This window comes from Camelina sativa, chromosome 4 (assembly GCF_030686135.1).
Source record: "Camelina sativa cultivar CO46 ecotype springtype chromosome 4, ASM3068613v1".
NCBI classification, from domain to species: domain Eukaryota; kingdom Viridiplantae; phylum Streptophyta; class Magnoliopsida; order Brassicales; family Brassicaceae; genus Camelina; species Camelina sativa.
This window is the reverse complement of record NC_141883.1, coordinates 17071397-17132344: the sequence shown is the minus strand read 5'-3', so window position 1 is coordinate 17132344 and position 60948 is coordinate 17071397. Positions and strand designations below refer to the sequence as shown.

The 60948-nt window shown below is 36.6% G+C and overlaps 5 protein-coding genes, 2 long non-coding RNA genes and 2 pseudogenes across 7 annotated transcripts; 4 read left to right on the top strand and 5 right to left on the bottom strand.

Moving 5' to 3' along the window:
* Positions 1 to 12485: 12485 nt before the first annotated feature.
* Positions 12486 to 12910, bottom strand: LOC104783793 (uncharacterized). Its single transcript, XM_010508901.2, has one exon. It carries the CDS (start codon positions 12846 to 12848, stop codon positions 12486 to 12488), a length of 363 nt encoding a protein of 120 aa, XP_010507203.1. The 5' UTR covers positions 12849 to 12910.
* Positions 12911 to 17172: 4262 nt separating this feature from the next.
* Positions 17173 to 34553, top strand: LOC104783791 (glutathione S-transferase T3-like). The gene is made up of 3 exons (XM_010508899.2): positions 17173 to 17268; positions 33587 to 33660; positions 33749 to 34553. Exons 1-3 carry the CDS (start codon positions 17173 to 17175, stop codon positions 34551 to 34553), a joined length of 975 nt encoding a protein of 324 aa, XP_010507201.2.
* A 699-nt stretch (positions 34554 to 35252) lies between these two features.
* On the top strand, positions 35253 to 35819 carry LOC104783790 (uncharacterized). The gene has a single exon (XM_010508898.2). The coding sequence runs from the start codon at positions 35253 to 35255 to the stop codon at positions 35817 to 35819; it is 567 nt and encodes a 188-aa protein (XP_010507200.2).
* Positions 35820 to 35928: 109 nt separating this feature from the next.
* LOC147945867 (uncharacterized) lies at positions 35929 to 36540 on the top strand. The gene has a single exon (XM_087509393.1). It carries the CDS (start codon positions 35929 to 35931, stop codon positions 36538 to 36540), a length of 612 nt encoding a protein of 203 aa, XP_087365519.1.
* A 204-nt stretch (positions 36541 to 36744) lies between these two features.
* LOC104783789 (uncharacterized) lies at positions 36745 to 37289 on the bottom strand. Its single transcript, XM_010508897.3, has 2 exons — positions 37061 to 37289; positions 36745 to 36968 (listed from the first exon to the last, which is right to left on the bottom strand). Exons 1-2 carry the CDS (start codon positions 37287 to 37289, stop codon positions 36745 to 36747), a joined length of 453 nt encoding a protein of 150 aa, XP_010507199.2.
* A 2392-nt stretch (positions 37290 to 39681) lies between these two features.
* On the bottom strand, positions 39682 to 40908 carry LOC147945866 (uncharacterized). Its single transcript, XR_015596789.1, has 2 exons — positions 40811 to 40908; positions 39682 to 40210 (listed from the first exon to the last, which is right to left on the bottom strand). It is a non-coding gene; the product is annotated as an uncharacterized LOC147945866 (long non-coding RNA).
* Positions 40909 to 41978: 1070 nt separating this feature from the next.
* Positions 41979 to 42790, top strand: LOC147945865 (uncharacterized). Its single transcript, XR_015596192.1, has 2 exons — positions 41979 to 42281; positions 42367 to 42790. It is a non-coding gene; the product is annotated as an uncharacterized LOC147945865 (long non-coding RNA).
* A 3254-nt stretch (positions 42791 to 46044) lies between these two features.
* Positions 46045 to 46537, bottom strand: LOC104783787 (uncharacterized; annotated as a pseudogene).
* Positions 46538 to 53073: 6536 nt separating this feature from the next.
* LOC147945864 (small nucleolar RNA R71) lies at positions 53074 to 53174 on the bottom strand (annotated as a pseudogene).
* Positions 53175 to 60948: the final 7774 nt, after the last annotated feature.

Sequence of the window (60948 nt, the reverse complement as noted above, 5' to 3'; positions counted from 1 at the left end):
AATAACAAAAAGAAAATGAATAAAAAGAACAATACCGAAATAAACAATTTTTGAGGAATAAAATGAAAAGATGTAGAAAAAGAACAAAATAATAACTGGTGACCAAACAATAACTATATTTTTATAAATATATTAAATATTAAATAAATGAATTAAGAAAAAATACTAATACTACTTCAAATGTATATAAATAAATTTTACATTTGGTTTAAAAATAAAATTTCAGAATTAAATTTTAGATACATCATATTAAATACTGATAGTTAATATTAACCTACAATAAAATTATAAAAATTATTTAAAATATTCTTTAGTTTTTATTTATGATATAAACATCTTTTAAATAATTTTACTATTCATAAAATTTCCAAATAAAGCCTTTAGATTAATTTAACATGAAATATTGTATCAAAAATACTTTTCTGCCAATATACTGTGAAAATATGAATATTATTGTATTATAAGATTGAAATATAATTAATAAGAATAATTTTTATTTGTTCTAAATTAAAAACGAATTTTAATGTTTGTTCTTTTATTTGTTCCTCATCAATTTTGGGGTGGAACATTTTTGTTCTATTGTTCCTCATTTTATGAGGAATGTGGAGGAATGATGAGGAAATAATGTTTCTTGTAAATGGTAAAATTTTTGAAGAATGAAGAAGTATATCAGATTTATCCTCATTCTTTTCCTAAATTATGGTTACCAATTGGAGCTTTAATGTTTTAGACTTGTTGAAGAAGCCTTGCAGTTTAAGCATAATGTACATTTTTTTTTAAGTATTTGAATTGTAAATTTCTTTATTGTTTAGACTATTTTAAAAAAATTTGTTTTCAATACAAAACTAACTTCATTTTGTAATTCTTTGTAGATCCATGCATTAATTTAAATGTACATAATTTGTATTGCATATTGTAAATTTTAAACATTATATTGAATTGATTGATGAGGTTGTTTTATATTTTAGTTTTAGCATTGACAAATCTTTAGATAATGCTTGCATCTGTTTAATTGTTATAATCAGTTTTTTCTACCATATGTTAGGTTTAATGACATAAATCAAGTCATTTTATTTGAACGCAGCCGATTTTGTTTTAAACTTTTTATCCAGAGATGAAAAAATAGATTTGTTTAGTTTGATTATCACTGAAGGCTTAAAATTGTAGAGGCAAATGTTATTTTAAGATTTATTATCTTTATTAATTGTGAGAATTTTATTAACAATGTATTTGTATCAAGATTTCTTTTTTGATGATGGTGTTTTTTGAGTAAATAAGAAATTCATATTCTTTCCAATTATGGAATTTCACTTGATCATTTGCAAAGGTTAATTTTTGTAGCAAATAAAAGCAACATATAAGAAAACAACAAGATGTATGTTATTTGTCACAAAGATTTTGCTATTAAACCAATTTTCTTAGAATTATCATGCGGTTATGTGTATAGTGATGTCTTATTAGATGGTTTGAAATAAATCATGTGTCTACATTACCATTTAGAGTTACATTCTTATTTAATTAGAGAAGTATGTTTAAATATTTATAATTCTAGAATATCTTAGAAATTGTATCATACAATTTATAGTCTTACGTATAGTTACAATAAACTTCAGTATATATGAATATATTGAATTCATATACTTTAATCATAAAATTAAGTAATAACTCATTAATTAAAACAATAAAAATTATGGGAGGAACTTGTGTGTGTATTGTTCAATGTTCACCATGCGTATGTGGTTGTGGTTATGCAAATATGCATAAACAAATAAGCCTAGTTAATTTTTTTTTAAGGTGTGATGGGATCGGTATCAGCCGACTGTTAACAGATTTCTTAGCGTCGTCGTCGTCTAGCGTTTACCCTCAGCGGCGGATTTTATGGATTACTAGGGGACTATCCGGGTTACGCCCGGTAAAAAATCTACCGACGTATTATATCTACATTTCACAAAAAAAATGTAGAGGATTCCTAAACTTCGAATGCTTAGAAGATTTTTTGTTTTTTTTTTCCATTTTGCTGAGGTAGATATTTTATAGTTATTTTGTAGTCACAATATAGCATCTATAATTTATTTTGCTCATGACAAAAAAGGAAAGTTGTGTCCATAAAAGTCTTAAAAAACATTAGCAATGCCTTATGCTTTCTAGATCTTTTGGTCATCATCATCAAACACTGAACTAAAGGTATATCAGAAGACACCTTGAAGTTGTTCATGCCAGCACCCTTTTCACTAACTGTATTTTTTTCAGAATCATATTCTACATCCTTCAACCCTCTATATGTATATCAAAAAAAAATATGATACGGTATATATCAACCCAATTATATGTCAAAGTATCACCTACCTGGACATCAAAATATGCCCAACTATCGCAACCTCTGCGAACTATGAGAATTTTTTTCATGGTACGATATAACTTTTGGATCTCTACCATGGCCGACTTGTAAATGAATTTCTTTTGCTTGTAAAACATTTGATGGGTTCAAAAGTAGATTATGGAAGGAACGAAAAATCAGTTGTTAGAGTGAAAAAATGTAAATCATCCATGTAAACTATAATCATAAAAGACATGAAAAAAATATCTCTTACCCAAATTTAGTCCTTGATTACAAAAGTCGATTGATGTGCATTCCCATTACATGATCATTGCCCTCATCGAGAACAGAATTCATCAAAGAGACATGTAACTTAACCATCAGTCCCATCACTATATATTTTCTGATTTAGTTGAATATGTCAAATAAAAAAAGGAAAAAACTTGACAACATGTTTAAAACATATGACTATATTAGCTTCTGATTCTTATATATGTCATCTGACCGAGCTTTGTGACATTCCCTTGTTGTACTTTGAGGAAAACATATACGAAGCCGAACTAACTTGTCACCAAGAAATTATTCATGTGCCAACCACTCGAACGATCTTCAACCTCATCCTTTGAATTAGCATTTTATTCACTTGTATGGCTATATTTGTGATGTTATCTTTGTTGTTGTCATTCCCTCTTGTTGGGTTTCTGAAAAAATTGTTTTGTGTGTCATCAGACGTTAATGCTCTCACGAAAAGAAAAGACCTCTAAGGTCGGCCGATGTATGCTTAAACGTTTTCAGTTTCAGTTTTTAGTTTCACAAGTCACCGAATGGTAAGAAAAAGTTGAAGAGTATTACCAAAAATATAAGTTGAAATCATGTGATGAGTTAACTTTTCTGATATATTGTGTTTGATTTCAAAAAGAAAGATACTTCAAGTGAGTAGGTAAATAGTCATGGCATTAAAACGACAAACAAAAGTTTATTTAAACACTCATAGCCCTTATAAAACAACAATCACATTTGCTGGACATAATTTTCTAGCTAAAGAACACGCTTAGAAAATATTACGTACAACACGTTGATCTGTAGCCATCTAGCACTTTAAACTTTGTAATGTGGCCCATGTTTGCGATGTTTATCAAGTATGGCTTGAAACTTGTACCCAGAAAGATCATTTCAGGATTTCGAGTGAGTGGATACTTTTTCTCTTTGCATTAACCATGGTCTGAAAAAATAAAGAAGTTAATTAGAAGTGTTAGGAAAGCGAGGGTCAAATCTATAATCTTAATCACCTTGGTTAGACCCTGCTTGACTTGACCAATTCAAAGAAGATTTGAATATACCTTCGAGGCAATAATTAGTAGGAGTTGTATGCATGTTTTGCTTTTCCATGCTTTTTGAATATTCTCTTCCTGGAGGGTAGCAGCGCTTTCTTTCTTCACTTGATGACCTTGTTTGTATACACGCATACATCAATTTCGTTAGTATAAATACAACTGCAAATAATAGAAAATGGCAAGTTGTACACCGTAATATGAGATTACCTAGAAAAAATTCAGAATAATATGTGGATGGGAGAATTAAGAAAGATTGACCCGATCGAGTTGAATGGATCAGTAGCAAACTGAAATATCCTCTTCTAAATCAAATGCCAATCTTTTCATCCCCGACTTAGTTTTCATGGCGCTTAAATATGCACAGAAAATACTACACATAGTCTTCATGGCGCTCTCCCCTTGCCTACTTCCTCTTCTTCAAAGAAAATGCACAGTATACTTGTAAGGAACAAACTTTCAGTACCATACTTTTTTGACTCACCTACACAAAGTGTGACAAAGTCTAATGATAAAGTGGATCAACCGCAAATGCATCTGCTAGAAAGAATTGTTATTGAAATATATTTATTCAAAGTTTCTACAAAAGAGAGAATTCATGATCCAATATTACTATCTACTATTTGAGGTAGTGTTCTTGTATCAAAAACCTTCTGAAGGTCTATTTTTAAAATGCATGTTATATATAATTTAAACTTGCATAATGATTAAGAAAAAAAGGAAAGTGTTAATGAGTCACATGCTTTACTCGTTCAAAAACCAGACTCTATAAATTTCACTCTTCACATGGTCAATGACTTGCAGCTGCAAAAACAGAAGCACTGTAAAAACAAAACAACAAAAAGAACATGGCAGGAAGTGAATTATAGATGCACTAACCAGTGCTTTAGGATCATGCTCATCTTGTCTTTCTCCAGAGCTAGAGTTGTGCGAAGACAACTTAAAAGATTCAGAACCCAGATTCTTTGGATGATATATGATGTTTCATCTTTGGTAACGAATTAGCCAACAAAATAGACTCTATGCAAAAGCGTTTGTACCTGCTCCGTAGCTCTCTGGCCTGCTTCCTCAAGTCTTTTCTTCTAGATAATTTTACTGTTAAGTTTCTCACTCAAATAATCTTCGGTCCATTCTATCCATGTATCTTCTCCGTCTGCTTCCTTAAATTAGTGAAAAGGAGATGAAAGAGTCAAGATTTATAATGTATATAGATGTAATCCATAAAAGAAAGAAAACAAAAGCGAAACTGAGTTCAGAATTAATGATGTAAGTCTCTTACCTGCTTGGCTAGCAACTCATCTTCCGCCTGTAATAGCCAAAAACATTACAAACCTAATCAATTATAATGCATGGGTGTCAGTGTCACATAAAATGGTTTTTTTTAAAATATTTACCTTATCTATTTGGTGTTCCACGTTCAGGAAGCTCTGCTTTAACTGAACTTCAAGGGACTACAGCTCCGGCTAACTCAAACCGTAGACCCACTCCCCATTCAATCTCCTGCGAAAACAAAACCAATATATATATATATATGAAGCAGAAAACGATCAGGAGAGACACACTCACCATCCATTAGTTCAGTGGCAATCGTTGAGAAGAGGAGAGCAAGTGCTGAAGTGCATATATGTATTGTAATTACCAAAGCTTCATGATCTTGTTCTTGTGGCCATTTAAGAGAGCTATATACCAATTGCAAACATAGAAGACGAAGAAGAAGTCATGACTTTTTTTTTTGTCGGATATTACGTTACTTACATGGAGGAATTGGACATGGATATCTCTGATCTCTATCACCTTCTTCGTTCCGCTAGCTTGCTTATCGATTTATTATTTTAGTTTTGCATGAGTATGCCCCTTTCTTCGATCAGTTTCTCTATGTTTTTACACAACAATTGGAAAACCATTGACGGCTCTGGTGGCGACGGAATTTGGAAAACTATTGATGGGCCACTGGTGGCGACGGTTCGTTTTGGTAGAGACAAAATCTAGCCGCCGTTGATCGGATGGACAGTCGGATTGGTAGCATTGAAAAAGAGAGTTAGATTAACTGATGGGGAGATTAAGTGATTCTTTAAAGTGGATTGTTAACTCCAGGGACGATGAATGATAATTAAGCATTATAGTTCGATGATTAAGAAAAATACGAGGAAGAAGAAACGACATGTTTAGGCAATAATAATGTGATTATAGATTTTTTAGAATAGAGTTTTTGTCTTTGCCACGTGGCAATCTAAAAATGAGTTTTAAAAATCTCATGTGGATGGTCTGACGAGCTTCAAATAACCCCTTTTATTAGTAAGTAATGTGGTGTGTAAGCTTGGTTTCTTATCAAATACTTTTTAAAGGTCATCTTCAGGGTTCTATTCTTCCGGAGCGGGGTTTACGTCAAGAGGATCCCTTGTCACCGTATTTGTTTATCTTTTGTATTGAGATTTTGATTGCAAATATTAAGAAGGTTGAACGAGAAGAAAAAATAACAGGTATTACTTTGGCTCGTGATTGTCCGGCTATTTCCTATCTATTGTTTGCGGATGACAGTCTTTTCTTATGTAAAGCTAAGAAGGATGAATGTAAAACTTCTATGCAAATTATCAGGGACTATGGGAAAGCCTCAGGACAAGAGGTGGATTTTGATAAATCTTCTATTATGTTTGGGAAGAAAGTTTCAAATCAGACTAAAGAACTGATAAAACCAATCATTGGTATATCAAAAGAAGGGGGTATGGGCTCTTATCTGGGGATCCCAGAAAGTCTAGAGGGGTCTTGATCCAAGGTTTTTAGTTATGTCAGTGATAGACTTGATGATCGGGTGAATGGTTGGTCTCTCAAATATTTGATGAAAGGGGGGAAAGAAATTCTGATTAAATCAGTTGCTTTGGCACCCCAAATCCATGTTATGTCTTGCTTTAAACTTTCACATGAGTTGACTCTAAACTAACGAGCGCTATATCAAACTTTTGATGGAACTCTAATAATAATGCTATGGGGCTTCACTAGGTCGCATGTGACAAATTGTGTAAAGATTGTATGGTCGTTTTGAAAGACAAGAACAAAAAAGTTTTCCATGGAATAGAGGTAGAGCCATCAGATATTATTGATCAAGCCCTATGTAACAAGTTATTATGGGAATAGGCATTTTCCTTCGCGGAGATTTCGTTTGCTTCTTCTTCAGCTTTGGTTGCCCACGATCAATCGATTCGACTCGCTGCTAGATTGCCTTGCTAGAACCATCAATCGATTCGCTGCTAGATTGATGGTTCTTGGAAAGCTTCAGATGTAAACTCAGGTTTGGGATGGTGGTGCTGTAATAGTGAGAATCAGACCTTATTATTGGGAGAAAAGTGTCTTTGACGGAGTCCTTCCCCCCTTTATTCGGAGCTAGAAGCTTTGTTGTGGGCTATGGAGTGTATTATCTCTGGAGATCTGACTTGCCAGAGTTTGGAGATGGACTGTGCAGAGCTGGTTGCGATGGTGCACTCCTCTGAAGATCGGCCGGCATTCTCCAACCTGCTGGATGATTTTAGTTTGCTCAAGGATTCTTTCCCGCTTTCTCATTGTCCAAGATTCCACGTGCGTCAAATTTGAAGGCGGATTGCCTTGCTAGAACCTCAAAATATCTTACTTCTATAATTTGTTTTATAAACTTATTTCCTCCGGTTTGGTCAATTAAACTTGAAGTATTTTTTTAATTAATGTTTGGTTGGCAAAAAAAATGATATTGTAGAAAAATTTAAAATTATAAATCATGCGTTGTATAGCCATTATTGATATAAAAATTTCTATCCACAAGTCATCTTTTAAATTAACCCATAAATTACATAAATTTTGATATTAGTAGTCAAGATTGTTGAAACTGATTAAATAAAATATGCAAAAATCTTATCAATAATGACTGAGTTATTTTGCAAATAGCACTAAGAGCATACACATTGGTCATTCTGTAAAAATAGGTTCTCCAAAAACATTTTAGATATAATAATATTATTTAATTTAAATTTTGTTTGTTTTTAAAAAATCAACCAATCAGCTTATGACAGGTAGCCAGAAAGAGGTCTCAGAGGGTCTGTAAAAGTCTGGACAGAGACGTTCTATCTCTTTTTTTCCTCAACTTTATATTATTTTTATATTTTTTATTGTTTTGATACTCACCAAAAATGACTGCTGTGTATGCTCTAAGAAGTGCATGATAGACATAAGGAATAGGAAACAATCATCGGGAACCGTGAGTAAGATAGCGCAACACGTCTTTCTAACCTCTTTAAATCGGAAGTGAAACACTGCTTTTACACAATCTGAAATTGTTTTCACGTCGTGCAGACACGTATTTCCTTCTGTTTGTATGAATATCGATAGCAAGATAATCAAAGCTAACATACTTTGCATACCTCTGCTTGCTGTTTAGTGTTTGTATAGTTTGTTTCTCATCCGAAAAAACAATAGTTTTCATAGTATAAATAATAACTATACTGCTCTTTTGTACTTTTTTTTTTTGAAAAAAGCAATCTATGTTTATTCACTACATATAAATCAATGCTTAAAATAGTTATTCTCACGTTCTACTATATTAATTGGGAAGTACAAATATAAAACTAATCTTGTATAAAAAATTACATTCAATTGCCATTAGAAAAACTTAATTAAGATTAATTAATTAAATAAATAGATATTTTCAATTGAAAAAACGAAAATAGGGGAAACATCAAATAAAATAAATTGTAGAAAAGTAAAAAAAAATCTGTTAGAATCAAAACTAATTTATACTTAAAAAAAAACTAACAGATATTTTTTTTTTACATGTTAGTTATAATTTTTTTACTTACTTCACAACTATAGCAAAAATTTCACAAATGTTTAAATAATTTTATTCATTACATGCAAATGTTTTATTGACAGGTTTTCAATAAACATTTTAAAATACAAAAATTATCATATACGCAACAAATTTTTAATCACAACCCATTATAAATAACATAATAACAAGATAAATTATTACAAATTTTCATAAAAAAGTTGAGCCCGCGGTTTTCCGCGGGATAGTAACTAGTTAATTATATTGAAAAAATCCCTTACACAATATAAATGTCTTTGGTGAGTCTGGTAAATGCTGGGATAGGGTGCAGTTCATCAAGGATAAGGCGAAAGAGGTATGTTTAGCACTTTCTATCGAGAGAGGAGGGCATGGGAATTACTCACGGGTGGTGAAACAGATTGCATGGGAACCTCCGCAGGAGGGGTGGGTTAAATACAATACAGATGGGGCCTCCCATGGAAACCCGAGGCCTGCTACAGCGGTTGGAGTGCTACGGGATAGGAAAGGGAGATGGCTTTTTGGTTTCTCCATCAATATTGGCTGTTGCTCGACGACTTTGGCTGAATTGTGGGGAGTCTATTTTGAGCTTTATTTTTCTTGGGCACGACAAATCCCTCGATTGGTGCTCGAAGTGGATTCGGAGGTTATTGTAGGTATCTTTGACAAGGGTATTGCTGATACACACCCATTGTCCCCCTGATACGCTTGTGCCATGACTTTATCTCGAAGGACTAGCTAATCTGTGTTTTTCATGTGTATATGGAAGTGAAATATCTTGCGGAGGGGTTGGCAAACTATGCATTCTCTAGACCGCTTGGTATGCAATTGTTTGATTCTTACTCTGTTTCAATTATTTCTGTTTTAAACGATGATGTGCGAGGAGGGGTCTCGTACCCCCGATATGTCCATTTGTAATTTCATATTTTTCATAAAATAAGAGAGATCTAAGCCTCTCCCATTCACAAAAAAAGAAAAGAAAAAAATAATATATTTTTAGAGATTGTTTTTGACAATTCTAAATTGAATCGTCGTATTAAAGAAAATAGCAATAAGTTAAGGTCCATTGAATGATAATTAGTGTTATTACTGTAAAGTTATTTTCATTAATGTATTCCATGCCCACCATACTGCCATTGCAAACATGGTAGCCCAAGGTGTTCCTTCCGTCCCTGTACTGAAGCTCAAATTCCCAAAGATCCACTCAAGTAACGTCTGGTGAAAGAAAACTTCTCACCTACTGGCTGAGACCAGCCGAGTCAAAACACCAGACATGGCTTGACAGTCGCGTAAAACGTGAAGAGTAGTCTCCTCTCCTCCCTTACAAGCCTGACAAACTCCTGAATCACTCAGGTGACGTCTGCAGCATTCCACATTTGTCATAATCACTCCATGTGCGACCAACCAGAGAAAGACCCTCACCCTCTATGGCACCGCAACCTTCTAAACCCTCTGAAACTAAGAAGTCATATTCGGCCTGGGTATGGACTCCTTGATGAGAGAGTAATGAGCGAACTGAACAGAGAACACTCCATTCGGACTCACTCTCGTCAGGTGACTCTATCTTTCGTGCCAATAAAGGTGTTAACCCCAATGGCTGCAAGACACAGATGTGTCTGTTGTGGGAGCAACAACGTTAAACGTGTCCAGTTCCAACCTACACCATCAATCCAAAAATCCCTCACCCGCAACTCCAGATCCAGTACCAGGACATCCTGAATAACCTCATCAATTACTGGACCTGTCCCCAACCAATGATCTTGCCAAAATTTAATGGAAAGACCATCTCCTAGAATCCAACTCAAACTTGGTAAAACCACCTCTCAAAGCCCCAAATCTATACTCCGCCAAGTTGAAGACCAACTGCTCTTCACTACAATCCAACCACGGGACTGACAAAACCCCACCTTATAGTTACTGCGCACCACTGTACTCCACAGACTATAATCATTTTGCAGGATTCTCCCACCAATCTTAGATATCGTAGCCTTATTCATCGTTTGTGCAGATCTAAAACCCAACCCTCCATCACTCTTTAGTAAACAGAGCTTCTTCCAAGATACTAGGTGTTGTTTCTTCTTCTCTGAACTACCTCCCCATACAAACGTTTGAGAGACCTTGTCCAAAGCATTCATGGTTGATTTAGGCAGCATGATGGAGCTCATAGTATGAACAGGGATAGATCCTAAAACTGTTTTAGTCAAATTAATCAGCCCCGCTAGACTCAAAACACGATCCTTCCAACCAGACAGCCGTGCAAAACTTCTCCAGAACTCCTCGAAAAACCTTAATCTATGCAATTGACGCTTCAGCAAACAAAATAAGATCGTCGACAAAACAAACATGTGATAACTTAGGGCCGCCTCTAGATAGTTATATTGGTTTCCAGGCCTTAGCATCAATAGACTGCTCAATCTGGTGACACAACCTCTCCAAACATAGAACAAATAAGTATGGGGATAGGGGATCCCCCTGCCTAAGCCCCCTCTCCGGCCGAAAAGCTTCTGTCTTCTCTCTATTCCATAAGATATGCATTGAGGGACCTGATACACACCTCATTATCCACTTGATCCAATTCTCTGGAAGACCTGCTGCATACAAGGTATCTTCCAAGAAATCCCATCTAATTCGATCATGCACCAAGTAGATCGGATCTCTTAGCCTCGCACCAAGAAGATCAGTTTTGTTGACTGTTGGAATCACACTAAGTAGTCGGTTTTGTTCACAAAGAACATAAGAGAATCACTCTCACAAAAGAAAAGGTTTTGATAAAAAGTTGGTTATTTATTTCATTCCTCTAACATGAGTTTATAAAGATATAAGAGACTTGGTAAGAAGTCCAAGTATTAATTTTCTTGAAACTAGAAGACAATAAAGATATTAAGTTGAATGAAGATCCAACTCTCGAAATTTTCCCTTTCCAAGGTGACTCTTGAACTCTATTTTCTTCATTACTCTTTGACCACAATATAAAGTGATTATTTTGGGCTTTTTTGGATTTGAATGAGGCTCAAAGTAGGCTGGACTTGATAGACAACATCTCAAATATAATTTTTCATGTTCTCTTTGGCCAAAAGCTCTTATATCGCTTTGACTCCTTGATCCAATTTGCTGATGAAAAAAAACATGGGCTATATCATTTCTTCACCTTGGGTTTAGTAGAAAACACTTTTGGTTACCATACATAATTCTGGAAGCTCCTAAACCAATTGGACCTAAAACTCTTTGAAGTGTAGAACTAGATTGACCTCCTTTGGAAAATGAGGGGTAACCTTGTATTCCCTATGCCAAATCTTCTGTTATCCAACTTGTTAGAAGCATAAGAGATCCATTGACATCCTCCAACTGATTTCATATCGAAATAGTTTTTGAGTTGGTCTGTGTAACACGATCTTTGACTCATACGCGAAACTAGAACTGGGACAGATCCACTGAATTGAAATATTCATATCTTTCAAATATAAACTGATTTGAATGATATTCCAATTCTCAGTGATTCTAGGATGGATCAAGATTCCAGAACAGTTTGGTTCATAGCTTGAGTCTTTCTGGATTGGTCGTAATCCTCCGTTTAATGCTCGGAGGTCCAAATCGCGTAACCATGAGTTCACCTGATTTGTAAAATGAATAACTCCTTCATCTGAACTCTAATTGGATTGATTCCACTTCGAAATATGCTCTAGATGAGGTAAAAATGTATCCCAAATATTCGTTTGGCTGGAAGAATTGATATTTGACATCGTTCGTATTGAACAAAACTCAAGGATTTTCTGGGATGGTCTTATGATCATATCACTATGTCGATCTGTAAAGATAAAGAGCTACAAATAAATCATAGATCTGTCAACCACAACTTATAAATTTTTGTCCATGAATTATATATGTTATCATCATAAAGATTAATATATATATATATATATATATATATATATATGTAGATATATTTCATCAATCATATTTTCATTGACTTGTTTATAAATCAGCTTATGAAATTTATTCAAACCCTTTATTAGTAAAGAATACAAAAATCTTATGGAATGTGACCTAATATTTTGCAGGCAATCTTGAGCAGAATACGATAGATGAGAGGAATAGGAAATATATATCCGAAACAATCCTCCGGAACATTTAGTAGGATGACACAACAGTTCTTTGTGACAGTTATAAGTTTGAAGTGCGTCACTGCTTTTACACAGCCCGGAATTGTTTTTACGTCAGCCAAACAAGACAGAGGATTAGGACCATTAGGTAATAATCCATCCTCTGATTGAGGTGCTAGTACTGCAGACGATGGAGCACCGACAGTATCATTTCGTTCGTTACCCTTTGATTGTATAGATATTGATAGTACAACTATCAAAGCAAACATGATCGTCGCCCACATTCTTTGCATGATTCCGCTTGTTGTTTAGTTTTTGTATAACTTTGTGTTTATCGGAAATATAAAAAATTGTCACTGTGTATTTATAATTTTGTATGGTTGTTTGTTTGGGTAGAATCTGATATATTTTTTTTTTCTATTACATCTTAGTACATGGATATAATATTCGTCCCATATTGATATATATCTTATACCTTTCTGAGAAAGGGTGCAAGAAATTTGAAAATCATGTACATATATATATTACTATATATATACGGTAATATACGGTAAAAAAATTATTTTTCGTTTGACTACAATAACTAAACTTAATAATAATAGATTTGTATGTCCAGTGGTTACAGAAAAGTTATTAGAATATTTGACTTTGCAGTTTCGAGCCTAGCATGTAACCTTATTTTTAATTCTTTTTTTAAAACTAAACTTAATAACACATATCTTATTATATTAATTGAGAAGTACAAATATGAAACTAACATTAGAATTTGCAAAAACTTACAATAAAATGCTATTAAAAATAGTACAAAAAACAAAGATAAAATCATTAAGGTAACCAAAGATAATTAGTCATCTAATTAAAAATATTAATTGGCAGAAAACTAAAAATCAGTAAAACTAAGAGCATCTTTATTGGGAGGTTTGTATTTTGGAGCTCTTATTTTTTTAGTATTAAAAAGTGCACTTTTATAAAATAAGAACTTTTTGTTTGTTAATTAAAATTATATTCCTCCAATGGTAAACTCTAAGTGGGGGTTTTAGTTTTGAAAAAAAAAAATTTAAACAATTAGTTTAAATGTTTAAACAACTTTTTTTCCTAAGGAATACTATGATATCATCTACCAGCAGATATATATTATTCACATAATAATGATTTACTATATAACCAGCATATCTGCAAAGAATCACATATATAATGCTGAGTTTTTAGTCTTAAGGCTATCTAACATACATAGGAAAAAAGACTATATGTTGGTCATGTTATACACTCTCTCGACCAGCTTGGTTGAAATCAGAACGGGACAGTGAACGACAGTGCGTGAAGTTCGGCTTCCGGAAGAAATGGAGCAGTTGGCCACACCATCGAACTACTTCCCTGGTGGACAAACAATCACTTGTTATTCTCTCACATCACATCATTGTTCACAATAAAACCCGCCCAATCTCAAAACTAAAGATCTTTATCACCAAAAATATTGCAGGACATGATATGCAGGTTGTTGTCTAATCTAAAAAAATGTGTCTAAATATGGAGTACCACACAATGTAAAACGGATAGAGTGACCTCAAAGGACGAGAGCAACAATTACCACAAATTGTATATTTCACTAAATTTCTGGATAAATCATCAAACCAAATCGATCATTACCTTTATGCCTCCCTGTCAGCAAATAAAATCCCATGAGCAATGTCAAATAACTTATCTAGATAATATTCATTTTATTCAAGATATATCTGTTGAAACAAACCTTTTTTTTTTTATCCCAAGTGCTAAAGACGATACTGCAGCAACCATCAAAGTGAGATCATGCATGGCAAGCAACCAAAAGAAACCTCTGTAAAGAAAAAAACCCAACACGCCATATGAGAAAGTGAGCCGGGAGAACTTAAGCAACACAGGACAGTTAACAAATGTGCATCTTCATACCATAAACCATAAATGGTCTTGGGTTTTACTTCGTCATCACCATCTCCACAGATGCCTTTGGAGGAACCTAGAGACTTAGCTATACCTTCTTATTGACTCAGCGGACAAGTAAAGAAGAAGCAAATTCGACTCAATGATTTCACGAACAATTTTATTCCTCCCCTATCAAACGCCCTAATTAATTGAATAGGAAAAGAATGGTGAAAAGCAATTCTAGATCATAAAGATCAGACACCGAGAAAAAATAATAAGAACAATACTAATTGTCCTAAAATTTACAATATGTCTCAGTTAATTAGGGATGTTAAAATGGGTAAATCCACCTCATTTAAACCCATCTCATTTAAGCCCACCCCATCGAAATATAAATCCATTTAACCATACCCATTTAAACATACATTTCTCCATATAACTTATTAAACTTATTTTATATAATTTTGGTGTTAATGTGCAATTTGTGGCTATGTAATTTTGGCCGTAAAACATTTTGGTAACAAAAGACAATTTGTATTTTTTTGCGGGAAAACACGGATTTGAGAAAACAAATTTTGACAAAAAGACTATTTTGTTTTTTTGGTGGGAAAACTCATTTTTTATGGTTTTTGTGGAAAGCACGTTTTTGCGGTTTTAACGGGAAAACGCATTTTTTTACGGTTTTGGTGGAAAAACACGTTTTTAAGGTTTTGGCGGGAAAAAACGTTTACAAATTTTCGTGGGAAAACACGGTTTGGAGAGAAACACAGTTTTAATAAAATATAATTTTGCGTTTTTGGCGGAAAATATGATTTTAAAATTTTGGCAGAAAAATATAATTTTATATGATAAATATTTAATAAAAATATCAATATAAATGAGTCTAGATTGGTACCCATTTATTTATGATAAACCTCATATAATTAGTAGGACTAAATGGGAAACCCATTTAATTTTTTCCTATTAATGGGTATAAATAGGCTCATTTTAATTCAACATACCCATCTAATAAACGGGTTTGCTGACCCATATTAATATCCCTAGTCTCAGTATTTGATTGTTATGTCTTGCAAACATATTGCAAATGTCATCCAGTGATTATACTTGTATAAGTTGGCACGTTTGAAGAGACTCCCTTATCAGAAGGAGACAACCTAAGTTTGAAACAAATCTCACCCCAACACAATACAACACAACACAACACAACACAATCCATATTGATGAGTTTGAGACACCCAAGTGCATCAACATCCAACCCTTAATCAATTTCAAATGTGATCCAAAAAATTGGGTTTCTAGCCGAAGAAGAAGTTAATTTCTGAAAATCAAAGAACCCTAATTTCTAAATCTTTACTAAACAAAAATTGATACAAAATTAAAAACAAATTTACCATGAGAAAGAGATTGATGATTGAACATCTCCGATTTGGTGAAGGAAAGGCTCCAATTTTCTGGTCTCCGAAACCATTCGAATCGATTATAGGAAAATCTCAATCAATTTCGCTATTTCCGTCGCGAGAGAAGGAAAAAAAAATAAATACAATTTTTTTATATATATTTAAAATTACACCCAACCATTTCTGAGCGCGTCGAGGCTTCTTAAAAATTCTTAAACGTCTTAATTAAGAGGCTCTTCTTAGTATTATTGTCATTTTTTATTTATTTTTAATCGGATTAGAGCTAAGAAAGAAGACTAAGAAGTCATTATAGCAAAAATTGATCTAACTATCGATATACTTGCTCCTAAAATAAGATATCATTATAGCTTCTCTCTCATACTCGTTTCTCTCCCATTCACATAACGGTGAAAAAAACAATAAGATGAAAAGGAAAGAGAAATAGATGATCTACAAAAAAATAATAGACGGCCAACTCAACAGCCTGATGGAAAACATAATAGCGTTTTAGGAATCAAAACAACATGCAAATTATGTAGTATTCTATTGTCTATAACCTCTTTTATAATTAAAAGAAAAATTGTCCTCTAAATAGTATTATATTAACTTTGTTATAAATTACTCAACAGGTAAACAAAACAGTAGTGGCGTAGAATTGCCAATACGAAGTATTTAGGAGATATCCCGAATCTCAAGCGACAAAATGACTTCCTATTATATGAATGGGATCCACTATGGAAAAAGCCCGATCAATGACACAGTCTATAGTTAATTATTGTAATATGATGTGAATCAGAATCCTGGTTTTTCAATGTGCATCAATCGATACAAAGTTGTATCGGTTGACGCAAAGTACACTTTTGTAGGAAAATTTAAGTGAAATGTACGGGTTGATGCATTTTGTGTTTTGGTAACTTTAGGGTTCGAGTATTTAAGTGGAAATTCGACGTTTTTGTAGGATTTCAACTACTTTTCGTTCAAATATCTTTAAAAGTTTTAGAAATTTTTTCCTATGAGTTCCGGTTAATTTCCTTGTATGTTTCTGAAAGATATGTTCATGGAAGTAAAGATCTAAGCCTGAGGACGTGAGAGGAGCTTGCTAGGAGGATATTTTTATGGATTTTAGAATTAGATTCGTCATTTTCAAAAGTGAGTACATGACATATGGCTGATCTAAGCGATCAGATGTTTGTTTTGTGTGATTTTTGTTCTTTATTGCTTGACTGCATGTTTTTGAGTGTCTGTCGTGGTGTTCCTAGCCTTTGGAAGACGTTTCTGGCATCACAAAGCCAAAAAGAGTCGAAGAAGATTGTGTTAAGTGATGCTTCGTGCGACTGCATCGACCAATTCAGGGTGTGCATCGGTCGACACAGTTAGAGCTTTAGCGGTGACTCTAGGAATTGCAACAGTCGATGCTGTAAATAAAACCTCTTGTTTCCAAACCTTGCCCCTTTCAGTTTCAATGCACGTTTTTCATTTTGCATAGATGCTGTAAATAAAACCAACGTTTCAGATAATTCAAAAAACGTATTCCTCTTACGTAGAGATATTTTTTTGGAATTTGTGTTCGGTAATCGACATTGAGCCTAACTCAGAATTGACATTTATCTGATGTATTACAAGTTAATTAAAATTGTTCATGTCAGCTATCACCTCTAAATATTTAATTGTAATATCTTTTATCCTATAAATCATAAGTGACTTGACCAATAGAATTATGTCACATAAATTTTGTTTTCCTTTTTTATATTTTAAAAAATCAATTAAAAATACGGTAAGAAAAAACCAGAAAGAAAAAAAAAACTAAAATAAACAATTGTCAAATTTAGTTATATAAAAAAAGTTGTTTCGCCGGCGAATCAAAGTTATTCCAGTGAGATTTAAATAGAAAATAAATTATATATTTTTAAAAAAAGTTATTTTCTAAAACTGCAAAATTTTAGATCCCTAAGTTTACTCACACCACCGCTACCACGTTCGAAAATCGAGATAATATATAGGTCACGTTTTCAACAGTTTGATCACCTATTTAAGGCCCAAATCAACACAACTTGTATTTATTTTCTCTCCATTATCATTTTATTATTTTCTAAGAACTCTCATATTCGTCCCTTTCTCAGTTTCTCATGCTATTTTGTCGGTTCTTTTTCCTCTTTGTCATGTTCATAGAATTTACCAAAGAAGCTGATCCAGGTTTTTATGACTTTTTGTTCAATTTCGTTTTTTTCTTTATGTCATATTAAATTTTCTCTAATTTTACATGATCCAGGTTGAAGATGCCAACTAAATTCTGCAAAACAAAATGAAAAAAAGAATAACTCTATCATCCTCGACATACAAATTAACGCCATTGATGAAGGTAACAAGTAATACCTCCAATCTCAATTTTTGTGTGTTATTGTAACATCCGCAAACCGAAATTTCAGTTTAGAGAGTGCATCGGTCGATGCGCTATGTGTACCGGTCGATGCATAGCCGGTTTAATGCGGATGAGTTTAAGTTAAACGCTGCGTTTTAGGGTAGAAAAAACCCTTAACTCGAGTGTTTTGTCTCATTCGGGAGTTGAGCTGTTTTTTAGAGAAAAGAGAGAGAGAAAAGGTTCTTGAGTGTTCTTGAGGATTTTGGGTGATTGGAAGCTGTTCCTGTAGAGATCTGTAGCTGGGATCGTTGTAGGAGCTTCCTAGAAGTGTTTTCTTGTTTGTTTAAGGTTCAGAATCGTCTTGGCAAAGGTAAGTGCATGACCATGGCTTATCTAAGCTGGAGATTTCTCTGATCTGCATGTTATGTGTTGTTTGGCTTGTTAGATTGTTATTTGGGACGTTAGGAAGCTTTCATGTGGCTTGTGATCGAGTTTTGTGATTGTAGGAACAAAGATCCGGTGAGAAGCTTCGGGATAAAACGATGCTCGGCAGTGCATCGGTCGATCCAAGTGCGAGGACGGCGCGTAAAACCTAGGGTTTTCGTGCTATGTCGAGCATGCGTCGGTCGATGCATATCTTGTGTCGGTCGATGCATATCTTGCGTCGGTCGACGCAACCCCAACTGGTGTCGGTCGATGCATGTTTGGTGTCGGTCGATGCAGAGTCCTGGTTTGTTATTGTTGATTGTTGGTTGATGGTTGGAGATGTCTTTATTGCTTGTGTGTATAACCCAATAGATGGGAGAATTGCCTTACTGAGTGTTTATAAAATACTCATGCATTGCAATTTGTGTTTGTGGTGCAGGTAAAGGCAAAGTGTGATCGTGGAATCAAGGCAATGAAGAGGAGGATGTTCTAGAGACTCGATTGGTTATTGTCTGGCATTGCTAGGTTGCTAGAGTCGGGTCATAAAAACATTGCTAGGTTTCTGGTTCTATGTTTTATATTGGTTGATTATTGGATATTTATTGGTTATTGGTATTTGTTATTCCGCTGTTGGTTGTGATTGTGGTTAGGTGGCTAGTGGGTATGGGACAACTAGTTGTAGTTGATTTATTATTATTATTAATATTATTATTATTTACTATTTATTATTATTTTTTTTTAAAACGGGTCGGGTCGTTTCAGTTTGGTATCAGAGCCCTTACGGTTCTAGGTTTGGGTTCACTAGGTTTCTGTTGTTGATGTTAGGATTGCATGCTTTGATTGAGTATGTGAGTTAGTCAATTGTGTGTGGCATGAAGTCCTAGAACATCCTCTTCGAGTCTACAGTGTGATTCCATGGTGAGTTTATGTTTTTGTGTTATGTTAATGTGTGCTTAGCCTTCTGTTCATGGTAGTGCAGATGGTTAGAGGGGGTGCTGTTGCTGGTCGTGGTCGAGGATGCGGACGTGGTCATCATAGGGGCAGAGTCCCAGAGGTTAGTGAGATTGCGGACCAGAGTGTGACAGCTGAGGGTGTTGGCGAGTCGCAGGATGTCCAGGAGGATTCCATGAGTGTGGCCGGAGGGGGCGGTGTTGATGCTCCAGTGGCCGTTGATGTTAGGGTTCCGGGTGTGGATCTTGCGGGCTTGTTAGCATAGTTGTTGGAGCGGTTACCAGCAGTGGTACCAGCTCAGGCTCAGGTAGTGCGGTGGCAGAGGAGCAGCAGCCAGTGGCTGCGGCTGTGGGAGCACATGGTCGTTATTTGTCCATGCTCAAGGAGATGAAGGGTATCGAGACTGCGAAGTTTTCGGGTTGTGCAGACCCTACTGCTGCAGATGCGTGGAGGACGAGTGTGGAACGTAACTTCCATACTCTGAGATGTCCTGAGGAGTTTTGGGTGGACATTGGGGTCCAACATTTGATTAGTGATGCTCAGGTGTGGTGGAAATCAGTGGCTGCTAGGAGAGTGCAGCGAGAGATGAATTGGGCTGACTTCGTAGGGGAGTTCAACCGCAAGTATTTTTCGTGGGAGGCATTGGACCGGATGGAGGTGCAGTTCCTTCAGTTATCTCGGGGGACACGGTCCATGCGAGAGCTGGATTTGGAGTTCAGTCGACTTCTATGTTATGGGGATCGAGCTATGGAGTCTGAGGAGGCTTAGATCAGGAGATTTATGAGGGCCCTACGTGACGATTTGAGGGTCCACTATAGAGGGCGGGGTTATGCTACGCGTGCAGAGCTGGTTGAGACTGCGGCAGAGATCGAGGAGGATATCCGGGAACAGTCAGTGGCACTTAATCCAACAGTTCAGCCTAGTAAGGCTCATCATCATGGAGGTTCTAGCAAGGGCGGCAAGCCTGCGCAGGGAACCAAAAGGAGATGGGAGGCTATACAGAGGCCGAGTGGTGCGAGTTGCTTCGGTTGTGGGAGCAAGGATCACAAGATTGCTAGCTGTCCCAAGAGGAGTGCTCCGACGGCAGCGGCTCATTGTGCTATCATTGCAGGGAGCCAGGGCACATCAGGCCCTTGTGTCCCAAGTTGCAGCCGGTGGCAGTGGCAGCGTTGCAGCAGGTGCAGCCGGGAGGGCAGCAGGTTGCAAGGATTGAGCAGGCGCCACAGGTTTACACGACTACAGAGACTGGTGGACCCAGTGTTGGGGCTATCACATGTATAATTTCTGGTACTTAAACTTTGTGAATTTTAGTAGGTTCAGATTTTATGTTTTTCCTGTGATAACGTGTTAGGTTCTCAACACATGAGGTTTGTGTAGGGACCTTGTTGGTAGGCGAGTTTAAGTCCCACATTATGTTTGATTATGGAACTTCTCATAGCTTCATTACTCCGGAGTGTGCAGAGAGCGCGGGAAACAGAGGGGATCCCGGGGAGCGTACAGGAGTTGTCAGAGTTGCGAGAGGCAAGCTCCTGAGAGTTATTGGACGAGCCAGAGGAGTTGATATTCAGATCGCAGAAGAGTCGTGGCCAGCGGATTTGCTTATCAGTCCAGTGGAGTTGTAAGAAGTTATTCTCGGGATGGATTGGTTGCATCGGCATACGGTGCATTTGGATTGCCATCGGTGTAGAGTGGAGTTTGAGTATCCAGGAGGGAAGTTGGTTTTTCAGGGTATCAGACCGACTTCGGGGAGTCTCGTGATCTCGGCCATTCAGGCTGGGAAGATGATCGAGAAGGGCCGTGAGGCTTATTTGATACACTATATCAATGCCAGAGTTAGTGAGGAAGTCTCGGTTAGCGGTATTCCGGTTGTTGAAGAATTTGAGGATGTGTTTCAGTCATTGCAGGTATTACCACCATCTCGGTCTGATCCTTTCATGATTGAATTGGAACCGGGGACGATGTCGTTATCCAAGGCTCCTTACAGAATGGCTCCAGTAGAGATGGCAGAGCTGAAGAAGCAGTTAGAGGATTTGTTGAGTAAGGGATTCATCCGTCCTAGTGCATCACCGTGGGGAGCGACGGTGTTATTTGTCAAGAAGAAAGAGGGGAGTTTCCGGTTGTGTATTGATTATCGGGGTTTGAACCGGGTCACTGTGAAGAACAAGTACCCTCTTCCTAGGAACGATGAGTTGTTGGATCAGTTGAGAGATGCTACTTGGTTCTTCAAGGTAGATCTGGCATCGGGTTATCCTCAGATACCGATAGATGAGGCAGATATGAGGAAGACTGCATTCAGGACGAGGTATGGGCATTATGAGTTTGTGGTGATGCCGTTTGGGTTGACTAACGCACCAGTAGCGTTTATGAGATCGATCAGCAGCGTGTTTTAGGAGTTTCTGGACGTGTCTGTCATAATTTTCATCGACGATATCCTGGTTTATTCCAAGAGTCCTGAGGAACATGCAATGCATTTGAGGGCAGTTCTGGAGAAGCTGCGGGAGCAAAAGTTGTTTGCTAAGTTGAGCAAGTGCAGTTTTTGACAGCGTGAGATGAGTTTTTAGGGTCATATTGTATCTGCAAATGGGGTTTCTGTAGATCCGAAGAAGATTAAGGCTATCAGGGAATGACCTAGACCGCATAATGCCACAGAGATCAGAAGTTTTCTTGGGTTGGCAGGTTACTACAGGAGATTTGTGCAGGGTTTTGCGAGTAGAGCACGTCCTATGACTAAGTTGACAGGGAAGGATGTTCCTTATGTTTGGTCACAGGAGTTTGAGGAAGGCTTTGCAAGTCTGAAGGAGATGTTGACTACTACGACAGTGTTGGCTTTGCCTGAGCAGGGGGAACCTTATGTGGTTTATACTGATGCATCCAGAGTTGGTTTGGGGTGTGTGTTGATGCAGCATGGGAAGATGATTGGCTACGCTTCGTGGTAGTTGTGGAAGCATGAGGGCAACTATCCTACTCATGATTTGGAGATGGCTGCTGTAGTTTTTGCCCTGAAGATTTGGAGATCTTATCTTTACGGTGCAAAGGTACATGTGTTTACAGATCATAAAAGCCTGAAGTATATATTCACTCAGCCCGAGCTGAACTTGAGGCAGAGACGGTGGATGGAGCTGTGGCGGATTATGATTTGGAGATAGCTTACCACCCTGGTAAGGCTAACTCGGTTGCAGATGCTCTGAGCCGAAAGAGTGTAGCTTCAGCTCAGGAGCAGGAGATGGAGTCTCTGGTAGGAGAGATCGGTGCATTGAGATTGTATGTTGTTTCTCAGGAACCGTTGGGTTTGGAGGCGGTTGATAGAGCAGATCTTCTGAGCAGGGTGCGGTTGGCTCAGGAGAAGGACGTGGGGCTGGTGAATGCCTCAAAGGATGTGAATTCAGATTATCAGGTCACAAATAATGGTACTATCTTGGTGCACGGTCGGATATGTGTGCCCAAAGATGAGGAGTTGAGGCAGGAGATCCTGAGAGAGGCTCATGGGAGCAAGTTTTATATTCATCCAGGAGCGACTAAGTTGTACCGTGATCTCAAGAGGTACTATCATTGGATCGGGATGAAGAAGGATGTAGCTAGTTGGGTCGCGAGGCGCGACGTGTGTCAGCTAGTGAAGGCTGAGCATCAAGTTCAGGCGGGTTACTGAAGAGTCTACCCATTCCTGAGTGGAAGTGGAATAAGATCACGATGGATTTCGTGTTAGGATTACCAGTGTCTCAGACTTTTGATGCTATTTGGGTCATTATGGACCGGTTGACTAAGTCAGCACATTTTCTGGCCATTAAGAAGACTGATGGAGCAGCGGTCTTGGCTAAGAAGTATGTGAGGGAGATAGTCGTATTATATGGGGTGTCAGCGAGTATCGTGTCTGATAGAGATTCTAAGTTCACTTCGGTGTTCTGGAAGGCATTTCAGGCAGAGATGGGCACTAAGGTGCATATGAGTACAGCTTATCATCCCCAGACAGATGGACAGTCAGAGCGGACGATTCAGACGCTGGAGGATATGCTGAGGTTGTGTGTGTTGGATTGGGGTGGCCATTGGGCAGATCACCTGAACCTGGTAGAGTTTGCTTACAACAACAGTTATCAGGCGAGTATTAAGATGGCTCCTTATGAGGCTTTGTACGGGAGGCCATGTCGTACACCGTTATGCTGGACTCAGGTGGGGGAGAGGAGCATGTTTGGGGCAGATTTTGTTCAGGAGACCTCAAAGAAGATTTGAGTTCTCAAGCTGAACATGAAGGAAGCTCAGGATCGGCAGAGGAGTTATGCCGATAGGAGGAGGAGAGATCTTGAGTTTCGGTAGGAGACAGAGTGTACCTTAAGATGGCCATGTTGCGGGGTCCGAACAGGTCATTGACTGAGACTAAGTTGAGTCCGAGCTATACGGGTCCGTTGAGAGTGATTGAGCGGGTTGGACCAGTGGCATATAGACTGAAGTTACCTGAGGTTATGCGTGCATTCCATAAGGTTTTCCATGTGTTTATGTTGCGGAAGTGTCTCCATGAAGATGATTAGTTGTTGGCTAAGATTCCTTAGGATCTTCAGCCTAACATGACTTTGGAGGCGAGACCAGTGAGGGTTCTCGAGAGGAGGATCAAGGAACTTCGGAAGAAGAAGATTCCTTTGATGAGAGTCCTTTAGGACTGTGATTGTGTTGAGGAGCAGACTTGGGAACCAGAGGCAAGGATGAAGGCAAGGTTCAAGAAGTGGTTCGAGAAGCAGGTCGCGACTTGAATTTGTCTAGCCTGGTCCCAATTGTAGTCCGTGGCTGGAGCGGGAATGGAGTATTCCACCCCATTTCTCTTGTTTACTTGGTCGCTTGGGGTGGTTGGTTGTGCGACTAAGTAACAAGATGAGGCGGTTCTCGGGGTACAAAGTTTCCGTGAGGCGGGGTTTTTGGAGGAAAGTTTCTAGAAATAGAAGTTTCCAAAAGTGGAAAGTGCTAAAAATGGAAAATTTTATGTGAGTTAGAATTTGTCCATTTCTAGTGGTGGAGAGCCTTGGAGGGGCTTGTGTGGCCTTTGTGGCGGGCTATTTAGCCGTGTGTAGCCTTTGTGGTGGGCTGTTTAGCCAGAGTGCCTGTTTAGGCTGTCCTTCGGGACAGATGGTCTTTGTGACGGTCCTTCGGGACAGATGGTCTTTGTGACGGTCCTTTGGGACAGATGGTCTTTGTGACAGTCTTTCGGGATAGATGGTCTTTGTGACGGTCGTGTTTTGGACATTTGTTGGCCTTGGTGGCGGTCCTGTTTAGGACATTTGTTTGACCTTGGTGGCGGTCCTGTTTAGGACATTTGTTTGGCCTTTGTGGCGGCCCTAATGGCAGTGAGATGATTCATGTGTGGTCATGAGCTTTCCTAGTGAGGGGATATGTGGTTGGTAGGACATTGTGATGTCTTACGCGAGCCACGGGAAGGAAGCCTAGATAGGGATAGGACTCAGACGTGTTCAGAATTCTTTGCTCGCGACTCTTAGGGGACGTAGGTTCTCCTAGTACTGTCGTATTCTGAGACTTTGTGGCTTGGGAGTATGGTTGGTATATCGAATTCGGATGACGATCCGGGGGCGCGCTGTAGGGTGGCAAACCGAGAGACGAGTATTGGATTTTTCTTATATATTATGGCATGCGGGCTTAGGCCTGATGAGGAGCCAACATTATGGCATGCAGGCTTAGGCCTGATGAGGAGCCAATAAAAACTCAAGGTTTAGGCCTAAGAGTAAAGGAAAGTCCAAAAGTCGAGAGCAAATAATGCCTGGAACGTGAGTCTATCGCCTAGAGGTGACCTTCTGTAGATCAGTCGGAAGAGTGCGGGCCGTGGAGACGGTCGCACAGGAGTCCTTGGCTGATGGTGATTCGAGATTCGACGACGAATCTATGTTGGTGGGGGAGAATTGTAACATCCGCGAACCAAAATCTCGGTTTAGAGATTGCATCGGTCGATGCATAGCCGTTTTAATGCGGACGAGTTTAAGTTCAATGCTGCATTTTGGGGTAGGAAAACCCTTAACTCGAGTGTTTTGTCTCATTCGGGAGTTGAGCCGTTTTTGAGAGAAAAGGTTCTAGAGTGTTTTTGAGGATTTTGGGTGATTGGAAGCTGTTCATGTAGAGATCTGTAGCTGGGATCGTTGTAGGAGCTTCCTGAAAGTGTTTTCTTGTTTGTTTAAGGTTCAGAATCGTCTTGGCAAAGGTAAGTGCATGACCATGGCTTATCTAAGCTGGAGATTTCTCTGATCTGCTTGTTATGTGTTGTTTGGCTTGTTAGATTGTTATTTGGGACATTAGGAAGCTTTCATGTGGCTTAGGATCGAGTTTTGTGGTTGTAGGAACGAAGATCCGGCGAGAAGCTTCGGGGGAAAACGATGTTCGGCAGTGCATCGGTCGATGCAAGGAGGACGGCGCATAAAACCTAGGGTTTTCGTGCTATGTCGAGCGTGCGTCAGTCGATGCATATCTTGCGTCGGTCGATGCAAGTGAACCTTGCATTGGTCGATGCATATCTTGCATCGGTCGACACAACCCCAACTGGTGTCGGTCGATGCATGTTTGGTGTCGGTCGATGCAGAGTCCTGGTTTGTTATTGTTGATTGTTGATTGTTGGTTGATGGTTGGAGATGTCTCTATTGCTTGTGTGTATAGCCCAGTAGATGGGAGGATTGCCTTACTGAGTGTTTATAAAATACTCATGCATTGCAATTTGTGTTTGTGGGGCAGGTAAAGGCAAAGTGTGATCGTGGAATCAAGGCAATGAAGAGGAGGATGTTCTAGGGACTCGATTGGTTGTTGTCTGGCATAGGTAGGTTGCTAGAGTTGGGTTATAGAAACATTGCTAGGTTGTTGTTTCTATGTTTTATGTTGGTTGAATTTTGGATATTATCTATGTTATGATTATTGGTTTATTATTGTATATTTATTGGTTATTGGTATTTGTTATTCCGCTGTTGGTTGTGATTGTGACTAGGTAGCTAGTGGATATGAAACTACTAGTTGTAGTTTATTTATTATTATTATTATTATTTACTATTTATTATTTAAAAAAAACGGATTGAGTGGTTTCAGTTATTCAAATGCATATGTAGATGATTTGTCTGATTGAAAGATTAATGGTTATAATTTGTGTAGTTTCTCAATTCACTAAAGAAATACATAACTTATGGAGCTATAAAATCAGGGTGTTCAAGCATCGTGCGAACTTCTATATATACTATAATGTTTCATTGTTTTGTATAATAAACTACTTGATTATGATTTTGCATTACACTGTTTTGTATTCAAAATTTGTGTAACGTAAAAAAAATATAGCAGACTTTTGTATGCTGTCTCCCAATTTCAATAACCCATATGTCTCATCCGTCTAAGTTCTAGTTATATGTTTCTATCTTCGAGGTGGAAAATAAATATAGTGGAAAAAATTATTTTGATCCTCGTACTTTGATATAATATAGCTGGATAAGATCAACTGTTAGTAATTCTAAAGATTGCATGAAGTATAATAGACTTATGATTCCAATTTAAGCATCCTTGGGAAAAAAAAGAGCATAAATTAATATGGCACCAAGGAAGCAGAGAGTTATGAAAAATCTCTATAACAGATCTAGAGACTTACACATGAGTAAGAAAAAGATTCAGGTACCTAAAAATCATAATGAAAGGAAATCTCAACAAGTTGACTCATGTCTAGAATGAAAAAGAAATCAAAAAGTAAATGTCGTCGTAAATTTGAAAAATGTCATTATTAAGAATAATTTAAAACTTGAAAAAAAAAAAAAGAATAATTTAAAACTAAATTAAATATAAATTATTCTTATTTTTAATATATTTAATTTAGTTTTATAATATATACTGCAATTGATACACTATAAATGTTACCGGTCAGTTGTTTTTTCTTTTAAATGCTAACTTATATTTTTACAGCAAATTTACTACATCAAACTGCTTTTTTACCACATAATTTTTACCCTAACTTACATTAAATTATAACACTCACTACAACTCAACTTTCATAACTCCTGTTAACAATCAGAACCTATATCTCAGGAATTTGTTGGATATGTAAGCGATCGTCCCTTTCTGTTATATCTCAGAAAATTTAAGGATTTAAAATTTATGGGAGTAAATAATATGAGTCTGATTTCTTAGTTAAATTATAGAGGAAGTTGAAACGGTTTCACCGATCTTAGGATCGTGAAAGCGTGGTGATGGACTCATAGGAGAAAATTTAGGTGTTTTAAAATATTTTTTTGATTAATGTAGCAAAATTAGAAAATTCGTAATAAAAGGGGTTAGACCATGTGAAGTTGAAATTTTTCTTTTCTAATTTGTTTTTTTTAATTAAATTATGAAACCAAATTTACATGGATAACTGTTTTGTTTTTCTATTTATCGTTTTCTTTTTTACACGATTTCATTTATATTTATTTTTGTTTTTAATTAAAATATGAATAAAAATCTATGTGACACAATTTAATTGGCTAGGTGACTTGTGCTTTATAGGATAAAGGATTTGTTTTATAGGATAAAGGATTAGTCACTAAATATTTTTGCTATGTAGACACAATATAGTGAAAATATATTTTAAAAAATATTATAATTTGTTATTTGTGACTGAGTGAAATTATGAGATGATGAATAATCATGAATCACATCATATTGATTTGGTGTATTCTTTGAAGTTAATATGACTTCATGTTATAAAAGAAAAAAAAAGGTCACTGCGAAAGTTGCAATAAAGTAGCCATGAATGTGGATAAGATATATAAAGTCGCAGTCAATATCGACTAGTTTCTCCATCAGAAGTGAATAATAAGTACAAGAAGTACAAGAAATTTCTGAGAAGATTCATTAGAGTTTTTCTAGTGATTTCTTATGTGTGCTGCTTTACAAAGCAGACCGATTATATAGCTTTCACTGACCCCATTAATTTGGATAGTGTCAATTTTCTGGTACGTATACAAAGAAATATTATGGACTAATCATCCACTACATATGTTTCCTATCAACATGCAATCTTGAGTTTACGAGAGTATTTGGTTAATTGACAATGGTGGTGAAACCAAACTATGCAATTGACAGAAATGACTCTATATGTCAATAAATTTGCATCGGGCCAACAAATTATCATGAGTACTCTCCATTACAATTGGTTTTGTCGGAAATCAAATATATCCCATCTGAATATGTTATACATATTGAGTTGCTCCACCACAATGATTAAAATGGGATTTGAAAGAATGTTGGATACAATTCTCTTGTAAAATTTTAATATCTCGAGAATTTGAGGCTCGAGATGCATAAACTGTTAATTTAGTGAGTCAATTTTTCCAACATGAGGAGGAGAAATAAACAGCTGGAAAATAAATATATTGGAAGAAATTATTTTGATCCTCGTACTTTGATATGATATAGCTGGATAAGATCAACTGCTAGTAATTCTATAGATTGCATGAAGTGTGATAGACTTATGGTTCCAATATAAGCATCCTTGGAAAAAAAGAAGCATAAATTAATATGGCACTAAGGAAGCAGAGAGTTATGGAAAATCTCTAGAAGAGATCTAGAGACTTAGACATGAGTAAGAAAGAGATTCAGGTACCTGAGAATCATAATCAAAGGAAATCTCAACAAGTTGAGTCATGTCTAGAATGAGAAACGAACCCAAAAGTAAATCGTCGTCGTAAATATGTTTGCATGCAATGTTGCAGTTGATGATGTTATGGATAAAAATCGAGGATCATAAATCGAGGTTATGAGAAAAAGTTTTATTGAAAAGTGTACACAAAAAATGATTGGTTAATCATTGAAAGAAATAACTATGAAATAGTTCAAGTCTCTTAAAGAGATACTATTTGGACTTGTAGTCATTACACTTGAAAGTGTAAATAAGTGGGATAAGGAAATTTTTATGAGATATAAAGTACATCTATTAGTACAATGATTCTCACAAATACTTGATATTGTTTATGAGAAATGTATTCTACTATGGTGGAAGCAACTATTTTAAATCTCTTTTGAGTTTGACAATAAGGTAAGACTTGATTCAGTCTATCCAGAAGGTTTTCAAACTGTTTGAAATATTCCTTTAAGAGATTATATTACTAAAAGCAATATTTTATAGCCATCGAGAAGTTGTAAAACCTAGAAAAAGTCTTGTAGTCTGTTGACACCTTTGGGGGAAAAAGGGTGAGAGTTTATCTCTATGAAAGAATTTTGGGTGTAGATCATTGTTGTTGATCTTAGGAATCTCATAGTGGCTTGAAAATAGGCCAGGAAAAAGGTAAGAGAAGATCTTAGGGTTTTGTAAATCCAAGATTGAACACTAATTGTAATTGTGTTCAAGAAGAATTTTCGACAGAGTTTGAGGATGTTGGCATTTCTTGAAACTCGTTCAGAAATTTCGTGTGTCTCTTGTCTCTTCTACACTTACAAATGGTTATTGTTAAAAGAAAGCTACAAGAACAAGTGTAAAATATGTTGATGAAAGTATCTTACATATAAAATGGTCTTGAAGTAACAGATTAAGAAGAAGAGTTGAAAGTGAAAGTTTTACAAAGACAGTATGAATAACTCCTATAAATAAGATGATTGTTTGGAAGATTGTATGTAAAAGCAGATTTGGGCTTGAAGTTCAAATAAATCTTCTATATGAAAGGGGTGAAAATGACTTGAAGTTCAATGACTCGAGAGAATATGTGATGATCATGAGTTTCTACACTAATGCTCTGTTTATAGGAGTTCAGAAAAGATGATATATATGATCATAGTGCATAACCTGAAGATGATGCTTTCAAGGGGAGAATATATGATCATGTACATGATTGTACTCTTTTTCCCTTAACTTGGTTTTTATCCTAATGGGTTTTTCCTTGAAAGGTTTTTAACGAGACAACAAAGAACACGCGAAAAATAAACACCTGAAAAGAAATATTATACTTGCAATGGTGAAAGACTATCATCTTAAAAGTCTTTGAAATATGTTGATGAGATCATGAGAAACAAAGCTAATGATAATGATGAGTCACTTGGCAAGACCCATGACTAGTAGAAGAATGGTGATACATGTTTACGACAGATTCATTCAAGTGAAGATTTGGCGGACATATTTACCAAGAAATTTCATACCACTATTTTCAAGAAGCTACTTTTTATCATATTAGATCACGTCATTTCGAAGATTTCAAGTGATGTACTCAAGAAGTAGAGTAAAAGCGCGCTGCACTCTTTTTCACTTAACCATGGTTTTTCCCACTGGATTTTTTTGGTAAGATTTTTAATGAGGCAGCATCTCACATACCCATTTGATACTATATTTTTATAATGGTTATCCAAATGAGAGTATTATAAATATATTATTGTATTATGTGGATACTCATTATCGACTCATAAATGTAAACCCTAAATCTTAATATTATATTTATATATATATATATATGTTGTATTCTATATTAAACATATGAATAAAAAAGAAAACCCATCCTTAAACCTCTTTTTTCTAATATTTTTTTTTACCAAACGGATAATTAAACACGACCTTATGCTTTATTGGGTCAGGTAATTGGATTTGATTTCTTTAGTCACCTTGCCCCTTTCAGTTTCAATACACGTTTTTCATTTTGCATAAATGCTATAAATAAAACCAACGTTTCGAACATTTCAAAAAACGTACTTCTCTTTTAGTTACGTAGAGATATTTTTTTTTTCGAATTTGTGTTCGGTAGTCGACATTGACCCTAACTCAGAATTGACATTTATCTGATGTATTACGAGTTAAATAAAATTGTTCATCTCAGCTATCACCTCTAAATATTTAATTGCAATATAATACTATTACTAAATTGAACATATACCGGATTACATCTGCTAAAAATTAAATGATATCATTTTAGTATTAAAATTAACAAACGGAGAAACTTAAGCTGGCTGGGTCTAGATACGCTAAAAGGAAAAAAATGCGGATATCATGAAGATCGCACTCACGCTGGTTGTGTCTAGATACTCAAAAGGCAATATGCGGATATCACGAAGATCGCTTCCAACCGATTCTAAGTTAAACAAAAGAAATGACAAATGATTATAACTGTTGGTCCAAGCCGAATAGTTCCAACCGATAGACACGTTTAAAGATTTGTTTGGGTTCTTGTAAAAAAAAAAAAAAGCAAGCATGCATGGTGACCGTAAAAAGGAGGTGTAAAATAGTGTAAACTACAGTATATAATTAGTTAATACGACATCTCCGGCTACAAGTATGAGAAGAGAGAATGGGGTGGTATGAAATGCTATAGACAAAAAGAACAACGGGGAGGGGGCATGTACTCTTCTTCTTAGTCGCCATGTTTACTTCCTCAGTTGTTTTGGGGAGGGGGCACTCTCTCCATACAATGTTTTAGCATCAACCAAATTAATAAGTCAGCAAATCAAAATAAGGCGTTCAATTTCACACTCAAAGTCTTGAGATATTAAAACTTGCCTCTGGTTGTTTGAAACAACTTGTTTCCTCTTTATCTCCCGAGGAGTATCAGGGGAAACCTGATTAACAAAGACCAGGTGGAAAAAGATAGCATGCATATTAGAAAGGATCGGAGGTAGTTGAATGAAATGGTTAGATTTCTTTTCTTGACTAGAGAGGATCGGAGTATGCTTACGTGAGGATGACCTTTGAGATGTGAGGCGAAATTGTCAAAGCCTTGGTCGCCACCACGACAAAAACGTGCGCAAAACCAACCCGGCTCCTTGTCAAGTACCACTGACTCAATTGCATCTGTGGAAAAAAACTAAATGATTAGTTCAGAAACAACAACTTGCTGGGCTGTTGTTGTATGAGAGAAGGACGAAAAACACACCTGCCCGTAAGCTTGCAAGAAAGCTTCCCCAGAAAAGGGGAAGTACAGGAATGGGGTCTAAGAGCACTTCCACTAGGGAGTACTCACACAGGTACTCTCAAATTTGGGGCCCAAATTTGATTAAAAAATCCATTATTAATACAAAAATGTTAAGTATCGGTTCTGTAGGAAGTATTTGTAGTAATCCATTAAAAACGATACGTGGCGATTTCTGATAGGATCTCAGGTAAATGTAAAACAGATTTTTTTTATTCTTCCTTTTATTTTTTCATTAATCGCGAGACAAACTCTCTCTTCTCTCTCGTTCCAAACGGCGAAAGCAAAGGCGATTCCAGTCGTGATCGGAAAATCGAACCGATTCACGTCGATTCCCATGAAGTTTCCGGCTAAAATCGGAGGTTTGTTGGTGGGGAAACGACGGTGGAGCTATCTGGTTGGCAACGACACCAATGGCTTTACGATCGGCAACTCTTGGATTTGACGCTTCGATTCTCACAGAGAAACGACGGCGGAGGTATCTGTTGGTGGGAGAAAGACGGTGGAGCTTTCTTCTGAAGGCTTGAAGGGGAGGTTTCGGACCACCGGCTAACGAATCGGAGATGAGAAGGTTCTTCTTCTAATGTGTGAGTTGTTGCATGTTTTTGTAATTCATCTCTGGTGGTCTTTATTTGTTAGGGTTTGGGATTAAGTCGATAGATTGTTAGAATTGTTAATGTTTTCAGTCGATTCGACTTATTATTAGAGGATTGGGAGATAAGTCGGATGTTAAATTGATTTTGAGATTTGGTTGGAGGGTTATGGGTTTCGGTTTATCCGATTGATGTTCAATTGAGTCTGATAATAGTTTGATGTTCTTATTATGTAATGTTTGTCTTTGTGTTATTGATTGTATAGTGAACCCGTTTGATGTCAGTTTGTTTTTAAGTCTAGTGTGGTATCAGTTTGGTGTGAGTTTGGTTTGAGATTGGAGTTTGCTCAAGTGTTTTATGTTTGAGTTTGGTGTGAGTTTGGTGTGAGTTTGGTTTGTTTTTAAGTCTAGTTTGGTATCAGTTTGCTATAGTGAACCCGTTTGATGTTCTTATGAGTAGAGTGTAAGTAGAGTTTGATGTTTTGTATAAATGAGGGTGTGATGTTTATGACTCTTTTGTCATGTTTTGTGGGAGGTAATCATCAACGGGATACAGCGGTGGAATGGTGAAGAGTGTTGTGTTGATGCAGTGGACACAGCGGTTGCAAGGTATAACTTGAGAAGGTATGGTTTTATGTTTTATGTTTGTATAACTTAGTTATATGTTCTGTATAAACAATTGTGTGTTGGCCATTAGCCCTCCATTCTCTTCACAGCCTCCAACATCTGAATCTGAAGACTGTTTTGAGATTACGGCAGATGAGATTGATGAAGAAGGAGGCAGAAGAATTAGGAAGCGATGGAGTGCAGAAGAGGATGTCCATCTAATAAGTGCTTGGTTAAACACAAGCAAAGATCCAGTGGTAAGCAACGAGCAGAGGAAAAATAGTTTCTGGAAGAGGGTTGCAGACTATTACAAAGCTCATGTTGGAGGAACCGGTTCAAATGCAAGAGGGACTTCACAATGTAAGGAAAGGTGGAATAAGATAAACCACCAAGTCAACAAGTTTGTTGGGTGTTACGCACAAGCGAGTACAAGAAGGAAAAGTGGAGAATCAGAAGATGATGTTTTGAGAATGGCGTATGATTTTTACAAGAATGACATGGACAAGCCGTTTCTGCTAGGACATTACTGGAGAGAACTGACGAATGATCAGAAATGGATCACAGAACGCCATGAGGAATGTGGCAATAAGCGGACTAAGCTTGCTTCTGAAGGAGAATTCGCATCTACTTCGAGCAACGGTGGAGATGAGATGAGGCCTCCGGGGGTTAAAGCTGCCAAGAAGAAAGGAAAGAAACCAGCAGTTAGTAGTGATGTTCCGGATGGTTTTGTCGATAGGTTGGATAAGATAATAGCAATGAAGGATCAAGAACAGGCGGCTAAAGAGAGGCATGGCAAAATGAGATTGCTAGACAGCCTGCTTAACAAGAGTGAACTAACACCCGCTGAAGTACTACTTAGAGACAAACTCCTTGATCAAATGTTGACAAACATTTAGGTTTACCTCTTGTGTCTTTGCTATGTTCTCAATATTCTATCTTTTGGTTGTTTTGTTTTGTGTTTAACATAAACCTTAACTTTGTCATGTTTTGTGTTTAACTATACTTGTCTTCTTCTTTTGTTTCAGGTTTGAGGGACGACATATGAAGCATATGAAGCAGTCTCGTTGGCATCTGAAGTGAAACATGTTGGTCGATATATGAAGCAAACTCATTGTCTATATATGTGTGATGTGTTGTGTTTTGTAACCCGTGAATGGGTGTTGTTTTTTTGTGCCATTCACGGGTATCTCAATATTTTGTACCTTGTTTAATAGTGGTCGGCTTTTGCTTGTTTAAGGACTGTCACAACTTTGTAACCCGTGAATGTGTTTTGGGTTTATGTATTGTTTTGTAACCCGTGAATGGATATAGACTTTGTTTGTAAGGTTATATATTGATCATTTGTCTTCTCTTCTTCATTTACTAGTTCATCCGATTCTTAGCATTTCTACAGTTTTTTTCCTTTCCATACAAACCCATTTCTCTCATCATCATTTCTTCTTATCAAGATTTCTCTTATCAACGTTTCTTCTTATAAACCTTTCTGTTGCCAAATAAACAAGTTTCCATAAACGTTTCCAAGGAAAAAACCCATTTCCAATACAAAATAAACCCAACTTCCAATAAGCCTCACAACTAAACCAATTTGACTAATAATGTCTAGTTGGAGTTCTGATCATGAAGTTGATCAAATGGTAGAGGAGGAAGTTGATAGCATAGTGGAAGGGATTCAGTACAACTACACTCAAGAGGAAGAACCACCAGCTCCAATATTCCGAAGAGTGCACATAAATAGAGACCGCGAAGAAGGCCACACTCGGCTATGGAATGATTATTTTGGTGAGAATCCGACTTACACTCCCGCTATGTTCCGTCATCGCTTTAGAATGAACAAACCAATTTTCAAACGCATAGTCAGTACTATTGAGAATGGAGTCCCGTACTTCAGACAAAGGCGAGATGCTACTGGAAGGCTCGTTCTTTCTGCACTTCAAAAATGTTCTGCAGCTATCCGTATGATGGCATACGGATGTTCGGCAGATGCGGTGGATGAATATTTACGACTTGCTGAAATAACCGCACACAAATGCCTTGAAAAATTTGTAGATGGAGTTATCCATCTATTTGGAGACGTTTATCTCAGGCGACCTACAATGGAAGACCTCCAAAGATTACTGCATATTGGAGAACAACGCGGTTTCCCGGAATGGTGGGGAGCATAGATTGTATGCATTGGGAGTTGAAGAATTGTCCAACTACATGGAAAGGATAATATTCACGTGGATCTGAAAAACCGACAATCGTACTAGAGGCAGTGGCATCCCAAGATTTATGGATTTGGCACGCATTTTCGGACCACCGGGTACGTTAAATGATATCAATGTTTTGGACCGCTCACCGGTCTTTGATGATATCCTAGAGGATCGTGCTCCGAGAGTTACATACATTGTCAATGGACGGCAATACAATATGGCTTACTACCTCACTGACGGTATCTATCCCAACTGGGCGACTTTCATCCAATCAATTACACTTCCACGTGGCCGAAAAGCAAAAATCTTTGCTCAATTTCAAGAAGCATGCCGGAAAGATGTAGAGCGTGCATTTGGAGTCTTGCATGCTCGATTTGCCATCGTGAAGAATCCCGCACTTTTTTGGGATAAAGGGAAAATAGGGAAAATAATGAGAGCATTTATCATATTGCATAACATGATAGTTGAAGACGAACGACATACCTACAATTTCTACGAACCATCGGAGTTCCATCATAGAGAAGGAAGCGAAACTCCTCATGTTGATCTATCGTATTCTACAGATAGACAAACAAATCTACATAATTTGATGGGCATTCGAAATGACGTTCATGATCCACAAATGCATGATCGTTTGAAAAAAGACTTGATTGAGCATATTTGGCAAAAATTTGGTGCAACCCATCAATAAATCTTCTTCTGAATTATATATAATATGTTTAATATTTCTTATTTTAAATTAATGTTTAATATTCTTAAATTTGTAATATTTTATGTAAAAAATTATTATTTAAATGATTGAGCAACCTAAATGAGTGTTTCTAGTGGAAGATTGATTTTGTTTAAGTTTATAAGTGAGTTGCTTTAATTAGTTTAGTATTAATTATATAATTAATTAAGATTTGAGTAACCCAGGTGGGTTACTTGAATGGAGATGGTCTAAGACTTGTTGAGGAGGAGGACCAAATGGTAATTTCTGAATAAGGTTGTGTTCAGACTTGTTGATGCTGACATTATACTCAAGCAAGGTCTCATTACAGGACATGAGCATGAAATTAGATGGACGCCGCCGATGTTTGAGTCTCCACGACATCAGTTCCATAGCAAAGCCAAAGTGATCTGTTTCAGAAAATAAAGAGAATTGAGACTCTCTATGCAAAAGACCAGTTGTTGAATCCAGTAACGTAGAAAGAGGCATGGGTTTAACTAACGGGTATTGATGTGAATAAGAGAGACTCCAGAGGAATAGATGGCTCGCAGGATGTCGGTATCGATGCTTGTTAGTATGCCAAGTGCTGTGACGGTGATACAACCAGAGTAGCCTAAATTCTTCAACGCTAGCTTTATACACGGGCCAACCCGACTAGCATCAGATGACGAGGTAACCGGACAAGTAATCATGTCCCAAAAGATCGTTGTTTCCTCCTCCTTCGTCGCCATCATCAACCCTAAGAAAAGACAAACTACAAATTACGCAGCAAGAAGACAAACAAAAGCCCTAAAATTTCTGAGCACCAAGTAAAATTTGAAGAAGAAGAAGATCCAGATCATCATTCAAGACCTTATTAACCCTAAAAAAAAAAATTCCAAAATTTGGGCAAATAAATTGCAGTTACGTGTTTATATCATTTCCCTCGCTTATATTATGTCGAATCTGAAACGCGAGAGAGAAAAAGATTGAGCCACAAAGAGAGAGAGAAAGAGGAACAACCTGCCGTAATCGTTTCGATATTTTCTTTTAAGAGGGGTATTAAATTGGTATTTTAGAAGATTTTAAAGTATTCTTAAAATTATTTGTTATTTAATTGATGATTTTTAAAAATATTTTTAAAAATATTACAACTTCTTTTTGAAATGGTACTTCTAAGAGATTTTTTTTGGTTTTTTAGTTGTAAAATATGACTAATCAAATGATATTCTTTGAGGTAGAATTTTGAAGGATTTGGGAAGGATTTCAAGAGAAAAAAAAATATCAGATGCAAAGAGCGAAATCAAAATCGGAAGAGAAGAGTATATTGCTAGTTTGCTACGAACCTTCAATCAACATAGAGCTTTGAGTCTTCTCAATCACAAGCTCTGCGATTTGTTGAACTTACAGGATCCGAAATTATAAATGGGTGGAGAGGGAGATAGCAGTCAGCCACAGTCTGGTGAAGGAGGAGCTGTGACTGTGAACATCAGGTGCTCGATCGGCACGAAATTTAGTGTGAAGACGAGTCTCGATTCGACACTCGACAGTGGAGTCTTTCAAAGAGTTGGTGGCTCAGAGCAGCGATGTACCAGCCAATTAGCAGCGCTTGATTTATAAAGATCAGACACTCCTAAGCTATGGTAATTTTCTGACTATTCTGTGTTGAGATTTCTCGTCTTCGGTGGATCTAGATTGAAATCTCTTACTACGGTTACTTGGTTGGAAAGATTAAAACTGGATTTATGGGTTTCGTTAAGGTTGGTGATACTCAGCATTGCTCAAGATGGATCCAATCCAAGTGTTTTGTTTGTGGGTCATGTTTCATTCAATGTCTAATAATGGTCAGTCTCATTTGGCCTTCAACGCCGCCATTTTAGAAGATGCATTTTAAGAGAAACACTCAACGACTGAATCATTCACTTCAAAGAAACACCATAACATATCAAAACTTTATGTAGTGATTATTGATGTTATTCGTGTGAAGTTTTCTTTCTCACCTGGTTGGTTTTTTAGCAGGAACAATATTTCTTCTTTCTAACTTGCCTGGAGATCCTGACATATCACCGGAATTGCATCATTAGCCAACAATTCTAGTTTTTGTTGAAGCTTTTTCTTTTGTTGGAATCATTTCTAGCTATGAACCAATGTACTTTACCAAATATTTTTTTTTGGCTTGGATCTCATACAAAACTACACAAGTTCTAACGTAGAATGTGTAAGGAAGCAAGCCAGCATTCTGTCACAAGATAACATAAACAAGAAATCAACGGAGTTTATAACATTAACCAGAAAGATTAGCCTATGTACGTTGAGTGGAATCAACAGTGTTAGTAATTGACAAGGCCCGTTTGTTAATGGAAATATATTTTTTAATATATGTATCAGTGCTTACATATATATACATAATTAAGAATGATGTTGTCAGGAATCGAGATCATGATCATTAGAAGAAGTTTGGTTCTGATTGAGAGAAGCTTAAACCAAATGGAGTGAAGTATCATATGTAACACGTCATACTTTCTAGGTTTTGAACCATCTTCACGTTACTCTGCATCTTCAGATTTCTCCTCATAGAAATCGGCAACAGTATCTTCTTCAACCGTGAATCTCCTTCTCCAACACAACTATTGAGAAAACTGGCCAATCTAGAACATGAACGGTAGCATGAAGTTATCCGCAATAACCACATAGAACATAGCTCCAAACTCGATCCGATTTTGTTTTGGTATAGGATTTTCCTTTTGTGTTGTATAATATTTTGAAATCACCTGAAAGTTTAATAGCAAATTCTTGTAGAATCACACTTCATTTTCTTTTTTAAAATATAAAATTTTTAAAACATAACTAAATCTCCTAAAAACTTTCTCAAATCTTTCAAATTTCTAAAATTTTAAAATCCTATCAAATCCTTAAGAATACCAATTTAATACCCCCGTCTAAGTTAATTGTGTTGCGTTGGTTTATATGGGCCAAAGTAAGATTTTAAGACCATCTAGAAAAACTCATATAAATTGTTTATAATTAAATTAATTATATAATTAATATTAAACTAATCAAATCAACCCATTAATAATTTTAAAGAAAATTTTCATCCTTCACTAGAGAACTTCTATCAAGGTTGCTTAATTATTAAAATAATAATTTTAGAAGACATAATGTTTTTAAGCAAGTTAGGAGACTACATTACATTGGCAATGAAAATTGAAAGGAGAACTTGCTCTTGTTCCACTCTACATTGTTAACCTAAAGTTGCAAAGAGGTTATATAACATCCTAAAGAAACCATGAAAGATACAAAAAGCAGGAATCTGTAACTTCTAAATGTTAATCAATCATGTGATAAGTCTTTACTTACTTCTTAGCTCATATCACATATGTCCTCGCCTTCTTTGGAATCTCCTCAAATCTTCTTTTCGGTTTTTGATTTGCAACACATCCACAATTAGACATTGATGAACACTTCAAGGTAAAACTAACAGATGGCCAAGAACTTCTCTTAGAAGAAGATGCTTTTTCGGTGTTTTTGTCTGCTGCTTTATTTTGGACACCACTCCATTGTTGTTGTTGTTGAGAAGCTTTATTGGTTCTTCTTTTGTTTGGAGTTTTCTCGGTTGCAATGGAGTAGTGTCCAAAATAAGGTTGCTTAATCCTTAAAATTCTTGACTCAGTAGCTGTTTAAAAACCACAATATATCAAAGGTGGTTCCATAAACATTTACAAAGCCTATATAAAAATCTGTCTTCTTTGAAGTAAGTACAAAAACCCATACAAAGAGAACGTAACCCCAAACAAAAGAGTACAAATACGAGAATGCCTCACAAACAAAAACAAAGATGACTACTCAAACAAAAACAGAAAAATGTCACCTTTAAATCAGAAAACATATCCGCCACATATGAGAAGACTAACTAAATTCACACTATAATCTTAATCACTAACACTTGACACTTTTTAGTTTTTACCAAATGTAATCCAAATCACAGCCTGATTAAAACTATCACTATTAATAATTCAAATCACAGCTCTGTATGCAATTTCCCATAAGTTCCCCAGAAGAAAGAGTTCAAAGTAAGATGTCAAATACGAAGAATACATCATGTAATCTAGTAAGCTCAAATACGACGGTTCAAAATCACCGAAGATTCTCCAAAATCAACGAATCGTACGCACATGACACTAATATACATCGGCGGAGAGAATCGAATCGCATGGCAATAACGCAGCAGGTTATAAAGGAACATTTGGAAGAGAAATAGAGAGAGAATAAAAACCTTCAAACCAGCAGCGCCACCTTTTGGATCGATTTATTTTTTCGGTGAATCAGCGATTGATTCGCCTTTTAATACACCGAAGCAAATGAGTTTTTTTTCTTCTTTTCTTTACTCAACAACATATCAAAACATGCCACGTTGTTTATGCGTTGCTCAAACTCTTTATTTCAGAAACGTTTCTCCGCTTAGTGGACCATATTTTGAGTTTTTTAATTTTTTTTGGGCCCTAAAAACATGAGCAACTTTAGGAGAATTCTTCAGTGGACATGCTAAAACAAGGTTCTCTGGGTAGTTCATGTTTTGTAGTAATTACTAGAGGAACTACAAATCAATACAATAAAAGTAGGATGTTTGTCTCTAGGTGATGACACCTCAGCTTTTGTATTGAAGCATAAGCTGACAAATCAGTAAAAATAGCTAACCAATCAAATTATAACAATTAATACATATCAGATTTTTTATTCCTAAGTAAGAATATTGCTTCAAAATTGTGGCCAGTGGTTTGATGAGTTTACACTATGTTGCGTCTCCATGCAAATTCTTGGAAAATCCCCTTCTTATCCATAAGGTACAATATAAAAAATCTGATTTTTCTAAAAGAGTATAGCAAGAAGAAAGTAGTAAACTTTAAGCTATTTCTTAAACTTAAGGTAAAGATCCTTAAACTCCCCGATTCACTTAAAAGAGTTTGCTATGATGCCTGGCCACTGGCCATATATTGGTTGTTTATGTCAATATTGTTTGTCAATGTGATAAGCATAGGTGGTATTTTTTTTTCTTTATGCACATTGATTTCAAATCAACATGTGAGATAGTGCCCGCAACAAATGATGGCGTGTATATCTTTGGGTTTGTAAAGAATTAGGAAGTTCTCTGTTTTTGTTTCTCTTCGAGCGTATCTTAAGAGGAAATTTTCGAGGTCTGTTTCATCTCCTAAATTAAATCTGATGTACGTTAACACGACCCAAAAAACTCTTCAATTGCCCTTTTTGATATAATAGTTCATGTTATGTTTGAGTTCCATTTATATTTTTAATTTTACAGAGCCAGAAGAATTATCCAAGTAGAGTGTGAAATGAGAGTTCTAATTCACATGGTTGTGCTTCTCAAACAATGGCATTCAAACCGTTTATAAAGGAAAGAAAAGAGTCTCTTTCTAATTTTAGTAGAGAGCACCAGGTTTTCTATCCCCTCTTGCTAACTTCATCATCTACAAACGGGCATTTGTATTTCGTGGAACTTCTTTTTGTGTAAACGGTCTAATGTCATTTCCATATATAGCAGAATGATCTTGGCAAGACTCACCGTGCATCCTTTCCTAACATCATTGTCAAGATTAAACTTTCAAATCTCTTATGTTTCGAAATGAACTGCTTTTTCTTTAATTACTCTGCTTGCTTCTTCACAAGTTTGGTGAATTGTAGCCAGGGACAAAGATTACCATCAAAGTCTAAGGAATTTTAGGATTCAGGTAAATGTTTTCAATCATATCTTTTATTATCCAATTTTCATGCCCTTGGAAATAAAATTCAAAACTAAAAAGCTTAGTTTTCCAGAAATATTTTTACGGTCTATCGAAAAAACTCTCTCCGTATGCCAGTACATCAAGTGTTAGTGATCTCTTCCGAATTGGTGGTGGACCACAAGCTCCAATATCACGTCTGCCAATCATGTCCAACCGCGTTTCCAATCTGTTGAGGGTGACGCCTGTAAATATCGATGATCGGGATTTGCTGCGTTCTGTTATCGATGTCTTATAAGCAGAAGAACCAGACCAGATTGGCTCAAGGTAATCTCTAAAGTTCTTGTTGTGTCCAAAATAAAAAGCTTTTGTTTCTTTTGGTCCTCACGTTTCTTTGTTGTTTCTTTCTTTTTTCTTTGTTTTTTTTTTTATGATGGAGCAATTTTTCTGTGTTTGTGTTATTGTGTATGTGATGGAAGTTGATATACTGAGGAAGTTGATATAACGTATTTAGCTGATATATATTTATTTATTTATATACTTATGTTGGTCTATTTAGTTGATGTAATCATTTTCCGTTAATTTTTATATGTGCCCGTGAATACAAAAGCCATTTTCAAGGTTTTCAGTGACAAAATGGTTTATTATTGGAGTTGAAAATTTTGAAGGTTTAAAGTGGAAGTGCCACTTTTAAAATTTTTAATGAGATTTTCTCTTAGAAAAAGTATAAACAAATTTAGGAATAAAAATGTTTTTTTTTTCTCACTTTTCTCATTTATTTCGGGCTGACGTTGTAAAACATAGACATTTGAGTCCAACAAATTAGAATTAAAAAATTAGAAATTCTCTAGACTTTTTTTTGGAAGAGAAGTAGGGAACATGACTTTAGAATTTAGATTATATATGATCAACTTTTAAAAAAGATTTTTTAAAATTTTAATTAGAATTCAAACACAACTATATTTTGCAACAATTCAATATATCTAAAAATAGTTACAAAAAGCATCCCGCCGCGTAACGCAGATCTAACCTAGTATATGTTTAAGAGAAGTAGTGCAACAAAACTTGTCAAAAAAATATAAATTATAATAATATATAATTAAATAACAACTCAACAAACCAATCATAAAATGACATATATGAGGATAGTCTCTCATGTAAGTCTGTTAAATCTCTCAAATTGGAGACGTCTCTCTCCCTCTCTCCCTCTCTCTTATTATTTTTTTCTTTAATATATTTTAATAATAAGAGATGGTGAGGGAATATAGTCTTAGTTTATAAAATAAGTGGGCTTAAAGTTATCCATTCAGAACAACGACAATAACACAAGATAAAATATATATTTCCTATGTATTATAAAGAGTGTCATTTTAACACATTTCACATAAATTAAGAAATGTTTGAATTATACATGTTTGTTCCTATTTAATAAGTATTCAATGGTTTAAATTCAATGTAAAGAGCTTTGAGTTTAGGATAAAAAAAAAATGTAGCATTAAAAAGCACATTAGAAATGTAGAATGACACTCTTTGTATAACAAAAAAAATTTTCTAAAATGACACTCTTTGTGAAACAGAGAAAGTATTAGTTTTTTATCTATGGTGGAATCGATTTGGATCGTGATGATCTTCTTATGAAAATGTGTCATGTAACCTTGAGGAGAAGTGAGAAGCTAATCGATCTTGAGAACTAAGGTCGTCGTGTCAAGATCTGTTCATCTTTCATTCAATGTTCATCTCCAACGGAAACATTTCACGAACCTTGGAGGAGAGGCAAATCTAGATCGAGAAAATTATTGGGGTAGTAAAAATCTGAGATCCTTAAGAAAAAACGAGGAAAATGCAGGCGATTCTCTAGGTTGATAGGGGATATCTAAATAAGATAAGGAATCCAAGAAGAAACTAAATGATTGTAGAAAGAAATTAAGTGAGAGAGAGAGAGAGGAGAAGACTGAGCATGCAAAAGCTGAACATATATAGATTTTTTATGAAACACATCATTGAGAACTTAAAGAATAAGCATCCAAAAAAAAGATTTGATCAAACCTTGATATGGCAACTAGCTTGGAGCTACAACAAGACTAAGTTTGAAGAAAATCTCAATAAGGTGAAAGAATATAACATTGACATCTAGGATTTACTGATTAAAAAGAATCCTGAGACATGCTCAAGACCTTTCTTTAGACTTGGAAGTAACTGTGAGGATGTTGATAACAACGCCACAGAATCATTCAACAAATCAATTACAAAAGCAAGAGCAAAGGCAATGATTCCAATGTTGGCAACAATTAGGAGGCAAGCTATGCATTGAATGGTGAAGAGACAACAAATCCAAGAATCATGAAGGCAAGTTTACAAAGTATGTTGCCAAGATTCTCGCAAAACATAAGAAAGATGCAGACAAGTGTGAAACAACTCCAGAAACTCATGGAGTTTACGACGTTATGTTATACGGAAATGATTATTCGGTGAACACAAAAAAAAAAAGAACATGTACATGTGGCAAATGGCAAATCAAAGGGATTCCATGTGAGCATGCTTATGGAGCAATGATTGATTACGACGTGAATGTTGAAAATTATGTATTAGAATTTTTCAGCACTAATATTTGGCGAGGTTCGCGGACTATTAAATTTTTACTATATTAATTGAAAAGTACAAATATAAAACAAACCTTATAAAGTGTAAAAAATTACATTGTCATATTATTGGTCTTAACATAAATGTTTAATTTTTCAGTAAATATAAATATGTAATTAAAATATTAGACTAATAAAATCTTTGAAATAATTATTAATTTTAAAAATATATATATGTTCTCTCACTAATTAGTTTGGGACGAAAATTACTATGTAATTTTTTAAAAATTGTAAACCAATCAGAATTTAAAAACTAAGATTTTATATCTAATTATATAATATAGTTATTCTTAATAACTATACTTGGAAGATTTTGTTAAGATTTTAAATTATAATTCTCCTATTATCTTTCTTTTATTTCATTTACAAATTGTTTTGAATTATCATATAGATTAATAAATATGTAGAATTTTTCTGCATATGTTGAATTTTTAAAATAAAGATATATTAGTTGACAAAAAAATGAAGAAATATGACTCAATTTATGAAGAACAAAATGTGTGTTAATGTTCCACACCGGTGGGTTGGTAAAACTAAATTTATGTGATTGATAAATTAATAAATTTTATTTGCTCACAGTTACAATATTATAATTACTATTTTAAAATTTCACAAAATAATGATCCAAATACAACTAACAAATAATATAAAACTGTAATATACATCAGACAAATTAATATACTATAAAATTTTCAAATAATTAGTATCTAATAAGATATATGTAGATTTACCAAACAATTGCAATATTAAAAGTAAATACTCTCTCAAACATAATAATTTTTTAAAAGAAATATAACAGTAATTTTTATTTTTAAATTATAAGTTTAGTAAAATATGTTAATCATGCGCTGAATAACACGGGATATCTCCTAGTATAAATTATGAGAAATACCAAATTGTATAATCAGTGGTACCTAAGTCCTAACAATTGATGTGTAACTTAATCTGCAACTCAATTTGAAGATAAAAAAAAAAGGAGGCTTAGTTTTACACCATTCATTCTATGTATACAGTATACGTCAGTCATACTTCCCACTAATAGTAATATTGAATCAAAAAGGTTATGGAGGTTTGGATTCATCTATATGCATGTCAAGCCTCAATATTAATATCATATATACCATATAGTTGGATCAAGAACTGTATTGGGATAAATAACAAATATGTAGCAGTTCATAAATATGATGACCTTTATAATTATGGTATCCAAATAATAGCGTACATGTTACTGACATTTGTTAAAGCAAGGGACACAAAAATCTTATTTGGGATAACCTAGTGCTTTGCAGGCAGTTTTAAGTACAGCTTCATAGATCCACCGCACAGGGAGTAAAGTACCAAAACAATCTTCTGGAAGTTTAGTAGGATTTTACAACACACTTTTGTGACCTTCTTGATTTCAAAGTGCTTCAATGCGTTTGTACAATTTGTAATTGTTCTTAGCTCGGAAGCACAAGGGATAGGCTTAGGCAATATTCCCATCTCTGATTGAGGTGCTAGTGCCAACGATGAAGCACGCGCAAGATCATTTACTTTCTCATTTCCCATTGTTTGTATAGATTTTGATAATACTATTATCAAAACTAACATGATCGTTGCCCACATGATTTGCATGTTTCTACTCCTTTTTTATGTTGTACAACTTTGGGCTTATTCTTGACAAAATTATAGATATATATAGCTTTGTGCATATCTACAAAAAATACTAAAACTTCTCTTAGTATTTATAACTCTTGGATGATTGATTATTTTTGTTAGAAATCTATAATCTTTACTCATTATTTTTTTACTTTATGCACATATTATTTTTCAATTATTCATATATCTTACCTTCCTTACCTTCCCAAGATTGAAACAATTATTTTATATTAAATAAAATAAGTAAGCTTGATTATATACAAAAATTTATTATTCTAGCCTAATTAATATTAGGGAATATAGCAATTACACCTACTTTTACCTAAAATATCTACCCACCACATATTTTCTGCTATTGCTATACTTTTTATATAGCAAAATTATATCTTACCTCCTGTAGGTGCTAAAAACCACAATTCTATGAACTAACTAAGTGAAATAGGATTAGGGGGACTTCAGGTCAGGCTCTCAGTAGAAATCAATAAGAAGAATGAAGGAAGTGACGAACTGGATTATTATTCAACTCTTTAATCGGAAAGTTACAATTACTTATTTACAATTATCGCGAGATACTTATACTAACGAGCTCTAACATAATTCATCGAGATTTTTTCCAATGATCTTGCATCGTGTGTCCGTGATCCACTCAACTCACCCCGAGATCCTCTCCTTCGTTGGACTCAGCACTCCTCTAGGTCAGACGAACGCCTTCTGGACCCTATGCCGGCCCACACTGAATTCTTAAAACCCGCCTTTTAGTGTGCCTCGTGCATGGACTTTTGATCGGCGAAACCCAACACCAACCATTCCCCCAACCCCTTGGCCTCATTCTCGAGGGGGTTTCGCTCGATACCATATTGTTTTAAGGTTGTCGGTTTGGTTTGTTTTCCAGTTTTGTGCAGTTTAGTAGTTTTGGAGAAACCCTTAAGTTCCCTATAAAAGGGAATGACGCCTCATTCTGATGAAGGGTTCCTGCTCCAGCCATTTCATGCCTTAGAAGAAGAGGAGAGAGTTGTGGGTTCTCTCTTAGAAGGGATGAGAAAGAAGCTGGTTTGGGATGGACGAGAAAAGGGAAGGAGGTCTTTGTATGAGGGAGAAGATGAGATCGAGCAGTGGGCACGAGTGGAACTTCTCCTTCGTCATGCATCAAGGATGCTTGAAGAAGGGACACCTTGTGCTTGGAGCATAATAGGAGAATAAGGAAGATCCATCTTCTTCATGTGTGAGAGAAAGGATGAGAGATTGGTTGTGGATTCGGAGAGACAAAGAGGCTTTCCCATGGCTGCTATCCAGGTAAGTTGGGTTGAATTAGTCTTAGATCAACTATATAATAAATGGTTGTGGCGGATTAGGGATTACGGCGAGAAGGAGCTTGACGTAACGCTCGGATTGTGATTTTTGGGTGTCGTTCGACACCATTGTAGTGTCAGTTGACACCAACACCTGCAGATGGAGTACGCGGACTTGTTCAAGGTTGCTACTTCGGAGCAACATTTGAAGGATGAAACGGAGTCCAATTTGGCTGAAATTTAGTGGGAAGCTTTGTGGTGCTATAGGCTTCATATCCAAAGGTGGATTTGTGGAATGAATGGTTAGTTTGTGAATTAACCGAAGGTTAACGTAGACGTTTTCCATGGATGTGTGGTGGCAATGTCTAGGTGTCGAGTGACACCAAGGTGGTATTTGTCGATACGAGCATGTTGATGTGTGTTTGGGTTGTAGGTGAACAGCTGGAGTTAGGTTCGGATGAAGAAAAATTGACAAAAGTGATGTCATGGGCGTCGGTGTCGACCAACACTAGGAGAGTGTTTATCGACACCATGTGTGTTGGATCGTAAGTGGTCTGTTGGTTGACGATCGACACCAGGTGGAGGTGTCCATCAGCACTGGAGGAGTTGATAGTTAATCGGGGAATATATGGGGAAGTGTTGTCAGTGTCTGGACGGAATCAAATATTCCAGTCCACCTCTCTTGTTACTCGGTCGCTAGGGGTGGTTGGTTGTGCGACTTAGTAACTAGATGAGGTGGGTTTTGGTGTATTTGTGGAAGTTTTTGTAAGGAGCAATTTCTATGCCGGTTTTCTTGTCGGAATTAAGGGGTTCCGGCGAAATCGTTTCTCATGGTTCTTGTGCGAGGATTGGAAATCCGGGTGTGGTTGTTTCACCTCGTCATCAATATCTTCCAGCTCCCTACCGTCCACAACAGGCACACTCCTCTGTCTAGGTTGATCTGAACATTTACTTAGGTACATTTTCTTGTTCACCCTTTTCTGATTCCGACCTTCTCAACCCACCAGTTGTTTTACACTTATCTTCTTCTTTTAAAGTAATACCTCCATTAACTACCACAATATGATCAAAGCAAGAAAATGTATTACACATAACCTGCATAACATTAACTCAACCAAATTGGTCACCATTGAAATTTCCCCAAAACTTATTATCATAGTCTTTAGGGGTAATGGCTATGTCTCTTTCTTCAGCTTCTTTTTTCCTCCCCTACGTATTCGAACCTATCTCCGACTCCTAAACCTTCTGCCTCACTCCCTTCTTATGTACTACTCTTCCTCACTGCTACATCTTCCACGTTATTTTCCACTTTCTTACTACTAACGCCCTTTATCTTCCCCTCTATTTATGCCAGTTCAGTCAAATATTCATCATCAACATGGGTGGTATCAATAATTTGATCCTGCCATTGATGCTCCTACAAAAACACCCTCTTCACTACCACTATTACTTAGACCATATGGCAGGCCACAGCTACGCTTCTTCCATGCAGCCTCGCTGCACTCTATCTGCATCCCGTCGCCACACTTCCATATTTTTCTTACCTCTTCAAATGTGACAAACAAATTCGACCCACAGTTATTACGAAGCATCTCTATATAGTACTCTAGACCAACATTCGTAGTCACAATCACCAAAGGCATCATCACCCTAGTCATCAATTGCATAAATGTAGAGATGCAATAACTCAGATTTGCCTTCTTCTCCACCAAACTGAATTCTTCCACAACTGAACCTTCAAACTCCAATAACACCTTTTCGTAACAAACAATGGAACAACCCGCAACAACAGTTTATTGTCCACTTTAAATTCCTTGACGCTATCCGTAGAGCAGCCCCAATTGCCGGATATTATAACACAAAATCTCAGAATTTTAGCCTGCATCATAAATCAAAGATTTCTATCACACCCATCCACAAACAACATACAAATAAAAGTAATAAAACCCAATCCACAAAAAAACCAACCTGCGTAGCCATGTCTTGTTCACGGGGACCAAAAACCCTACCCTCGCATAAGGTCTCTTATCAACAAAAACTCTCAACTTCAAGTTTTTACTGCAAACCTCATCACTTGTTTTGTGTTTCACAGCTTTTGCCCAATAAAACCACAGCCCTCAGATATTAACTCTTGTATACGATCAAACGGTTGGGACAAAAACCCCTATAAGTTTTACTTATTAGTTCTCCATCATAGCTGCAAGGCAAAATAGTCCTAAGAAATGGACACCTAAGCAAAAAACATGAAGAGGTATAGGGAGTATTCAAAGTATGTGTTTTGGTAAGAGGTTTCACATTTAATAGGTGTGGGTGTTATTAACTCTTAATAATATAGATTAACTTAATACCCTTTCAAATAAAATAATCTGAAAATAAAAAACAAAAACACATAATTTGGTAATATATATTCATATTAAAATTACAAATATTTTTTGTTTTGTTTCATCAATTATTTAAAAAATATATATTTTCTAAATGTACTATTTATTAGAGAGTGTAATAAAAGAAAGGTAAAATTTATGCAAACATTTGTAACACCATATTTTGTGTTTTTATTTTCTAAATTGTATTAGTTAAATCTTATGAATATATTACTTCTATAAAAATTGGGAAAAAAATATATAATAGACAAAGGTGGCTATAAGAGGGTGGATGTTCTAAACATAAGTATGAATTGAGACCCAAGCATCTTTCAAAACAAATTATAAATGCAAAACCGTAACTTTGTGATAATGTATCCTATAACTTTTTTTAGACAACTATAGAGTTGCTTGGGGTGCGAGTCAGGATGGGCGCTTCACAGTTAGTTCAGCCTACTCCCTTTTAACTCAGGTCCTACAGTTGTGTATGGAGTGCTTCTTTGGGTGGTTGTGGAAGTCAGTTCTTCCAGAGAGGGTAAGGTTTTTCTTCTGGTTGGTTTCGAACCAGGTGGTTATGACCAATGATGAAAGAGTCAGGTGCCATTTGAGTGATTATGGGATTTGTCAAGTGTGTAAGGGTGGGGAGGAGAAAATTCTCCATGTTCTAAGAGATTGTCCAGCGATATCGGGTTTGTGGAGAAGGATTGTGGCACATGATAGATGTGCCTTGTTCTTTTACCAAACCCTGTTGGAGTGGATCTATAAGAACTTCAGGGACACAGAGTTGTGGTTTGCAGTGCCCTGGGCTACTGATATATTATGGTTTTTGTGGTTTTTAACCATGATATAAGGAGTGTTTTAGAGTCTTTTGATTTGTTTTCTAGAATGTTTTTGAGTCTTTGCAGGTTTTCTAGGACTTTGGCACAGAAGGAGCAAAGTGGAGCAATTTGGATCATTTTGGAGCATAAATCTCGAAGAATCAATTTGGACTCGGATTAAAACAAGGGCATCGATCGACACCACTCAAGAGCATCGGTCGACACCCTCTTCAGCAGATGAAGAATCACAAATTTGGAAGTTTTACAAAGTTGCCCGAAGTTTTCCATATTTGCAACACAAGTCCCTGACGTGTTTTAGGACATATAAATAGTATTTTTAGGTTTTACAAACCCTTAAGTTAATTTCTAGCAAGTTTTACTTTCTGCAACCCTGGAGATTTGGAGAGCTTTTGGGAGAGAGAGATCTGAACTGCTTTGAGAGAAAAATTCTTGAACTCCCTCTTTACTGTTTTAATTTCAATTGGTTATTATTCAGAATTATGTCTTGTTCTTCATTAAACATGTCTGAGTAGTTTGCTTGTTAGGTTCAGGGTTTTTCACAGGGATTTTATGAATTATTAGATCTATTTATTTAGGATTCATTATCTTTCTAGATCTTCATCATAGATTGTTCTTCATATTAATTCTTGATTGATCACCTAGAATTAATAACCTAGGAAAATAAATTGATATGAGAATATAATTGATTTTCTTGATAAAACCTTTTGATGAGCAAAATTACTTGTTTAATTTTGTGAACTTAACTAAACCTGTTTGTAAAGCTGATTTTTAACCTAGAATTTTACAAAGAGATTTGGATTTTCTGGTTTTAAATTTAGATAATATTTGCAGTGAGAACTGATTTATTTTACAAAAGAGTTTAGAATTCTATATCTGATTTTTAATTGTTTGAATCTTAATTATTTCTTGATTTAATATTTCGTAATTTCCTGAGAAATTCCCAAGGCCTAGCTTTTTGATCCATTGAACTTTCACAGTTTTTTTTTTAATATTTTGCATTGTTTGTTTTAATTCAAATTAATTTGTTTAGCGTAATCATAAAACTCTATAATTTATTGTGTAGTCTAGAGTCCTTGTGGAATTCGACCCCTAAGTATTACAGTGACCTCTTAATTTGAGAGAGTAGCTCTAGGGTTTAATTTGAGCATATCAAATTTTGGCGCTGTTGCCGGGGACTCTTTGATCTACCATTAGATTCGAGTTTTTAACTTCGTCTAAATTTTTTTTATTATTTTCTACTAACATGCTTTTGTTTCTCTTCTCTTGTGTGTTTCAGGTACATGCCTAATAAGCCTAACACAAGGAGCAACAAGACTGGTCCTACTGTGAAGCTTACAAACCAAGAGTTGGGAAAGTTAGAGCGTGAGAACCGAAAAGCAGCCAAATCCTTGAAGATGGTTAATACAGTCATTTTGATGCGTGATGAGGATGGTGCTTTGAGGGATCAAGAGGGCAACTTGAGCAATGAGCAGGGCCAAAAGCTTGATGCAGAAGGCAATGTGCTTGTTGAAGCTGCTGTTGGCGACGAGCAAGCTGCTATTATCGATGGTGTTGATCGACACCAACAGGGTATCGATCGACACCCTCTTCCTGCAAACGGATGTGGAGCTGCAAACCACGTTAACAATCCGGTTTGAAGACAGGAGAACAACCGAGACCTGATCAGAACTATTGCTGACTACAACCAGGCTGATCTTGTGTATGAGAACCGGTCTACTATTGTTCCTCCTCCATTCCAGAGGAATGATTTTGAGTTGAAACCTGCTTATTTTCAACTAGTTGGGCAGAGACCTTTCTCAAACCTGCCCCATGAAAAGCCTTTGGACCACATTGAGCATTTTGAGGATCTTGTGACCAGTATCAAGGCTAATGGAGTGACTGAGGATTACATATTCTGCAAGCGTTTCCCTTACTCACTTGCAGGAGAGGCATCTCAGTGGTTGAAGCAGTTACCAGTTGGATCATTGACAAATTGGCATGACGTCAAGGTGGCCTTCCTCAACTATTTTTTTGATGATGCAATGTCAGATGAGTTGAGAGTCAAGCTGTCCTCTTTCAAGCAGAAACCTGATGAAGCCTTCAAAGCAGCTTGGGTGAGATTCAAGGCCTATCAGAGGGACTTTCCACACCATGGTTTTTCAAGGGTGCAGCTGTTGAGTATCTTTTTCAGAGGAATTGACTGGGAATATCAGCTAGCTTTGGATGCTGCAAGCCATGGAAACTTCAAGACAAGATTTCCAGAAGATGCTGAAGCTTTGATTGAGAATTTGGCTTCCAGCAATAGCACTAAGAGAGCAGATACTGAAAGGAAGAGATGTGGAGGATATGATTCAAACCAGCTAGCTTCTGTTAATGCTAAGCTTGATTCAGTTCACAATCTCCTGGTTGGTAAGAAATCAGTTGACTTTGCTGCTGAAGTTGAATCATTTGAGCCACAACCTGAGACTGGGAATGAAGAAGCAGATGTCAACTATATATATGGGAATCAGGGTCAGAGATTCGGTAATCAGCAAAGCAACAAGCCTTACAGTGGGAACTCTTTGGGCTATACTCCTAAGCCTGATTTTCAGAAGCAAGAACAAGGGAACAACTTCACAAGGACTTATGGGAACTCTTCCTATCAGTCTCCACCTCCACAACCTCCTTCTGAGAGTAGAATAGAGGCCATGCTTGATCAGCTTCTTTAGGGACAGGAGAATATGACAGTGACATTCAATGGGAAGATTGATAATGTCTACACAGAGCTTACTGGGAAGGATTGATGCACTGAATGTACATGTTAAGCAATTGGAGAGTCAAGTTGCACAGACTGTTGGGTCTGTTAAAAGGCAAGAGGGTTTTCTTCCTGGAAGAACTGAATCAAACCCCAAGCATGCTTGCAATGCAATATCAGTGAGAGATGAAGATGCTGGTGCAATTGTTTCTGCAGAACAGGGAGAAAAATCAACCAAATTCTCGGGTTCAGATGATGGTGTCGATCGACATCACTTGGGTGTCGGTCGACACTCCTCTCAGACATAACCTGAAACTGCAAAAGCTCAGGTTCCAGCTGCTGAAAGGGTGTACCAACTGAAGATTCCTTTTCCTAAGCCAAGAAGGTCTAAGGAGGAGCTTGAGGAAGCTAGATGCAAGGCAATTATGGACAAGGTGATGATTGAGATGCCTTTGATTGATACAGTAAAGCTTTCACCATCTCTTAAGCGGTATGTGAAGAAAATGGTGTCAAATGGTTTGAGTCCTGAAGAAGGAGCTTTGCTAACTAAGGATGTTAGTGCAATTCTGTTGAACCAGCCTGTTCAAAGGGGGAAAGAGAGGAAGAAAGAAGTGGTAGTCTCTGAGAAAGTGAGTGCAGCAATTCAGTGTAGGACTGGGAAATACGAATTACTCGGTTAGAGTTAGAGGTGGATTCAGAGTTAGTGGTTGGATTTCTTACGACAGGGATATGTGATAGGCATCCCTTGTCATTCCTAGTATGCTTGTGCTATTACTTTCTTTTAAAGGACTGGACAGACCGGATTTCTCATGTGTATAGAGAGGCGAAACGTCTTGCTGACGGTTTGGCTAACTATGCATTCTCTCAACCGTTAGGTGATATATCATGGTTTTAACGGTTTTTAACCATGATATAAGTGTGCTTTTTGAGTCTTTTGATTTGTTTTCTAGGATGTTTTAGAGTCTTAACAGGTTTTCTAGGATTTTGGCACGGATGGAGCGAAATGGAGCAATTTGGATGATTCTGGAGCATTTAATCGGAGGAAATCAATTTGGAGTCTGATTATACGAAGAGCATCGACCGACACCACATGAGCATCGGTCGACACCCATGCAAGTCGAGACAAGTCTTCAAATTTGGAAGTTTTACAAAGTTGCCCGAAGTTTTCCATAATTGCAGCACAAGTCCCTGACGTGTTTTAGGACATATATATAGTACTTTTAGGTTTTAGAAACCCAAAAGTTTTATTCTAGTAAGTTTTATTTTCTGCAACCCTGTGAACTTTTGAGAGCTTTTGGGAGAGAGAGATCTGAAATGCTTTGAGAGAAGAATTCATAAACTTCCTCTTTACTCTTTTAATTTCAATTGCTTATTATTCAGAATTATGTTTTGTTCTTCATTGAATATGTCTGAGTAGTTTGCTTGTTAGATTCAGGGTTTTTCACAGGGATTTTATGATTTATTTGATCTGTTTATTTAGGATTCATTATCTTTCTAGATCTTCATCATAAGTTGTTCTTTATATTAATCCTTGATTGGTCATCTAGAATTAATAACCTAGGAAAATAAATTGATATGACAATATAATTGATTTTCCTGATAAAACCTTTTGATGAGCAAAATTACTTCTTGCAAAGAGATTTGATTTAGTAATTTTGTGAACAATTTAAACCTGTTTTTAAAGCTGATTTTTAACCTAGAATTTTACAAAGAGATTTGGATTTTCTGGTTTAAAATTAGGTAATATTTGCAGTGAAAACTGATTTATTTTACAAAAGAGTTTAAAGTTCTAGATCTGATTTTTAATTGTTTGAATCCTAATTAATTTATTGATTTGATATTCCATAATTTCCTGAGAAATTATCTAGACCTAGCTTTTTAATCCCTTGAATTTTCACAGCTTTTATTTAATATTTTGCATTGCTTTTCTCATTTAAATCAACTTGTTTAGCGTAATCATAAAACTCTATAATTTATTGTGTCATCTTGAGTCCTTGTGGAATTCGACCCCTAAGTACTGCAGTGACCTCTTAATTTGAGAGAGTAGCTCTAGGGTTTAATTTGAGCATATCAAATTTTGGCGCCGTTGTCGGGGACTCTTTGATCTACCATTAGATTTGAGTTTTTAATTTCGTCTAAATTTTTCTTTTTATTTTCTACTTACACGTTTTTGTTTTTCTTCTCTTTGGTGTTTCAGGTACATGCCTAATAAGCCTCACACAAGGAGCAACAAGACTGGTCCTACTGTGAAGCTTACAAACCAAGAGTTGGGAAAGTTAGAGCGTGAAAACCGAAAACCAGCCAAATCCTTAAAGATGGTTAACACAATTATTTTGATTCGTGATGAGGATGGTGCTTTGAGGGATCAAGAGGGTCACTTGCGCAATGAGCAGGGCCAAAAGCTTGATGCAGAAGGGGATGTTATTGTTGAAGTTTTTGTTGTCGACGAACAGGCCGATGGTGTCGATCGACACCAACAGGGTTTCGGTCGACACCCCCTTCCTGCAGACGGACGTGGAGCTGCAAACCACTTTAATAACCCGGTTCGAAGACAGAAGCACAACCGAGAATTGATTAGGACCATTGCTGACTACAACTGGGCTGATCTTGTGTATGAGAACCGGTCTGCTATTGTTCCTCCCCCATTCCAGAGGAATGATTTTGAGTTGAAGCCTGCTTATTTTCAACTGGTTGGGCAGAGACCTTTTTCTAACCTGCCCAATGAGAAGCCTTTGGACCACATTGAGCATTTTGAGGACCTGGTGACCAGTATCAAGGCTAATGGAGTGACTGAGGATTACATCTACTGCAAAATCTTTCCTTACTCACTTGCATGAGAGGCATCTCAGTGGTTGAAACAGTTGCCAGCTGCATCTTTGACGAATTGGCGTGACATCAAGGTGGCCTTCCTTAACTACTTTTATGATGATGCCATGTCAGATGAGTTGAGAGTAAAGCTATCCTCTTTCAAGCAAAGACCAGATGAAGCTTTCAAAGCAGCTTGGGTGAGATTTAAAGCTTATCAGAGGGATTGCCTACACCATGGCTTCTCAAGGGTTCAATTGCTAAGTATCTTTTTCAGAGGATGTGACTGGGAGTATCAGTTGGCTTTAGATGCTGCTAGCCATGGGAGCTTCAAAACAAGATTTCCAGAAGATGCTGAAGCTTTGATTGAGAATTTGGAGGATTTGATTCAAACCAGCTAGCTTCAGTCAATGCTAAGTTTGATTCAGTTCACAATCTTCTAGTGGGTAAGAAGTCAGTCCAATTTGCTGCTGAGGTTGAGACATTTGAGCGAGAGCCAGAGAATACAGAGGAGAATGTGAACTATGTCTATGGCAATCAAGCTTAGCGGTTTGGAAATCAGCAAGGCACCAGGCCTTACAGTGGGAACTCTTCAGGCTACACTCCCAAGCCAGAGTATCAAAAGCAGCAACAGAACAACAGTTATACAAGAACCTATGGGAACTCATCCTATCAGTCTCCGCCTCCACAGACTTCTTCTGAGAGTAAGATGGAAGCTATGCTTGAGCAGCTTTAGCAAGTTCAAGAGCAGATGACAGTGCCTTTCAATGGGAAGCTTGACAATGTCTACACTGAACTTAATGGAAAATTTGAAGCTTTGAACATTCATGTCAAGAAGTTGGAAAGTCAGGTTGCACAAACAGCTGGATCCGTCAAAAGGCAAGAGGGATTTCTCCCTGGGAGAACTGAGTCAATTCCCAAACAATCTTGTAATGCCATATCAGTGAGAGGTGAAGATGAAAGTGAAATTGCTTCTGCAGAACAAGGTGAGCAATCGACGGAGAATTCGACTTCAGACGATGGTGTCGATCGACACCAACTGGGTGTCGGTCGACACTCATCTCAGACAGAACCCGAAACTGCAAAATCTCAGGTTCCAGCTGCTGAGAGGGTGTACCAACCGAAAATTATTTTTCCTAAGCCAAGAAGGTCCAAGCAGGAGCTTGAGGAAGCTAGATGCAAGGCAATGATTGACAAGGTGATGATTGAGATGCCTTTGATTGATGCAGTAAAGCTTTCACCACCACTTAAGTGCTATGTGAAGAGAATGGTATCAAATGGTTTGAGCCCTGAGGAAGGAGCTTCGCTAACTAAGGATGTCAGTGCGATTCTGCTGAACCAGCCCTCACAGAAAAAGAAAGAGAGGAAGCAAGAGGTAGTTGTCTCTGAGAAAGTGAGTGCAATGATTCAGTGTAGGACTGCAGAGAAATTACCAGACCTTAGAAGCTTTGTACTTGATTGCTCTATCTCTGCAGAACGGTTTGCTCACTCACTTTGTGATCTTGGTTCTAGTATCAACTTGATGCCACATTCTGCTGCTGTGAAACTTGGGATGAAAGAATTCAAGCCAACTAGATTATCTCTTATCTTAGCTGATAGATCTTAGAGAATTCCTGAAGGTGTCTTAGAGGATATTCCAATTAAGGTTGGAAAGTTCATGATTCCCACTGACTTTGTGGTGCTGAAGTATGATAAAGAGCCTAAAGACCCTCTCATCTTAGGAAGATCTTTCTTGGCTACAGCTGGTGCCATCATAGATGTGCAGAAGGGACACATAACACTGAATGTGGATGGTTTAAGTGTGAACTTTGAGATGTATAAGCTGAGGAGAGCTCCTACCATTGATGGACAGACATTTTCTGTTTAGAAGATTGCTGAGATAAGCTGCAAAGAAACAAATACACGAGCAACAGGCTCAGTGTCGACCGACACCTTATCAGCATCGGTCGACACCCCTCCACATCTGAGACCGAACTTGTCCAAACCTGATGCTCCAAGTCATAAACCTATTCCTAAACAGACAACTCAACACTCCATACTCCAAAGTCCTCAGGTAAGGCCAAGGTATGCATTTTCTTCACCCAGACCCCCTCCTATCATCAATAAGAATTTCAAAGATACAAAAACTGTTTTGCAGTTGACCAAGCCATGAGATTATCGTAGAGCATTTGTTTCTTCTGTTGATGATTTTGTAGGACATAAGAGAAGCAAACCCATCCCTAAATCCCGCCCTGGTCCTATTCCTCACATCCTTGGTAGACCTCATGCACATAAAGCTTATACACCACCTTAGATGATGAGACATTCTTCTCAAAAGCATTCAATGCCACGTTCTAATCCACCAGATGCATGAGCTTCAGAACAGTCAAGCTAATGACTGAAAACAAGCGCTTAGTGGGAGATAACCCACTTCTAGGTTTTTTCTTTTCCTTTTGAGTCATTTTTCTTTTTGCATTGAGTCAGTTTTTGTTTGAATTTTGTTTGAAATTATGAACTATCTATCTATCATGTTGCTTTTAACCTGTGTTTGTGTTTGAGTGTTTCTTAACAGCATAATCATCAAAGGATTGATCCAACAACGCATGAACACAACTAACTGCAACTAACAAGGAGTTTTGGCCAAGAATTCACCATTCGTCGAGGGTAACCCGAAAACAGTTCATCTTTTCTTTACACTTGACCAACACATTTTTGTTTCTTTTCCTTTCCCTTGCTTGATAACACTGTGGACAGTATTGTTTAAGTCTGGGGGAGTTTAGTACTAACTAACTTAGTTTTTGTTGTGTCAAACCGTATTTTTGTTTTTATTGTCAAATTTTCCATTCTATTTTGGAAACTATGATTTTTCTTTTTAGTGTATTGCCTTGGTTGATTAATGCTGCAGATTAAATCCACAAATCCGACTAATGAAAAATCCAATGGCTGACTAGTAAACTAGAGACATCCAAATTTCCAACTGAATCCACAAAAGCCTGAGGTAACTTCTGCACTTTTCTTTTTACCTCATCAAGGAGATTGATGTTCATAGAGCTTGACTCCTTGTTCATACCTGACAAGTAAGATTTCAGAAAAAAAAAAAAAAATGGTACTCCTCTCCCTTATTTAAAGTTTGAAATATTTTTCCTGAGAGCTTTGTTTTTAAAAAAAAAGAGTGAATAAAAGATGAAATGATTTTGATCAGTTTAGAGAGGTAGGTAAATTACCTGTGACCTCATTATTCTACTCTTGAGTCAAATGATCACACAAAGCTTGGAAGCGAGGGGTAAGTAAATTACCGATGACCCTATTATTCGCCTACAACTTTGAGAAAAAAAAAAAAAGAAGATAAAAAAAAAACAGCAAAGCAAAGCTCAAAGGAGGATAAGAATAGAATAAGTGTGGAGGAGTGGAAGAATACCACATGTTGTAAAAAGTTATATCTTGCTTGTTATGATATAGTACGGGAATGAGTCTAGAAGGTTCTTGACATTGATCAAATTGATGAGACCCACCGACGAAGGCTTAATGGAGGAAGTAGTGGAATTTGGTTTGAATTTGGGATGTTACGAATGTCAACGGAGAAGTACATGGTGGTTCGATTTGGATTTATCTGCTAAGCATATGGATTATGGTTTGGATGATCATGGCAATACTTTAAAAAGAAAAGGAGTTTCTGCGTTTTCAAACCTCTTTCACTAGTGATGCTGCTGTTTTGCTTGAGGGCAAGCAAAGGCTAAGTCTAGGGGAGTTGATATATCATGGTTTTTACGGTTTTTAACCATGATATAAGTGTGTTTTTTTAGTCTTTTGATTTGTTTTCTAAGATGTTTTAGAGTCTTAACAGGTTTTCTAGGATTTTAGCACGGATGGAGCGAAATGGAGCAATTTGGATGATTCTGGAGCATTTAATCGGAGGAAATCAATTTGGAGTCTAATTATACGAAAAACATCGACCGACACCACATGAGCATCGGTCGACACCCTTGCAAGTCGAGACAAGTCTTCAAATTTGGAAGTTTTACAAAGTTGCCCGAAGTTTTCCATACTTGCAGCACAAGTCCCTGACGTGTTTTAGGACATATATATAGTATTTTTAGGTTTTAGAAACCCAGAAATTTTATTCTAGTAAGTTTTACTTTCTGCAACCCTGTGAGATTTTGAGAGCTGGGAGAGAGAGATCTGAACTGCTTTGAGAGAAGAATTCATAAACTCCCTCTTTACTCTTTTAATTTCAATTGCTTATTATTCAGAATTATGTTTTGTTCTTCATTGAATATGTCTGAGTAGTTTGATTGTTAGGTTCAGGGTTTTTCACAGGGATTTTATGATTTATTAGATCTGTTTATTTATGATTCATTATCTTTCTATCTTTTCATCATAGCTTGTTCTTCATATAAATACTTGATTGGCCATA

Bases quoted from the DNA above. Each gene is read 5' to 3' on its own strand.
- LOC104783793 (XM_010508901.2), bottom strand. From the start codon at position 12,848: ATGCAAAGAATGTGGGCGACGATCATGTTTGCTTTGATAGTTGTACTA.
- LOC104783790 (XM_010508898.2), top strand. From the start codon at position 35,253: ATGTCTAGTTGGAGTTCTGATCATGAAGTTGATCAAATGGTAGAGGAG.
- LOC104783791 (XM_010508899.2), top strand. From the start codon at position 17,173: ATGCTTCGTGCGACTGCATCGACCAATTCAGGGTGTGCATCGGTCGAC. The intron at 17,269-33,586 runs GTAAATAAAACC...GTTTTGTGGGAG, and splicing joins GAATTGCAACAGTCGATGCT to GTAATCATCAACGGGATACA. The intron at 33,661-33,748 runs GTATAACTTGAG...GTTGGCCATTAG, and splicing joins GTGGACACAGCGGTTGCAAG to CCCTCCATTCTCTTCACAGC.
- LOC147945867 (XM_087509393.1), top strand. From the start codon at position 35,929: ATGGATTTGGCACGCATTTTCGGACCACCGGGTACGTTAAATGATATC.
- LOC104783789 (XM_010508897.3), bottom strand. From the start codon at position 37,289: ATGGCGACGAAGGAGGAGGAAACAACGATCTTTTGGGACATGATTACT. The intron at 36,969-37,060 runs GTTAGTTAAACC...TTTCTGAAACAG, and splicing joins TCTTATTCACATCAATACCC to ATCACTTTGGCTTTGCTATG.